Consider the following 71,580-nt stretch of genomic DNA (forward strand, 5'->3'; position numbering starts at 1 on the left):
TGAGACTTAAGACTTAGGGGTATAACATCTAAAAGTAGTATGTGGCCTTTGTTCAGATCCTGCTTCAAACAAATCAACAGTTAAAAAATATTTCTGAGAGAAAGACATATACCATATGATACCACATATGTGGAATCTAAAATATTGCACAAATGAATCCATCTATGAAACAGGAACAGACTCACAGACGTAGAGAACAGACTTGTGGTTGCCAAGGGGGAGTCTGGGGTTAGTAGATGCAAACTATTGCATATAGAGTGGATAAACAACAAGGTCCTACTGTATAGCATAGGGAACTATATTCAATATCCTGGGATAAACCATAATGGAAAAGAATATAAAAAAGAATGTATATATAACTGAGTCACTTGGCTGTACTGAAGAAATTAACACAACATTGTAAATCAACTATACTTCAATAAAAAAAATTAAAAAAATATTCCTGAGACAGTATAGAAAACCTGGAATATAGACCAGGTATTAAATGATCACAGGTAATAATTATTAGTTTTGGGCTTCCCTGGTGGCGCAGTGGTTGAGAGTCCGCCTGCCGATGCAGGGGACACGGGTTCGTGCCCCGGTCGGGGAAGATCCCACATGCCGCAGAGCGGCTAGGCCCGTGAGCCATGGCCGCTGAGCCTGCGCGTCTGGAGCCTGTGCTCCACAACGGGAGAGGCCACAACAGTGAGAGGCCCGTGTACCGCAAAAAAAAAAAAAATAAAAATAAAAATTATTAGTTTTGTTCATTGTAATAATGGCAGAATAGTTAAATAAAAAATAAAAAAGTTTTTTGGTTATGGATTCATACTGAAGTATTTAGGATAAAAGTATATGATAGCTTGGATTTTTAAAGAAACATTCCAATAAAAAAGGAAAAGAAAAAAAAGAATATGGGAGTAAATAGATGAAACAGAATTGGAAAATTTGGGTATTTTTGCCATGCTGAATAAAGGGACTCATGTGAATTCATTATACTATTCTTTCTACACTTATGTGTGTTCAGTGTTTTCCATAATAAAATTTACAGAATTACTGAGATATTGTTTATTGCAAACATTAGAACCCAGAATATCAGTTCAAGACACAAATAGTGTGCCCTATATACCAGAGACTGTGGGAAGAGATGGGGACAGAGATGTTTAGATTTTTTCTGAGATGGGATTTCAAGTATATTAAGGCAAAATTTCTTATGATGGAGCCAACAGCCAAAGAACACCAACAAAAGGTAAGGCTTATTGACTACACAGGCAAGGGAGCCGGCACACCAGAGGAACCAGGCAGAGGGATGACAGGATGGGTAGAGGATTTGGGTGAAATTGAACGAAGCTGGGTTGGAGATGCAGAGAGCAAGCTTGTGTATAAGAGAACTAACATGAGGCCTGGCCTGAGAAGACGACCCAGGATGCTCAAAGATAAGAAAAAGGTAAGGGGGTTTGTGTCCCAAACCCTCTATCTGAAGCTCTTCATCGTCTTGGAAATCAAGGCGGCTCAGATCCTGCAGGCAATAGAGGTGTGTTCCATTTTTATTACAGTAAAGGTTTTACAGAATGAGGTTTCTCAGCAGGGTGTCTGTGATGCTAATTAGCAAAAGGAGTGGCCGCTGGTTTAAGCTGCTGCCCCAGGAGTCTTAACCGTCCAGGCAATGGTGCTCCTCCTTATAGAGCATCCCTGATGGGCTCCCTCTCCACAAGCTGTAACAATGAAGTCTGACTGCAACGTAACTCTTGTACCAATGACAACAAGAGCCCTCATGGCTCGCTGAGCACTTACTGTTTTCCAGGTACTGGCCATACAGCTGACAAGGCATGACTTATTTCATGATCCTGAAACGGAGCAGGACCCTAAGAGGACTTTCAGGGACAGTCCCCTCCCCCATGTCCTCTGCTGCAGTTCCTCTCTGAAGTACCCAGATAATAGATAATGGTATCTGATGCACATTTCCTGAGTTGTTTTACAGATGCTAAAACCACCACTAAATGGAAGAAATTAACTACCTGATGACCATGAGAAGTAGCCCCCAGACCTAACTGGCACCTGAGGACTGACAACATTAACCCCGACACACCACCCTGTTACCTCACCATCAACCAATCAGAGAATTGTGCACTAGCTGATCACAGATCCTGGGACACCCCCTCCCTCACTTGGCCTTTAAAAATGCTTTGCTGACGCCCATCGGGGGGTTCAGGCTTTCTGAGCACCAGCTGCCTGGTGCCTGCCATAGATGCTGCACTTTCCTTCACCACAGCCCCGTGTCAGGAGATTGGCTTTGCTGCACGTGGGTGGGCAGACCCAAGTTTGGTTTGGTAACAATCCGACACTATGTATTTAGACTCCAGGTGGGTCTGGATATGTTTCCAGTTTGGGGAAATCTCAGCTTTTGGAGGCTTATTCACCACCATGGTGCCAAGACCCCCCTCCCTGAATTTGTGTACAAATTCAGGGAAGGGTCCAGCTTTTTTAGAGGGAACTGACTTTTTACCCCCCAGAATTCTATCAAATATGCTCAGTTCTGCTCCTTCCTATTCTTTCTTCTACCTAATGAATATTTACCAAGTCTCCAAATGCACCCAGGTGTACAGAGTCAGCAGGTAGAATCCTGGTCAAAGAACCAACCAGCATCTCTTCATCCCAAGATACCATCTACCCTCCCTGTCTAGGCTTGGTTCAGCCAAACAGCCTTCCTTCTTTAGGTCAAGGTATGGAAAATTGCCTGTTTTGTTCGGGCAGAACTGTCACCGCACCATTCCACAGCTCCAGCCTGCCGCCCCCCTCCCTTCCCCCCACCAACAGGCGCGCAGGATACACTCACTCTCTCCTCCTGGGACCAGGGATCATCTCGATTCCACTGCTGAAGCCCAATAGATGTCCTCACCTTTGCTGCCCTCTCGCGGCTGGTCTGAAGATGATCACTGTTGCTTCAGGGGTTATGCTCGCAAGTTAAATTTTTTTCACCTATTTTTCTTTCTTTGCTTTACTTTTTTTCCCTTGCTTTGCTTTTACTTTTAAAAAACAACATCAAGAGTATGTCTTATTTAAAAACATTATTAATATATGGTACTAGGAGTTATCATACTGTATATGTAATTTCAACAAGGAAATTCACGTCATATTTACTTACATAGGTAGACATTAAAATATTAGTGGCCTGAGGATTCAGTTTATAAGGACATATGGCTTTATAATCTTACGGAGCTTGCCAAATTTACTCCAATTGGTGAAATCAGCACTCTTGTATCTGTTTATTAGCCTAAACTATTTTCATAGCATATCCATGCACATTTTCAGGATTAAAATTTGCTTTAAAACAAAGTCAGTTCTGGCCTCACTCTCCATGGTGACCGTCTGCTTTGTGCTGGGTGCTCTGGCCATGGAGATGCCTGAAATGCTCTCCCACCAGAGACCTGCCTCCCTTTCTTTGAATTCAGCTCACAGATCACTCCAAGAAGCCTCCTCCTGCACCCCAGGCTGGCCTGACGTCTTCTGCCTTCCAGGGTCCTGCTCATGCATCAGGACCGCCAGCTGGCCCATCACTATAATCACCCATAGCCCCTCCAGGCAGGAGCTCTTTTCTGCTTCCCTCTGCAGCTCTAACAGTCAGTGGGTACCCAGCATGATCACAGCTCTTTAATAAATGTTGAATGAATGAATGAATGAATGAAGAGGGTAAGGGAGAGCTAAATGAGACAAAGGCTCAGGAGAGGATGTAACTGAAAGTGCAGAAGAAGGAGCATCTCATTCCAATTAGGGCAACCAGGAACAAAAGTCCCGATGGAGAAGGATTTAGATAAATGGAAAAGGCGGAGGAAGAAGGTTTTAGGCTATACTGTTTTTTTCATAGCATTTGTAACAGACTGCTCTTACCTCTTTGTGTGGCTATTTAAGTCTATGTAATCAAGTCTCCATAAAAACCCAAAAGAACCAGATTCAGGGCTTCCAGGTTGGTGAACAGGTGGAGTTTAGGGGAGAGTGCTGCCTGGAGAGGGCAAGGAAACCCCACACCCTTCCCCATACCTGCCCCTAAGAGTGTCTTTCATCTGGCTTTCCTGAGTTATATCCTTTTGTAATAAACTAGTAATCTGGTAGGTAAAATGTTTCTCTGAGTGAGTTCCATGAGCTGCTCTAACAAATTAATGGAGCCCAACGAGGGGGTCACTGGACCCCCCAATCTATAGCCGGGTTGGTCAGAAGCACAGGCCATGTGACAACCTGGACTTGTGACTGGCATCTGAAAGGAAGGTGGTGGGAAGCGGGCAGACTTGTGGGACTGAGCCCTCAACGTGTGGGAGCTGGTGCTGCCTCCAGGTAGATGGTGTCAGAATGGAGCTGAATTGCAGACCCCCAGCTGGTGTTGGAGCACTGCTGAGTGCTGTGTGGGACACCCACACCCCGCCCCCTTGGCCAATGCGTACACTGTAGTTTGGTGCAGAACCCTTTTATCCGGAAACTTTAACTTGACCATAATGGGACAATGAAGCATCTGCAATGAACTAAAGAATTTTAATCCATGCTTAATTTAAAATTTAGAAGTTTCTCCCTCCAAACACCCCGCCAAAACCCTACTTAAGTTGTTTTTACATCTTTATTCCTTTATTTAAAAAATTATAATATATACGTGTATGTGTATGTGTGTATATATATATACATATATATATATATAAAGCTCCTATACCGATACAAAATATTATTAACTAAAGGGTTATTTTTGCATTAAGTCTACAGTTATAAATGTTTACATCCAAAGTACTAGTCTATTTTTCATTGCTCCTTTTCCTTACCATATATTATTTCCTCTAACAAAATACAAAAGAAAAAACTAGCAGATAAAATTTCTTCCTTATATTTGTTAGAAGAAACAAAGGTCTCTCAAGAATATATTTTCAGTTAGCAATAACTGTCACAAAACACAAGACTTAAAATTATGACACTTACTCATTACATTCCTTTATTGTACTTGATCAATTCTGTTTGATGTATAAAAGTATCTGATACCAGTATTAAATGAAGGTTAAAATTAATTTTAAATTTGCTACTGATAAGCGTATACATGGTATAAGGAAACTAGAGACCCCTTTCAGATCACCAAAGTACATAAATAAACGGCTAATTTGCAAGTTCTTTCACTATTTGGGTTCTGAAGTCAGTATTCCTTCTTGTTACCAGTGACCACCAGAGTTTTGAGAAAACAGTTTTCTTTGTAAATATTCCACTAATTCAAGTCTTGACTTTAGCATCTCAATCTCGTAATAGGGAATCTGTAAAGAGAGGAAAATAAATCCATCCTCATCCTTCATAATCTGAAATAACCTTGGGTTTGGTTACCCTTTCCGCCTACCACACCCTCCCCACAGCAGCGTGTAGGCTCCCAGCAGGCAGAGATCCCAGCGGTGCCTGTGACGGTGCTGCCAGGTAGCAGGGGCTCAACAACAGGTAGAATGTCTAAATAAGAATCAGACATAATCCCTGCCCTCAAGGAACTTACAAGTTAGGTGCTAACTTAAAATATACAAAAAGTAGGCAGTAATACTAAGCAGAACATGCAAAACAAATTGGTGCTGTAGTGCTGAGAGGGAGTCGACACTTCAGATTAGGGTGAAAGGTCAACCTGAGCTGGGAGTTGATGAACAGCCAGAATTTAGACACTCAGAGAGGTGGGGACCACCTGACTCGCATCAGCCAGGGAGAAAGGCCAGACAGAAGAGACCACTGAGCTGGGAGCAGAGGGCCTGGCTGCGGGCAGACCTCGAAGGGTCTAGAATGTTGAGATGTAGATGTAGTCTTTATCCCATAAGCAGTAAAGAAACAATGAAGGTTTCTAGGCACACACTGGCACGATTCACTTTAGGAAAATTAATCTGGGTATGTACAAGACGGAAAGGAAAAAAGTAACCAGACAGGAAAGCAGAGAGGAGATTGGTAGACAGCTTAGAGAATGGAAAGCTCCATGGACATTCATCACGACTCTTCACCTAAGACCTTGCTAAGTGATCTATGATGTAAATACAAACAAGAGTCTTAAACATTAAAAACCAATGAAGATCCTGCTTTTGATGGGTCATCTTGTACATTCTCGTCATTAAATCAAAGGGAAATTAAAACAAAACAGATATTCCAATAATTTAGTAATTCTAAAAGCAAAGTAAAGCACAGCTCATACAGAATTTAGGTATGTCTCACTTTTGGAAAAGAGAAAATTTGAAATTCGTGATTTCAAATTACAAATCAAGAGACTTAAGCCTAATGAACAAAGCTGGCATTTAAATCAGACTTAAGAGGCTTGGTCCACTGGGCTGGCATACTACTTAGTATCCTGGAAAAAGCAAATCTGAACTAGAAATGGCTTTTAGGAAAAAAAAAAAAAAGGCAAAACCATACCTGGACAACTTGATAACCAAGTAAGTACAGATGTCTTTGTTTAGTAGCTTCCTTTCCCAGTAACTGTTTGCTATTCAAACAAAATCTTTTTGGACCATCAATGCACAGTGCTACCCTAAAAAACCAAAGAGGAGAGGGAAACTTAATTTTTAAAACAATCCGAAGTATTTATATGGTTTTAGCTGCCAGAGTTTATTTGGGATTTGGCTATTCCTTCGTGCCAATACTATTTTCAAATGAATCATGACTGTTATCCATTAATCTGTTGAAAAAGCACTCAACTTAATTAAATTAAGGTTCACAAGATACTACATGGAATTTCCAAAACTGGTATGCCATAGTGTTTTAATTTTCAGAAGCATGTCTACTTTAAGAAAACAATCCCTGTGTATTAACCTCAACAAGTTTTATAACATATAAACCAGAACAGTTTTCTTTACCTTTTATGTATATCTTCATCAACTGTAAATGGTAATACAAATCCATCTTCATCTAATTTAATTTCAACATCTGGTAAGAGAAGAAAGGAAAAATTCTTCGTGTGATACCCTCACAAACACTAGCTTCCTTTTCTCCTTGTTGTTTTGATTTCTTCCATACTGCATTTATCAACTGGGCAGAAGGCTGCAAAGTAATGACCACACCAGACAATGGTGAGAATTTTAATTTAATCAGAGCTTTGCCCAACCAAGTCAGCTTTAAACTAAGAGGGCCTTCACTGCACTAAAACAAGGAGGGGGCCCTCAAGGTATCTGGGGCATGATGTGAATCACACACACTTTTACTCTCCTTATAACAACTGGTGGGAATAGTGAAGAAAATCCTTTGAGTAAAGTCAGACACCTGCGCAACTGGCACCTTGCATCCCTGGAGCTCCAGTGCCCAGGGAAGGTGAAGCAGCCGGCAGCCCAACTCGTGGGCCCTGGGCGCTGGCAGGCTCCCCCTTCCTTCCTTGTCAAAGGAGCCCATAAAGGAGGGGAGTGAGATGTGACCACCTGAAGCCTAGAAACGCTGTCCTCCCTGAGCTCACTGTCCTTTACTCATCAATTTGAAAGGAGAAGGACTTTGTAGTCAGCGCTGTCCGCGATGATGCAGACGCTTATACCTGCTACTGAGCACTTCAAGTGCAGCTAGTGCAACTGGGGACCTGAACTGTGAATTTTCAGAATTGGAATTAATTTAAATTTAAGTAGCTACTGGTATGTGTGGCTATTACATTGGACAGCACTGGCCAAGAGGATGAGAGCAGCTAACAATTACTGAGCACTTACTGTCTCCCAGGTATTAGTCTGAGTTACCTCATTTTGTCCTTAAACAAGTCTTTGAGGTCACTACTCCTCTTACTCTCATCTTGCAGATGAGAACAAGCAAATGAATGCCCCGAAAGGATGCCCAAAGGCATTCAGCTACTATGTGGCTAACATGGAGTCCTGACTTTTCAGCCCTACCGTCCACCCCTGTTCCAATTTGCCTTCAGGGAAGGGCCAACTTCATTTTGTTTCCAGACCTTTGGTGGCTACTAAGCCCCACGGGTTCCATCAGAGGACAGCACACTGAGGTTTAGTTAACAACAACAAAACTTCCTACTACTTACCTATCGTGTAACAATAGGGTGTTAACACTTTTGAAGCAAAATACAGTCTTGCTCCTAAAAGGTCAATCAGTCCAATCATCACAGATTTATATAGCTGAAAATCCATGGGGGTCTCCAGGGAAGAGCATGGAGTAAGAAATGATTTCACTTGATATTTAGGAAGAAGTTTTGGACCCTAAAAATGTATGTGCAAACATGAGAAAGAAAAATAAGATACAAAATCAGAGAATAAAATGAAGGTTGCCTGAGTATAAAAGTCTGATCCAATATTATTTTATAGGCATGATGCTCCTCCAGGACTTAGGACAAATACCTTTCTCAAAATGACAACGCCAAATATTCTTGTTATAGTTCAAGCCCAATAGTCCAAAATATCTTTTAAATGTGTTTAAATGTAGCCAATGGTCACTGAAAGAAAGATAGATAGAAAGAAAGAAAGAAAGAAAAAGAAAGAAAGAAAGAAAGAAAGAAGGAAGGAAAGAAAGCTCAAGAAACATCTTTGGAACTCTCAGAATTGCTTTAAGGGCCTTGAGGAAACACAGCTGAAGTTTTTAATAGTGGAAATTGTGATAAAGCTGACATTTCAATTTAGAAAGAAAAGGACAGCTATGTAATAATGGTGCTAGCAATTGGTTATCCATCTGGAAAAGGACTAAGAGTTCTGCCCCACATTACAGACTATAATCTATTTCAAGTAGATTAAAGATCTAAATATAGTATGGAAAACAATATTTTTTAAATTTAGTAAAATATTTATATTACCTTAGGAGTCATAAAATATTCCTAAACAATACCCAGCAGCCATAAAAAATGAATAATTTGGCTACAGAAAACTTAAAAATTTCTGTATAGCAAAAAGGCATCATAAACAACATTAAATTAAAACTAAAAAAATTTTAAACCACAAACCAGGAAGAAATGTGTACAACGTACTTAACAGTTAATATGTTTTACAATGTGTTCTAGGACAAAAAACAAATACAAAAGAGAAAGACAAACAACCCTATACAAACAGAAATTAAGGTGTAACAAGGCAATTCATAGCAAATGTAAGTGACCAGTAAACGTGAAAATATGCTCAACTTCATTATCGCTCGTTACAGTGCAACTGAAGCATGTGACTTGACATTTCACTGAGTCAAATGACAAAATTAAAGGGACTAAGAACACACCGCAACACAAATGGGCACACGTGGTCACCTTCATTCACTGCTGGTGAAATATGGCATCTACAACTATACGGGAAAAAGAAAATGTCAGTCTATTGAAAATTAATCCAGTAATCCCACATTCAGGAATCTAGTCTTTAGATTAAAACAACAAAAAGGTTCCAGTATGACAGGATATGTAAGTATGTTTATGACAGCATGGCTGATGAAGACAAGCGTTTGAAAAAGCCTGAAAATCCATCAATGGTGGGACGGTAGAATAAATACCGTGAAATATCATTCTTTAAAGGTATAGATTTGATCTTTACCTGTTACCCCCGAAGAATGTCCATGATATACTGGGAATAAAAGCAAACTGTAGTTTGAATAGTCCCATTCCATGAAAAGAGAGAAACTAGATGGTGTTTATGAGCTACTCATAAACATGGTTCAGTCAAGTACGGAGAACAGGCAGGAATGAGCAAGCTGGAGGTACCATTTCTGATCCTAAACAACGTGCCTGATTAAGTTAGGAGAACAAATCCTTAGAAAGCTTTATACAAAGCTCGAACTCCATGCAAACTGAATTCTATCACGTCAGAGTGAAACTTCTGCTTGGTTTAAGAACATACTCAGTAATGGTTCAGGATCTGTTCAGCGCATAAATTCACACCTCTATATCCAACAGCCATGGCGAATGCTAAAACCCTTTAAAATCCCTAGAGAAAGTCTAAGAGCACTAAGACTCATAAGCCTGCCATACTTGATAAAACCTTCTAAGAATCTTACACCGTAGGAAGTGGGTCTTTCAAGGACAAGAACACAGGAATAGGGTCAATTTATTAGAGAAAAGGCTATCTGGTGGCAACTACTCCAAGTGAATGAAAATTCTGCTTTCTAATGAGGTTACTGAGACAGCTCAAAAGAGAAGGAACTTAAAAGATTCGGGAGCGGGGGAGGTGCTGGAGAGGAAGGAGGAGGCAAAAGAATACCATCCCTGTAGGGAAATAAAGCAATGCAGCTCATGCTTTTACCTTATAGAACGGGCATTCTAGAATCGCGGTTAAGAAAAGCTGGGTCAGTTGTGCTAGGCTCAGTCTGTCCAAATAGGACTCTTCACCTGAAATAAAAAGCATCCCAGTCATAGTTAAGCTTGAACTTTGGTGTGTGTGATAAGAGAAAAGAATATCCAGAATGCACATTAATTAATTCACTCCAGTAAGGTACTTTTAAATGACACTAGGAAAAGAACTTGTTAGAATTAATTATACCTTCTTGCCTCCCATCTCAATGAAATCTCATTTTGGCTTCCAAGAACGCATGATCCTAACTAGAGAATATAATTAAAAGTGACAAATGTATGTTAGTAGAATTTGTAGGAATTTCCTTTACCTATGGAGATCTAGATTCCGGCATATTTGGGTGGCTTTGAATTAAGATGAACATCTTCTCAAAAAAAAAGTTGTTCTCATCAAAGACGCTAACATGTAATTGTGACACTGCCACAGCCATCACCAGATCCCTGCAAGAAGACTCAGTTTCTCAGCTAGGGCAGCAGAGTCTGTTTACCCGAAACTGTTTTCTCTCTCCATGCAATGTTCTAGCATTCTTTAATTCTGTGTTTATATTAGCATCTGCAGCTTCAGATTTCTTCGTTAGATCATTATGGAAGAAAAAATAAAGGCAAAGAAAGCACTGCTCAATAAAAAAGGTACATATGTGACTGGAAAACATCACAAGCTCAAACACTAAGTTTTCGACTTTCAGAAGTAATAACCAACTCACCTTGCAGCTGCTGAAGAAAATACGGGCTGAATATTTTGGCCATAAAGTTGACTGGATGGCATTCAATAAGTGAACATGAATGGAGAAGTTTCAATAGTGTTTTGGGTGGAAAATAATTGAAACGAGTTAACAGTATGTTTTCTAGCTTCCTAAATAAAGCAGAGGCATTTGGTGGCAAATAATTGAGTTTTCCAAATGGTTCAATTAACTCAGCAGTTTGATTAGGTGAAAATTTTTCTGACTGACAAACAAAAGTTTCTGCCACTGCATTGAGGATGGGTTTTGAAAAAATCAGCTTTCTACTGCAATACTCCATGACTTTGCTGACAACCTCGGGATCCAGAGTGAGACAGAGGGAAGCGACATGTTGCTCTAGGGCTTCTGTAAAAAATCTGTCATTGTACCCAAAGTAGATGAATGCCTCTAAGACTTCTTTGAGCTCTTCATTAGTGAAATGGGGGATATGCCTCACAACGTATTTACCCAATTTTATAACCAGCGTAAGTGCCTGAGTTTGATCAAGGACCACCAGGGCGGTGAGCATTTGGCTCAGCAACTTAGGACTCAGGTTGGGAACTACTGACAGAGAAAAGTTATTTATCTTATGTAAAAACGTCTGGTGTTGGTCAACTTTTTCAGGACATGCCTGCAGTATTCTGTAAAGGGTCACAATATCCTCGGGGGTAAATTCTTCCAAATTTTCACCTTGCAGTTGATATATAATCAGGTCTAGTGTCGAACAACCTGGACCTTGCAGTTTAATCAGACATTCCCCCAGGATACAAAGACTGTGAATGTCCAGGCTACCCATTTCGAGACGATGCTGGCACTCTGCCAGGAGGCTTAGCAGCAAGCGACTTTGGGGATCCACATACAGGGTCAGGGCTTGCAAGGCAGTCACCAAACCCGTGTTTGACAGATTTGAGGGGTCCTGTGCAAACTGATTACACAAAGCTTGAAAGGCGCTATTCTCCAGTATTTCTTTTGGCAACCTTTGATCATCATCTTTTTTTTCCATTTCACAAATCCGATGTAAGGCTCCTGCTGCCATAGTATCAGGCAAAGTCTGCAGTGTGCTTATATAATGTAAGACTTCTTCCGATGAAGTGAAGCTGTTCAGTCTCCTGTAAAATATCTGTTCATCCACATTTTTAACACTGTGTTCAGACCTGTCCCAAGCGTGTGCTTGAGAGAACACTGGCTCGCCAACTGGATGAGGGTCATTTCCGTTTTCTGAATGGAACTTTTTAGAATGGGCATGATGGAACCTGACCCTAACAGGCTCAAGTTGCAGTGACCAGAACCATGGACACAGATGCTCCTTGACTGTCTTGTGAACACAATTTACACGTTGAGTTTTCAGGCCAGCCAGAGTTCCATGTATCCGAAAATCAGATAAATGACAAAGGTTCCTCCGCAAGGTAATTAAAGCCATGCCACCAGACTCTAAACTCCTCTTGATTTATAACTATGTTAAAAGAATAAAAATAACACGGTCAAATATACTAGAACACAGTTTATTCAACATCAATGCTTATGGAACTAAGGATGAGTACCCCAAAACGAATGATTCCCACTAAACATTTCCCACTCAAACAGAAGTACCAGAAGAGCAGCATCTCTGCACCCTAGAGCTTAGAACAGCGGCTGGATCTCGTAATAATCGCTCTCATTTGCCAGGCAATGCTGTACTTAATTCTCCCAACAACACAACGAATTAAATACTTCGATGTCATTTTAGAAACGAGGGAACTGAAGTACAAAGATGTCACGTGGTCCAGTTTACACAGCTATTAAGGGGCAGAGCTAGGCTTCAACTCAGGTAGTCTGGAGCCTAAGTACGCCTCCTATGTGTTGGTTGATGGGAGGAATTGCGTTTCGTTCAACTTCCCCAAAAGAGGCAACGGGTAAAGTGGCCATTAATTCGGATGGGTCAAAGCAAGGGTGAAGAAAGCGCTTAAAGGGCCTTGAGGTGTTGGTTTCCCCTCAGTTAGGATCTTGTTCCAGGACTGAGGAACAAGAAGGTATAGCTTGGCAGATGGGAAGAAAGAAATGTCAGTAGAATAAAAAAAAGACGCTGGTCAACGACGGGGTAAGGTGGGTGGCGCGCCCACACCTGAACACCCCCGCTGTGGAACCTGGGAACACGAGTGCGCGGGACGGGAATGACGGGGGACCCCGGGGACCGCGTCCTCCCTGGAGGGAAAGGACCCCACGGGCCGGGAGCTCCCCTAAACCGCCGGGAGCGGCGCCCGAAGAGCGGGGCGAGCCAGGGAGCGCGGGCGCCTTAGCGAAGCCGCGGGCCACGCACGCCGGGCCGGAACAACCGAGCCCAAACCCGGCGTGGACACCTACCTGACTCGGCTCGCTGGGGGACCCAGCAAACCCTGAACGCACAGCAGCCTCTTGGAGCCCCGTACGCGCACGCCACACTGGCGCCCAGCGCTTCGGCGCCTGCGCCTGGAGAAGAGCCGCCCCACGTCCGGCGCGCCGTGATTGGCCCAGCTCCTTTCCCGAGCTTCCTATTGGTCTCGGGCGCCGACTGTGTGCGCAGGCGCGGGAGCAGGGGTCGTGGTACCTGCGCTTTCCCCAGCGTACCCGCCGGACCCCCGCAGGTGAGGGCACGGGGGCGGCAGTTTCCAGATGTGGGCACCCGCCCAGCACGGGACTGAGGGTGGGCGGCTCGGGGTCGGCGAGGGCACCGGCTTCCGCGTCCCTCCCCCAGCCGGGCTGGGCGCTTGCGGGTCGGTCAGGACCCCGGCCCCTCGGGGTTGCGGGCGGCGCGCGCGGAGGGCGGGCTACGCCGGGGACTCGGCCTTGAGGCCTCCCCGCTGCCTCTGGGAGCGGGTCCCCGGCGGCGCCGCGGCGTTTGCACAGCGGAGCCGGTCCCGCAGGTCCCTGTGGGCCCTTCCTCCGTCGGCACTTTTCTAGACGGGGTCAAGGGCACATTCGGGAGCAGGGTCAGGCGAGAGCGTCCGGACGGGGCGCCGGAGGGTCAGGAATGTTGGGAGCGCGGACCCGGCCGGACGCAGGCTCATGCTCCGCTGTTTCTCCGCCGGACCTTGCCCTGCGGGTGCCGGCGAACCGCCCCCGAGAAATGTGGGGTGCAGTAGAGGCTCTACGAGGTCGTTGTGGGGCTGAGGGGCTCATTCTCTGAAGCTCCTAGGATCGTGCGTGGCTCCTGGGAAGTGCTCCGGGTCCTTAGTTATGATAATAAGCGGTGCCGTTTCCATCAACCGTTGTTTTCGTCGGGTGGCTGTGGTCATCGTCCCCGCTCTGAAGGTGCGGGAGCTGAGCCACCGGTCAGTTGAGAAGCTGGCCTAAAGTTCTGCTCTTGTGAGTGATCCCTCGTGGCTGGATTCAAGCCCCAGTACTCTGGCCCCAGAGTGTGATTTGTGTGCCGCGGAATTCGAGCTTCATACCTTGTATCCTCCTTGGTTTAATGAATTCTCTCTCTTCAACCTTTAGAATTAATGCTAACAAACAAACTTAGGAGTATATTTCGTATTATCTGTGGATATTGTTGCAGTTATTTTAAATTAAGAGAATTCATACCTGCAGGTTGATTACTACTTCATTAAAAAGGAAATCCCTTTTTCCCTTTTCTATTTGTCAGTGTAACTGTCACAGCTGTAGCAGATGCTTTGAAGTGATGAGGTTTTTGTTACTCTATGCTACACAGAGAGGACAGGCAAAGGCCATAGCCGAAGAAATAAGTGAAAAAGCAGTTGCATATGGTTTTTCTGCAGATCTTCACTGTATTAGTGAGTCTCATAAGGTAAGTCATGGTTTTTACAGGGTTTCATACTTTGAAGTATTCTGGTTGGGAAGCGACGTTAAACAACGAAGTGGGATGCTGAATGCCACCATGATCCTTTTTTTTTTTTTAACACTTAGAAATTTATTTTATCAACTGTGTTGCAAGATTCCTGCCAGTTTTTTTCTACGTGTGTGTGTGTGTTTTGAATTAAACTACATAGTCTTAAAAACTAAGACGAATAACTACTCTCAACTGTAAATGGGAATAGTAGTATTCGCCTTGTTTTTCTCACGGGGTGCCTGGGAACAAATGAGTTGTGCGTGTTCACAGGAACATGGGCGCTTTCCACCTCACGAATCCTGCTGCCCCATTTGTAACTTCCCTGAAATTCATGCCAGAGTTCCTGCAAGTGAAGAACCATTGAATTCTTTGGTGAAATAGAAGTTAAAGTGGAGGTGTAAGGATCTGCAGAAGACTTGGGACTGCTTGTTTTTATCACGTTCAGTCTCTGCAGAAGTTCCCACCTTAGCATACATGAGATCGTAACAGATCTGTGCCCAGACTAACTGGTTTGATTGAGACCCTCAGATTATAGTTTCGTACAGTTCAGGCCCTAGCAACGAGCAGGGGCTCCTCCCTAATACCACACAGTGATGTGCCAGCCACTAAGCCCTCGAATTCAGCTCTGTACTTGAAAACCCACCCCTGCAGCGCACTCTCAAGTTCACAACCTCCTCTGGTCTTTCCCGCATCTCTAGTTGTAAAGACTAGCCTGTCAGCAGCAGAGGTGAATTATAAACTCAGTGCATAGCAGGGAAACCATCAAGTTCCTTGATGCAGCAGGGCTAGGGTGGCCCCGATGGAGTCAGTCACCCAGCAGGGAGGGTCCTGGGGGACACCAGCAATCGCAGGCTCCGTGATTCTACAGCACCTTCAAAGTGAATTCACATTGCTGCTGCCACAGGGTGGAGTACAGTCTGTATCTGTTACTACAAAGTCATCAGCATCATATAACCAGCCCTGGTTTGGCCCCCTCACCAGTGACCCCAGTGGGGTCAGCAGCTATTTGAAAGTTAGGTGAGTAGTGAATTTTTTTGCTGCCACCATAGTCATGTTGTTTGCTCTTCCCAGCTGAGTGATTTCTCCAATTGATAGCTCTCTGCTTCCTAGATCATGGTAGTCTTTTTCAAACTAAAGTGACTTTAAACTGCATAGAGTTGTGCTGTGTCCTATAAGCACGGTAAAATGTTAGCTCAAGTCTTTACCTGTTATATCAGCATGAAAAATAAAGTGATGAATTCCTTTGTGCCAAGTTAGATGATATTCTTGAGGAGCAGAGCTCATGGAGTCGATACGAATAGAGACAGGCAAGTGCTTTATTGGAAATACTTAGATTTAGTTGAGAATTAGAATAAGGAAACTTGGTTTGTAAGACTCGGAAACACTGATGATCTCAGTTTACCACTGATGATATTCTCGGCTCTCTGGAACCCTGAGGGAGTCGGGCCCTTCCTGACAGCCAGGTTTCCTGATTTCTGAGGAGTAACACTTTCTTTGCCAACTTTAAAATGCTCTGTGTACCTCTCTGCCGTTATGCGATACAACAAGACGGAAAATTAACCTGATTGCTTTGCTGATGTGTTAAGTCAAAAATACATATAGTAATAGATCTCTGACATGACACCCTTATTTTATAGTATGATCTGAAAACTGAAACAGCGCCTCTTGTGGTGGTGGTTTCTACCACGGGCGACGGAGACCTGCCAGACACAGCCCGCAAGTTTGTTAAAGCCATACAGGACAAGACACTGCCGGGTGACTTCTTTGCTCACCTGTGGTATGGATTACTAGGTGTGGACTGTATTTTGTGCACTTACTGTACTGTTGCTGCTGGATTTAACTCTAGTATCTAAATGTATCTTTCAAAGCCATGGTGTGTAATTGCCTGGGTTTTGTCCTTTTTGGGTTTTTATATAAATACTTTATGTATGTATAATATTTGAATGTAAATAAGGTGCTGTTTCCCCAGTCTTCACCCCACAGCAGCTCCTCTGCAGAGCCCCTGAGTAGCACCTTAACCCCAGGCACACACCAGATTCAACCAGGAAATATTTTCACGATGTTAGTGGCCAGGCCCCACCCTAAACCGGCCAGAACAGAATCCCTGAAGGAGCGACCTGGCATGCTGGTGCTTTTTGGCATTGTTGTTGTTGTTTTAAAGCTCTCAGGTGGACGTGATAGTTTCCCTAGGGGAAGATCCATTCCCCTAGGATGTGGTTCTCAAGCCTGGCCATGCACTGGGATCCTCTGGGGGAGTTTTCCTTCCAATTCCGTTATTTTGAGCCCCCCTCCAGTGATTCTGACTTAATTGTTCTGAGGTAGGGTCCTGGTATCAGTATTTTTTAAAGCTCCCAGGGGACTCTAATATGTATCCCAGCTTAAGAAGCACTGGCCTAGGGCTCTGTGAAGTACAGGTTTAAAATATTAAAGAATCAGAGGACCAGCTCAGCAAGATAGGACACGAGAGAGGGAATTCAGGGTCCATTTGCCTGGCTTGTGATCTGTATTCACCTTTGAGAACTAGTTTGGGGAAGGTATCTAGGAAGGATGGAATGTGCTATGATAAATAATTGGTTAGAGATTTGAGGTTGTGACCCTGGCCAAGATCTGTCGTGTAATGTATTCAAGAGAGCATTTTAGAGTGTTCACATCTTTTTAATTTGTTTTTTTCCAGTTTCTTTGATTTCAAGAGTGGACCTGTACATATTGCTTTAAAAATTCCTCCAAAAATTATTTAAAAGGAAACACTGAAGCTTATCCAACCGTTTTAGTCAGTCTTAGGCCCATATATGGACCCACCAATTGCTTACCTCATTCTTGTAGGAAAAATCCAGGAAGACAATTAAACAACTAAGAAATTTAAGCTTTTAATTTTCAATTTTCAACTAGGTATGAAATATTAGTCCATTTCTTACCAGGAAACATAGAAGCAATTCTTAATTTATCCAACACAGAAACAGAGCAAATAAATGGTTGGTTGTGTTTCAGATGTAACCTCTTTATGTTCTAGATTAGGAGTCAGTAAACGGTAAAGGACAAGATAGTAAATATTTTAGGCTTTGCAGGCCACTGGTCTCTATACCATCTACTTCTCTCTGTTGTTGTCGCTTGAACCTGCCATAACAAGGTGTGAACCAGTAGACTTGGCTGTGTTCCAATAAAACTTTATTTACAAAGACAGTGGGTGGTAATTGGCTCACAGGCTATAGTTTGCAGACCCTTCAGTAGATTGGAAAAGTCTTCAAATACAGATATTACATGTTTTTAATCCTTGTTTACGATTGCCATATTTTTACACAGATTCATGGAAACAAAAATGTGAGATCTATTTCTGTTAATAGTGGTCCAAAGAATTTATTTGTTTCTATTTGTATACTTAGTATTTCTCAAGGAAAAAATAAGAAAACGTGAAGCTATACATTATTTCTTGTTCCATCAACAACAGCATGAAATGGTATTGTTTTAAATGTTTTGTTTCTCTCTTCTGTATGTGGTTAAATTTAAACCTTATTGCATACTAATAACCTATTTGGTCTCTTTAGGTCTGGGTGATTCAGAATACACGTACTTCTGTAATGGGGGGAAGATAATTGATAAACGATTTCAAGAGCTTGGTGCCCAGCGTTTCTATGACACTGGCCACGCGGATGACTGTGTAGGGTAAGAGCAACGTATTTTCTGTCATTTCCAGTAAACCTTGTTTGTACATGATGAAAGTTAGTGAGTTTATAAAAGGGGTTCACTTTTGATTTAGCACTAAACTTCGATCCTGAAAGTCTTATTTTAGTTTTGTTAGCTGTTTTTAATTCTAGCACCAAAGAAGACCATCCAGAGTTTCACTTATCTATTTTGCTGATTTTTTTTTATGTGCCTTATCCATCTCAGTATCTGTTAATGGAAGAAACTAGGAGAGGTGCCCCAGTACGGTTACCTAGTCTTAAAAATGTGTAGGTGTTTGCAAAAAGTCAGCATTTTCTTTAGGCACTTGGGTAGCGTGTGCCCACGGGAGCGACTGGACTCGGGACCTCCCATGTGGAAGGTGCCCAGCAGGCCACGAGTTACGGTTGGAGGATGCGGGTCAGAGGCCTTCCTGGCACACCGGCTCCTTGGTGTTCTCCCTCCTATTGGCCATTTGCCACCCGGAAATATAATTTCTATTTCATTATTTTTTCTTGTTTTTACAATTCAGCATTTCACTCTATGTGCCACCTTTCAAATGTTCCTAATATCTTAATTCTGAAACCTTACGGGTACTGTGCTATAACTTATGCTGTCGTTTATCCTTGAACTGCTTTAGCCAGATAACAGCACACACACACGCATTTGATTCTTTTTCTACTAGGCCTATGTACTAAGTAAATCTCACCCACTAGATCTGTGTTTATGCATCATGACAAGTTCAGCAAAGGTCGTGCTTTTCTACGTATATCACCTTGCCCGGGCGTATTGGAGACACTTCTATTTCCCCATAACTCAGCCTTTGAGTCCACTACATCCGTCGTTTTCTGCAGCTGTGATACTGTGTGTTTGTTCCATCTCCCCAGGGCATATGTCCTGTCTGGTGACAAAGCTCTACCACATTTCCTTGCACGTTATCTTTTAGTTTTGTCCCTTTGTATTGGGCTTCCCCCCAGCGCCGAAGCTTGTTGGCATTAAATGTTTATTGTCTTGTATGAGCTATTTAATTGCTAAACCCTTATACATCCATTAGTCCTATTGCTCAGTTCATATTTTACTTCAAAGGCTTTCGGTTTCCCTGTTCATTTATTGGATCGAGCATTAAAATTCTTGTATGTATATTTCAGCAGCCTGCATCTCTTAAGTTGTCAACCTAAGTACTCTTTTCTAAAATTAAAATATTTTCAAGGAGACATCTTGGCTTAAAGTACCACCACATTGAAGGGGTTAAGAATGTAGACTGGAGTCTTAACCACTGCACCACCAGGGAAGTCCCCTGTATTTATGATTAATTCAGCTCTCCTAAAGGATGATTGCTTTTTTCCCCTGTGGTCAGCCTGCCTGGAAATTTTACCGGAATAATTGCTCAGAACTGATCGAAGGTTTGAACTATTAGTCAAAAGAGCATTAATCTGGAGTGGTTTCTTGGTAATATTTTAATCTGTGGGAAACAAAGATCAGTAAATTGGCTAGGCAAAAAAAAAAAAAAATAAAAGGTGCATTCGATTGATGTAATTATCATTTGTGATATTAGAGTAGACTTGGATTTTGGGTAAGTACTGTTAGCCTCATCACAATTTAGCATGCCTGTCTAAAATTACAGCTTCTTAAATTACCAACTCTATTTTAGGAAGTTAAGAGGAATCACACTCCTATTACCTTTTACTAAATTATCTTCACTTTTGCTCTCTGAATTTTGTACAGCGCAGCGCTAATGAACACATTAATGTTCTGCTTTTTAGCTTAATCATTCATAAGTATTTTTTGTATTCTGAATAGCCTCCATATTTAGTGTTTTTGACAGTTGCACAGCGTTCTGTCAAATGGACAGATTCTGCCATTATCCAATTGTTATGTATTTAAATGGAGAACTGAGGCATTTGTTTCTTTTTTCCTTTTTTATTACAACAATCCAGTTTAGAACTTGTGGTTGAGCCATGGATTAATGGACTCTGGGCCGCCCTGGCGAAGCATTTTCTGTTGAGTAAAGGAAAAGATGGGATGAATGGAACTCTCACAATGGCATCTAATGCCTCCCGGAGGACAGACCCCGTGACACCGGAATTACTACACGTTGAATCACAGGTCGGACTTCTGAGATTAGATGATTCCAGACGAAAGGATGCTGAAGTTTTAGAGCAAAATGCAGTGGACAGAGGTCAATCGAATACATTGGTTGCAGACTTTGAGCCCTCTCTTGCCCGTTCCATACCCCCGCTTTCACGGGCCTCTCTGAATATTCCTGCTTTACCACCAGAATATTTACAGGTGCATCTGGAGGAGTCCTTCGGCCAGGTAAGCAGTTTTACTTTATGTGCCGTGGGTGGTGGTGGTGGTGGTGTTTTTTAAATTACATTATGATGGAGTCCAGCAGACTGTGGTGTGCAGGGAGAGTGTGGTCTCCCACCTCTCTTTTGTAAATAAAGTTTTATTGGAACCCAGCCATGCCTCTCCATGGCTGCAGTGCAGGCTGCTTCTGCACTGCAGTGGCAGAACTGAGTAGTCACTGGAGAGGTGCTACCTCCACGCATTGCACACCTGCTTGTGTTGTTACATTCCCTTTCTTTGAAGAAGGAAATGGTTAACAGCTCAGTCTCTCCATTATTTTGGAGAATTAACTTCTTGGTTTCTCACTTTATGTGTTGGCCAGATGAGGGCAAGTTGTTGTGGGCAGTCAGGAAGTTATCTCAGCAGCCAAACTCAGAGGACTCATTTATAGGAAAATCTTTTTCCAGTATGGATTTTTGGTATTCTGGGTTACTTCACTTTGTGGGTTTTTCTTTTTCTTGATAATATCTTACACATATATTTTTGTCTATATTAAGTCTTCTTCTCTTTGCCTAGAGTATTTTTCCTATCAATAAATGAATGACTTTAAAGTGGTCTGTAAATTTTTGAGCATCGAGTTGAATAATAGCTAATATTACCCCATGATTGCCGGTGTATGGTACCCTGAAGTTTCTTCCAGCGTGCTTAGAATAAATTTCCAGTGCAGCCAATCTTGTAACGCAGAGCCAAGCCCTCTGTTTTAGAGTGGCTGATTCGAGTCCCACAGGGGCTTTCTCACATAAACCCCACCTTTAGTAGTGTTGTTCTAATGCATTCAGATAAACAGGTATGGTTTTATATGACCAGCCGTGGGTTATTGCCTTTGCACTTATACTTCATTATTTATTAAGTGGGGTAAATCACAATAAGTACATGGTAGTCAGGGCTGGGAACAGGCATGGGTGGCTCTAGTAAACATGCCGGGCTGGTGGGAGCAGGGTGCATGGACTTGTGGAGAGCCAGCCCCCGTGTGCTCGCTGCAAGGCCGGGTGCATGTGGCAGAGGCTGTGAGCGCTGACTGATCTGACAAGGCACTTCACTGAGAAGCTGCTGAGAGTTTCTTTTATGGTAGGTATCATTAAATAGGCTTGAGTTGTTGGTAATGTGGTTAAAGGATTTTTAAAAATCTCAACTATTTAAGGGAAACTTGTGTAAATCTGTTCAAAGGATATACCTAGAGGATAAGGGGTTGGGGAAAAAAGTTTCCTTTTTTAGGGCATCCTCTTGGGATCATCACCTTGGGTGGGTGGGAGAGGGGAGGGTAGAAGCAGGATTGGCTGAGTGGGAAGCTGAGCTTCAGTGCAGCCATAAGAAAGCCTTCAGCTGGACCCACTCAGGCCACACAGTGTCATCTCCCCATCCCTTCTGCCTCTAACGCCGTGGGATCTCCTGGACTGTGTAGTACAAGCAACACAGCCTCCGATGAGCGTGTCACGGGGTCCTGCTGCAGAGCTCCTTCCTGCTCTGGGCCCCCCTCAAAGCTGGCCACTTTTGTGTCACCTGGTGTTTGGGTTGGAGCAGTATCTCAGTATCCCAGAGCCTGAAGAGAGGCCTGCCAGGTGTAATGCATCTCTCTAGGTGAAGTGAAGTGCAAGATGAGATAGTGTATGCTTTACTTGGGGGGGGATGTCCTGACACGCACCAAACATTGGAATCCTAAAAATTGTACTTACACCACAGGCCCTCAATCTCCGTAAGGCACAGAAGACTCCGGCATCATCTGATTAGCATAATGGTGTTGATACTGTGGACTAGTGTGATGTTTTGCTGAGTGTCCAGATGTTCTACATTTATTTGCACTGTCTTGTACCAGCAAGCAGGAACGATGTCATGGTCTTGGGGCAAAATTGTAAATGTTCAAGTGAAAGTGAACGTGTCTAGTCCTCTTTATGGATAGAGATGGAAAAGAGCACCTTAGCTAAACCTTTGTCCACATGCCACGTGCTATTTCTTTTTGCATAGTTCATTAGGAAGACTGTTAGACCTTTACATGAAAAATGGTAGTATCTGATATTTTCCGTATATCTCAGAAATTCTAAAGTCTAATAGGCAAGTTTAAGGTGTAGATGAGCTTCTCTTCTGAAAGACTGAGAGGTGTATGTCTGTAGCCATTTACCTTAGGGAAGAATACTTAAATAGCAGGGCATTTTAAAAGATCCTGTAGCTCTCACCTTGTCACTAAGTGAAGCAGTGGTAAGTATAATTGAAAACTGCATTTAGTAATATTTTATCACATTTGTTTCTTAAGGAGGAAAGCCAAGCACCTGTGACCTCACTGGATCCAGTTTTTCACGTTCCAATTTCAAAGGCAGCTCAACTGACTACGAATGATGCCATAAAAACCACTCTTCTGATAGAATTGGACATTTCAGTAAGTTACAGAATGTGTTTCTGAGCGCAGGGATGTTGCCAGCAAGTGCAGAGACTTGTGCTGTGTCCTCATCTACACACTCAGGAAGAGTGAGGTCTGTGGCTGGACAGCGGCCTTTTTATTCTTGACCCATCATTTTTTCTCTCTGCCTCATACCTTTTCTTTTCACTTCAAGGAGGGCCTAAAATGAGTGACTGGAGGTGATTCTACTTGAGAGCATAGTGTTGCTGCCTTACTCATTAAGCCACGAAAGAATAATGGAATCAGAGCAGTATTTCCGTATAAGAGCCCCTGGAAAGGAAGCTGTTTACCTGAGGTCACCGGCTAGTTGGAAGTAGAGCCAGACTAGACAGTCGTGTGACATTCCCTTCTCAAAGTGGTGGTCCTTTTTCCTTTGAGGATCTGGAAGAAATCATGGACCCCCTCTCCAGAAGAATGATTATATATAAACACTTTGCACACAGTTTTCGGGCGTTGATGTGCTCCCTCTCTGAACCCCATCCATGAGGCTTCCCCAGCCGCTGCCTCATTGGCCTCAGGTTAAGAAACCGTGGTTGTACGTCCTCACAGCCACGTAGCTCAACCCTTGACGAGGGCCCTGCTAGGTTCCGTGGGCTGGGCTCTCAGAAGAGGGTGCACCAAGGCCGTCGATGTGGGTTTAATTGAGTTTCTCATAGAAAGAAAGAAATGTGACAGGCGTCAGAACTAGATGGTTTTGCTTACGTAGTATTGAGTAGTTCCATTTTCCTTTTGAACATTTTAATCCATATTGCTAAATATCGTATGTACACCAAACCATTTCACTCTTGTTCTGTACTTTCGTCATAAAGAGGCGAGGTTTGGCCGCCTGGTAGGGACAGCCTGTGTCCCTCCCAGGCTAGAGGTGTGAGCGTGTGTGGCCAGAAGCCCCTCTCCGGAGCGTTCCACACCCCGCATTGCTCTAAGTAGACCTGCTGTGGGCGGTGGCTCCACCTGGAGCCCGGGTTTGTGCACGACCAGTACCCAGCCAGGCGGTTTGACGTCGTGTGTCATTAAGGGAAAAGAAATTGCTCTCCCCGACCCCTGTTCCTCCCCAGAGAAAAGGAGTAAAGAAAGGAAATTGAAAACCAGTGCAGACGGCCTTAAGTAGTTTCTTTTGCTCCTAATGTGTGTGTGTGTATGTTTTCATGAGCGGACTTTTACATGGATTATTAAAACACTACTTACCAGAGCACCTTGATTTTCAGAAGAGGCAGAGGGTCTTAATTTCTAGTCTATGAATACTCAGTGTAAAGCAAAACATTGGATAACTACAGACTTTCTTTAAAAAATAACCCCTAATAAAAGTATGTTTGTTTGGTTACTTGGGCTTATTTGTCAGAAACAAAATAATTCTAGTTGCAATAAACTAATTCATTTATTCAAGTGGTCATATATTTAAAACTCTGTTACCCCACAACTAAAACTCTTTTAACTCATGTGGAATTTTTTGTATTTCATGTTGGTTCTTCTCTAGAAAACAGATTTTTCCTACCAGCCTGGAGATGCCTTTAACGTGATCTGTCCCAACAGTGACTCAGAGGTACAGCATCTACTCCAAAGACTGCAGCTCACAGACAGGAGAGAACATTGTGTCATCTTGAACATTAAGGCCGACACGAAGAAGAAAGGTACAGCCCTGATCTTTTATTTCCCCAGGATGTCATTGGGCCAAGGGATTGGAGGTGACCAGGGCGAGTCTGCACAGATGCCCGGGGGTCGGCCATGGATCAGCAGGCGGAACACAGCCACTTGCTGGTCTTGGAGGTTTTGAACTTTCACGTCAAGTACCCTGAATGAGTCAGTTACACTGAATGAGATGGTAATAGAGTTTATGCTTATTGGATGCTTACAGACATTAAAAGTGAAGTTGAAGAATCAGCTTTTTCCAAACTCTGGAAATCAGCAAGCTTGCAGCAAACTGGGGAACGCTTAAAAAAATGAATGTAACTGGTTTTGGAGAAGCAGATTGGTTAGTTGACTAGGGCTGATTTGTTAGGCTGTTTTTTGCAATCAGCATTATTTTGTTTCTAGGTTAGCATATTGTCACGCAAAAAAAACCTGTATTATGTGAATCTTTTTTAAAGTCTTTTGTTGGGAGTTCCCTGGTGGCCTAGTTGTTAGGACTCCAGGCTTTCACTGCCGGGGCTGAAGTTTAATCCTTGGTCCGGGGAACATCCTGCAAGCCACATGGCACGGACAAAAAAAAAAAAAAAAAAAAAATTTTCTTTTTAATGTTTGTTTCTCATAGCATATTTGTTTTTGCTTATTTAATATATGAAAATAATTGCTTGCTCCATAATTAAAGGAAGTTATTTTTTAGTTATTTGCTTAGAATCTTGAACTGGAATTCAGTCAGTTCTGAAATTCTTTTTGAGGATGATAGGCAGTGTTATTGGACCACTGCCATCTTTTGGCTTTTTGTTCCTTTCTTTTCTTCAGTGGTTTTGGATAATTTCCCTTTCTTTTGTTTGGTGTACTTAGATTTGGTAGGTATGGCTGGTACAATAATGCTGTTGAATTTATAACCATTGTTTTTGTAAAGTAGGTTTTTTCTTCTGTATTCCTTTTGAGGAAATATTTTAACTGAATAAACATTGCCACAAGTCATATTGCCACAAGTACTTTGATAGCACTATAATGTAAAATATTACAGCTATTAGTGTTTTTAGGGATGGAAAACATTGTCTTCTCTATTTTCTGTGTCATTGACTCTTTCCCGTCTGCCTGAAAAGGAGCAGCCTTGCCCCAGCATATACCTGAGAAGTGTTCTCTCCAGTTCCTTCTTACCTGGTGCCTTGAAATACGAGCGGTTCCTAAGAAGGTATTTTTCTTTCTTCTTTGGGTGACTATTTAAAAATATGCTCACCTCTTTGTAGGGTTTATTAAATCTGGTATTTGCCCTTTGAAGGCTTAGAAAATATGGTCTTCACAGCATGTGTTCAAAATAGTTCCCAAGGTGTGCAGTGTTTTTGTAATTGTCATGGACAAATATTTTTATGTTGTGCTTATACTGAAGTTTTTTGTTTTCTACTGAAATGAGATTTTTAAAGTAGGGCTTTTTCTTAATCTTATTTTTCTAGACATTAACTTGATGTAGCACGGTAACTAGTGATGAAAGTGGCCCTAGGTAGCATGTGTTTTCCAGCTGTACGTGGACACTTTTTCTCTCTAATTGGTGGCAGGAAGCTTGGCGTATAGGGCTTTTCCACTGCTTGCCACCTGTTTAATGTTGTGAAGACCCCTTTTGTGTAAAAACCTGTACTTATTTATTATGTCAGAATTCTGCAGGGAACATTGAAGGGTTTTGGAAGGTTATATTGATGTTTAGATGAATTTGGAGACAGAAAGATCCACTAGATGTCAGTGTTATGCCGGGAACTACTGATTTTGTTATAACCATGTTACTCAAGTGGATATTCATGGGTAAACTTTCCAAGTTGTGCTTTACCAAACTTGTATTGCCAGTGAGCATAAATAGTACTGTTATTGGGCTACCCTGTCCGCAGTGCAGTGTTTATTCTGTATTTTATTACTGTGTTTACTGCATTTGTAGTCTTTGGGAAGTGAACTACTTTATGGAGAGGCTTAGTCCTAGATACAATTTGAGTAAATCTACGATTCACTGTGATGAGAACTGCTTGATTAAATTAAATAGTTTCACAGTTTTAGTTTAACTCTTCCGTTTCTGAAAATTTCGTGAAGTACATATGTAAAAATATATCTTTCCTTAACTGCAAAAGTAATATGCTTATAAAAAGTCTGGACACAAAAGTTAGTAACTCAGGAAGCAAAAGTCCTTCATAATCAAACCCCTGCAATTAACAGTTGGATTTTGTTTTGCTAAGGAAAAATGAGGTCATGTAGTATATGTGCTGTTCTGCAGCATGCCTTTTTTTACTTAAGAGGAAATGAGTTTGGATATGCCAGCATGGAAAGGTACTGAAGATACTTTTAAAAGATGCTATGGGTGCAACACAGTTGTTGATTTGAGGACTTCCCTGGTGGCGCAGTGGTTAAGAATCCGCCTGCCAATGCAGGGGACACGGGTTTGATCCCTGGTCCAGGAAAATCCCACATGCCACAGAGCAACTAAGCCCATGCACCACAACTACTGAGCCTGTGCTCTAGAGCCCAAAAGCCACAACTACTGACCCCACGTGCCACAACTGCTGAAGCCCTCGCACCTATAGCCCATGGTCTGCAACAAGGAGAAGCCACTGCAATGAGAAACCCGCGCACCACAACGAAGAGTAACCCCTGCTCGCTGCAGCTAGAGAAAGCCTGCACGTGGCAACGAAGACCCAGTGCAGCCAAAAATAAATAAATTAAATAAATAAATTAAAAAAATTTTTAAGAAAAAAACAATTGTTGATTTGATTATGGACAGCTGGTTGTTTCCAGTTTTCCACTATTTAAAAAAACCTACATAGGTGAACATTCTAATTCATCTTTGCACACTTGTTTGAAGTCTTTTTTATGTTTTTATTTATTTTTATTTATTTATTTTTTGGTTGCGCTGGGTGGTGTGTGGGATCTTAGTTCCCCGACCAGGGATCGAACCCATGCCCCCTGCATTGGAGGCGTGGAGTCTTAACCGCTGGACCGCCAGGGAAGTACCTGAAGTCTTTTTTATTTTTATTAAAAAAAATTTTTTTTTAACTTTTTTTTTAGATTTATTTTTATTTATTTATTTAGGCTCTGCCGGGTCTTAGTTGCAGCATGCGAATTCTTAGTTGTGGCATGCATGCGGACTTCTTAGTTCCCCAACCAGGGTTCGAACCCTGGGCCCTCTGCATTGGGAGGGCAGAGTCTTACCCACTGGACCACCAGGGAAGCCCCCTGAAGTCTTCTTTAAAAAATAAATTCCTTGGAGTAAAATTACTGTGTTAAAAATATTTCTAACTTAAGTTTTAATAACGTTTGTCAGTTTGTTTCCTGCACAGTGCTGTATTTCCTGTTTTAGTACCATGAAGTTTCTGTAATTGTAAAATGAAAAATATTGTAAAGGATTTACAATTGCTACTGTTTTAGCCTGTAATTTAGGGAATTTTATTGACTTGAGAAAGCGTGGTGTGAAGTGTTCTTGGTAAACTCCTGTCTTACCAGAGATCCATGCAGAGACCTGGGGTTTTTACGCCATGACGTTTCCCAGGTGCTTGTTCTATGTCCAACACTTTGAAGAAGCCATGTAATTTGTTGGTATCTGGATAGTTTAAGCAGGGATTCTTGGCTGGGCCAGTGGAAACCCGTGACCCTCACAGGAACATGGATCTCATTTTCCCTGTTAAGGGCATCCAGCCCTCCGGGATGTGGGAGCCCACTCGCGTTTCAGGTAGCTTTGATGCAGATGACTTGCCGAAGTTCTTTGCTTCCCGTGAGTAATGAGAGTTTTATGTGTGCCATGATGGATGTGCTTGGAATTGCATTAGAACCAAAAGTTGTCATTAGCAAGTTTGGTCTTTTGCCCAAGAGTTTGGACTTGGTTCAGTCTTTGAGACTAGGGATCTGGGACTTTCTTGTTTTGCTTTATGTTCTTCTCCTCCTCTTTCCACGATGGATCCGAGGTGACTCAGAGTCTGGATGTTCTGGCCCTCACTGTTTGTCAGCCTCTGCCCGTGTCCACATTTCCGTTGAAGCGCACGTGTTCCCCAGGAGCCATGCTTTTGCCTGCCTCCCGTGCCCTCCTGTGGCTCTGCCATCTCTTTGGTTGCCCGTCACTTCCTTTCTTCCGTGCAGCCTGCCTTCGGCTCAAGCCTGCCTTCTTGGGAGCCTCTGGCCTCAGAAGCCCTGAACGTCCGTGTGCCCTGGTGGATAGCCAGCCTGTCGCACACTGGTTACTTCTTGACTTCTGTTGCTCTCACTTGCCTGTGAAGCCTTTTGGGCAAGTTAGGTGTCCTCTTTGCCCCATACTTTACCTGCCCAGTGCCTGTCATAACAGTGGTCAAATAAATGTAGAAATCTGGGTTGCAATCATCAGCTAAGGCGAGAACAGGTACTGTGCCCCGAGATAAAAACGTTAAGTTGTGAGACTTTCTGATTACTCACATATACCTGCCATGTAATTTGAGATTGGGTTGGTTTAAGATATAGGGAAGGTGACCAAAAATGGAACATGAAAATTGGGTTTGCCTAACAGGCTGCCATTAAAACGAATAACAGATGAAATGCTCTTGTCCTGACCACACTCCTAGTGACCACACTCACTTTTTCTTGGATAACTGGGCACATCCCCAGGTGGGTACTCAGCCAGCATTCTAACGGCTGTAACCACAGAGCGCGTGGTGATTTAAGTCGGCTTCCTCGGCCACAGGCGTTTTTGCGAGCCCTCGTGGACCACACTGGCGATGGCGCGGAGAAGCGACGGCTGCAGGAGCTGTGCAGCAGGCAGGGGGCGGCCGACTACAACCGCTTCATCAGAGACTCCCATGCCTGCCTTTCAGACCTCCTGCTGGCCTTTCCGTCCTGCCAGCCTCCGCTCAGCCTCCTGCTTGGTGAGTGGATGCTGTCACAGTCACCCCAGCCCCAGGGGGCAGCCTCTTCATGGTAAGAGCACCTTTGAGTTCTCTGCAGGCCTGTGGGATTGCATCTCGATCACTGTGATCAGTAAGTAAGCGTCTTACAGCTGCTCTTCACGCTGCCTTGACAGCTGAACTGCCTTCTTGAAGTCGAAGAATCTCTCTTCCAAGCTTAAATTTTTATTTTTTAATTTTTCTTTCCTACCACTGTCACTGTCATTTGCTCTCTTAATATAGCCAGCCTTAATTCTCTTAGCCAAATTTTATCTAAAAATGAGGTTCCCAAGAAAAGGATCTTTTTCAAAGATAGTGATAATTGATGGAGTCTGGTGAAGCGTGTGCTCTGTGTGCAGGGTACAGAAATGTTCCCACCTGGGCAGGTCCACCAGTACAAACAAGTGGCCTTACTCACGGTGCCCCGGGGCATTAGCCTTGGGAGAGACAAAACATCCAGAGGTAAAAAGATCATATGCTGTTTTTTTGCCCAGATTGTGTCTTCTGGTCCTCATACTCCAACAGAAGAGAGTTTAAGATCTTCCCTGAGGAACTGGCCTCATGGCCTCAGGAATTGGAGACGTTTACTAGGGACAGTGACTATAAGAATCTTATAGGATTTTAAAACCCTTGTTACTTTCCTATGCTTGTGATTTTGTCGTCTCCTCTCTGTTTTCCTTGGTGATAAATAGTAAAATGTTTGAAATTTGCATTTGTGTTTGGTGACAGGAAAACATGTACTTTTTACCCAAGGTCCCTTTTGATGCCGAGTACGGTTACGGACACTCCGCTTTACAAGTCAGGCCCTGCCCCTTTCCCTTTTTATTTCTTAGTATTCTCTTTCCTCCTCCTCAGAGTGGTGAGGCTGCCCTTCCTGCGTTCCTGTGCGAATGAACACTCTTACCCCTCCTCAGTTGAGTCTTTTGAGCTAACAGAGGTGTTGGGATAACAACCAGAACACCCATTAGGGAAGTTATAAGAAGTCTTGTAAAGCTGTTAATCATGGAAAAATTGTTCCAATTCTTTTTATAGATTTTCTGTTACCTTTTTAAGCTTATATGTGTCATTTATTATATAGTTATGTAAAAAAATTAAAGGCATTGAGACATAAAAGTTTTAATTATTTTCTCATTTCTGTAGGAAAACTTAATCTAACTAAAGTATTAAGGTGAGCCCTCTGTTAAACCTTATCCTGATATTACAACTGTCAGACATTTTAGGAAGGTCTTTCTAAATTTTTGCTAAATAGCTATCAAAAATATAACATACGGAGCACAAAAAATTATCAGGGTTTGATAGTGGACAATCAGATATTCAAATACTGACTTCTTAATCTCTTTTAAAAGAGTACCTGTGTATCTTAAAACCACTAGGTTTCTGGATAACTTGACTGAAAAATGTCCACCATTACACTCCTGTTTTTTTGTTATTATCATATAAATATTATGAAGGAAAAATATTTCAAGCCTAAGTATTTTCCATAGTCCTTAATCTTTTTTGGGTCATGATCTTTTTTCAAATCTGGAAACTCTGGACACACCCCAGAAAACAGTGTAATTGGTTCCTTGACTCTGAGGCCCATTCATGGACCCTACTCTTACTGCCCTTTGATGTTTAAAAAAAAAAAAAAAAACAGCTTTTAGGTGGAAATACTGAGTTCAGATTGGGGGAATGTGATATGTCTGGTCTTTAAGAATTGGAAAAAAGTATTTAGTGATATTTTACTTAGACACAGTGAATTTATGTGTGCTCTAAAATATGATTTAGAATTAAAACAAGTTATTTAGAAATTCTAAATAAGAAAATAGAAATCAAATTCAGATCTTTACATATAATTTACATATATACATATAATTTATTTTCAGTAGGAATGAATTAATAATTGCTTATTTTAATTTTTTTCTAGAACATCTTCCTAAGCTCCAACCCAGACCATATTCATGTGCAAGGTACTGACGTTTATTAACATAATACTTAGCTTCTTTCTCCTAAAATGTAATGAAACTCTGACTTCCAAATGCTTAGTAGCTACAAATCCATTTACTGAAAACTTAGCAGATTTGTGCAGGACAGTAGCAGGCGTGATGCGGAGTGAAGAAGAGCAGGCTTGGACTGTGTCCTCCTGCAGTTCATAGGGTGTGGCTCCCGTGGTCCAGAGCCGTGTCCCCACTGAGCGAGTCTGCAGGTCCTCTACCTGTGGCCTTTACTGGTGTGCCCGGCCACCTTCCCTGGGTGGACGTAGGGAAGAGGGAGGAAAGCTGGTATAAATCTCATTCAGTCTTGGCAGCAAACAGGTAACCAGAAACTGTCCTGAATGACATCACAAAACTAGGTCGGGGTGGGGGGGGGCTTTGAAGTAAGCAGCAGAACTGTTTTCTGAAGAGGAAGAAGGTAGGTTTAGAGCCCATTAGGAAATACCCTCATGCAGTAAAAAAAGCCTAGCTTGGCCTGTATGTGTTAGTCCTGAGGTGGAGTTTACAAACTTATCTCTGTGTCTTTGCAGCTCAAGTCTGTTTCACCCAGGGAAGCTTCATTTCATTTTTAACATCGTGGAGTTTGGGTCTGACACCACGGCGGTGGCTCTGCGGAAGGGTGTGTGCACGGGCTGGCTGGCCACGTTGGTTGAATCAGTTCTTCAGCCGAACACACGTGCCTCCCGGGCAGACAGCGAGAAGGCCCTGGCGCCCGAGGTACTAGGAGTGGGCAGTTTGGGTATCATTAGAAGTGTGCTCTCTGCCCGATTAGAAAAAACAATGTAGGGTCCCCTGCATTGTCCATTCCCCTCAAATTATTCAAAGGAAAATTTATGCCCTACTTGAATTGTAATATCTCTTTTGGAAAGTCAGGAGAACATTACTTTCATTCAGTGTAGTCCATGTGTTTCCTAAATGTGTAAAGCATGAATTTTGTATAATGCATACGCTCTTTGCTTCTTGCTTGTCACATTCATAAAGGAGAAGACCTTGCGTCAATGTTCTTGGTAGCTTGGCACAGGAGGAGTCAAGTGCGCGGTGAAGGCTGGCAATGAGGAAGAGCCTCATTTTGTGCTCAGTCGGTGTCCTGTGCCCCAAAGGAGTCATCTTAAAGTGGCAGCTGACAACCAGAGATTAATTTTACGTCCTTCAGTTTGGGGTAGGATTTTACCCTGCCCGTTTCTTCCCCTTTTGTTGGAGCCGTGGTGTTATTTTATATTTTGATCCACACTTGGCAAAATCTCCCTCGAGACCGTACGCATAGGGAGCAATTAACTTCTCCCTCCTCACCCACAAGGATGGTTGAAATTTAAAAGAAATTTCAGTCTTTGTCATGAAGTCTTCTCCATGGTATTGAAGAATGAACATGTCAGTTGTAATGTTATCTTATTACTGGTTTGGTTGCTGTAAGTTACTGAAGTTAAAACGTTGACAGCACTTAGGGGGATTTAAGACTTCTGATACACACTTGAGTGAGGTTAAGGGAAGACTAGGGCTTAAAATTGCCCTTTAACTTGGTATTTTCCCAATCTGCTGCCTGGAGCAGGTTCTTTACCGTGTGTGTCCCTCATATCAACAAAATACTGAGAACATGAGAAACTTCTTTTTTGTAAAGAAATACTGTAGTGCTGACATGAAAGTATTGTGTCACTTCATGATCTCATAAAAATAGCAGATGATCTCCAGAAAGCTAAAAAAAAAAAAAAAACGTATATTGATGCTGTATTACAGACACCTTTGCGTGCCTTTCACATATTCTTTCTTTCCTCCCTCCTGCCCTTTTCTTCTTCTTTCCACATTTTAACAGACCTTTGTTGACTACCCAGTGTTGAGGCACTAGAGGTACATATAGAAAGGATATAATTTAAAGCTACTTAAATTTCGTTGTGCCGTGTAGCACCATATTTTATTCAGGATCCGTCCACCGCATGCACTCTCCCGACTGGTAGATAGTACTGTTGTTCACAGATGCCCCTGCCCCCTGAGGAAGAGTAGACTTTCCCTCGCATTCATGTGTAGCCTGGCCATGTGACCAGCCTTGGCCAGTGAAAGGTGAGCAGACAGGATTATGCCACATCTCAGCAGGAGCTCTGAACCTGACAGGATGCTGTGGCTTGCCTCTCTTGCTCTTTCGCTCTGACATCGGATGGAATGATTCAGGTCAGGGATGCTCCTTGGGTTTGGATCCAAGTGAAGGAGATCATGGTGCAGAGCTGCAGCTGTTGAGCAGAGCCAGAAGGAAGCGTTTGCTGTTGTAAGCCATCGGAGATTTACAGCAGGAGCTGACTAGTGTTCTGGTCTCTTTGTCGTCCCTGGAACATAGGAAGTGTGGTCTCTTTAGCAGTTTCCTGCCATACCCATCCTATCCTGTTTTATTTTGCTTCCTGGGACTTATCATTACCTGTCATTCTATAAATATATGTTTGTTTATTGTCTTTTCCACCCACTAGAATATAAGTCCCATGAAGACAGATTTGGTTTTGCTCATTTCTCTGTCCTAGTGTTTGTCATACTGAGTACCTTCAATAACATTGTTCAGTGGATGAATCAAGTGAATAAGGCTAATATAATATTAATTACAGTTTCACTCTAGAATGAGGACAATCAGTTGATATAGCTCTGCCAGTTCTCCATTTAAAAAGTACTGTGTTCATCCTATTGATGAACTTCAGACAATTTTCCTTGAATTAAAGGTTAAAATATATACAATTATACCAGTAGGGAATGGAGGGAAGATTCCTGTCATTCTTAACTGTTATTATCACTCTGTGTAACTAAAGCATATGGCAAAGTGAAACTGAAAGATGAATATATTTACAATTGATTCCCTTAAGTGTCCCTGGCACATGATTTAGAAGAAAACCCTTTTGAAATTATAGCAAAAAGTTTTGTTTATCTATATATCACTTATTCTAGTTTTGCAACAAACACAGGTAACATGGGACCTAGAGTAGCAAATGTAGCAGTGCTCTAGTATCTTTGGGGCAGCCCCTTAATTTCTCTTCTGCTTGCCTAATTTTCACTTAAAACCTTCACCCCATCTTGATGTTAATCTTCATTGCCCCTTTATGTCCTAACATGAAGAAGAATGTCTTCAATTTTATGTGCATTTCTTCATGACACCTATAATGGGTTGCCTACTAGGAAGCAGATCTTTTTCTTGGGCCTAGAAAAACAACTCAATTATTACTTATTCAGTGTTCTACCTCAGAAATATCGTGCCTGTCATTTTTAAAATACCTTTGATTTGGATAGAAAAGAAAAATTTACAAGACAGACTTGTTTATTTCTCTGTACTGACAGATGTGTTTGTGGTTTCAGTAAGATTTAATGCTGCAATTTAACTTTATGATGCTTCTTTGAGGGGAAGTTGCACTTTCTGATTTCTTTAGCAGGCATCACCTTGGTTATATGCTTTTGTCTGTTTTTTTTCCCGAACTTATGAGCATTGGTTTAATATTTCAGATATCCATATCTCCTCGGGCAACAAATTTTTTCCATTTACCAAATGACCCCTCAGTCCCCATCATAATGGTGGGTCCAGGAACCGGCATAGCACCTTTCATTGGCTTCCTGCAACATAGGTATGTGTTTTCTTTGGCTGGTGAGAAAATGTGTCCCTTGTGGTCCTGGGTGGAAGTATGTAATAGAGAGCTTTTTTGTTTTTCAGTGGTTTTGAGGATATTGGACTTTGGTTGTAAAATTTTTATTTTAAAATATTATTATCAAATATGTGATAGCATAGCATAATTTGTCACCATGGGAAAAGTAAATATATCTTCTAGAAATTGTGCTTTGTACTGGAACTTCCATTTTTACTCTAGTACATTCTTTTTCTTTTTCCGCTGCTGAACCATAGTTTATAGTGCATGTATTTGGGGACAAATTTCAAGCACACCTTTATGCTGTGGTGATGTGCAGCTGTCCCATCTATTCCTTAGCTAGATAAAACTGGTAGTCACAAAGATCCAAGTGCACCAGCAGTTTCAAAGTTAAACCCTTAACATCAGTAATTTTCAACAGAATGATATTAATACATGTATCTTTGTATCAGAACACAACTATTTTTTATAAAATAAATAAATAAAATTGTGCTTCTCTCCCTGTTTGTGAAATAACAACTCTTAGGTAATGTTCCCTAGATAGTGGAGTAATATCCTTTGTACTAAGTCTTTTTGTTGTTTTCTTTTTTTTTTTTCTTAAGAAATCAAAAAAGTAGGGCGTGTCCATCATTTCTGAAACATTTCACAGCAGACCATTCTACCTTTTAAAGCCTGGTGCCGGGACTTCCCTGGTGGCGCAGTGGTTGAGGGTCCACCTGCCAATGCATGGGACACGGGTTCGATCCCTGGTCTGGGAGGATCCCACATGCTGTGGAGCAGCTGGGCCCGTGTGCCGCGGTTGCTGAGCCTGTGCTCTAGAGCCTGCAAGCCACAACTGCTAGGCCCGTGCGCCACAACTGCTGAGGCCCGTGCACCTAGAGCCCATGCATGCTCTGCAACAGGAGAGGCCGCTGCAATGAGAGGCCCATACACCGTGGCGAAGAGTGGCCCCCGCTCGCCACAACGGGAGAGGGCCCGCGCGCAACAGTGAAGACTCAACGCAGCCAAAAATAAAGAAAATGAATGAATTTATTAAAAAAAAAAAATCCCGGTGCCACTTTTCTATTATGTTAATTGAGAGTTAATTTTTATTCATAAAATTGTTATGAATATTTAATGTAGAAATTAGTCTGGGTTTCACAATGTGATAATTTGAATTATCCTCACTACAGAGATGTCATGTAAAGCTCATAGATGTCTGCAGTTCGTAGGTAAGCTTACTTTTTGTAGTGTCTGCTGGAGTGGCCCAGGTACCCTGCGGGTAGTGAAATGTTAATTCAGTACATGGACTTTGAGTGACTGCGAAGGTGGATTTTACAGACCTATCTGGAGAGGTAAAAGGAAAAAGAAAGATTGCTTTTACCTATTCTTTATATCAAACATCTCAACTTTCTTTTTTACTTAGAGAGAAACTGCAAGAACATCACCCAGATGGACACTTTGGAGCAATGTGGTTGTTTTTTGGCTGCAGACATAAGGATAGGGATTATTTATTCAGGTACTTCACAATTCTAGCATTGTAAGACTCAGCCATGCCATACAATGCTAATTTCAGACTTTTTCAACTTTAAATTACAAACCTTCCAGTGACCTATTAGATATTGTATTTCAGAGAGGAGCTCAGACATTTCCTTAAGTGTGGAATTCTCACTCACTTGAAAGTTTCCTTCTCAAGAGATGCTCCTGTGGGGGAGGAAGAAGCCCCAGCAAAGTATGTGCAAGACAGCCTCCAGCGTCACAGCAAGCAGGTGGCAAAGGTCCTTCTTCAGGAGAATGGTCATGTTTACGTGTGTGGGTAAGTGGCCATCATGCTCAAGTGCCGGGGAGGGGAGGGCAGTCAGTAATGTTTATTAAAGAGACCAGGGACCGATTGGTTAATGATCTGGACATGTATGGATGAGAGATTTGATTCTTAAATACAGGAATAGAAATACAAGCTCTAAAATGATTTTTAGCATACACTTAATAGCCAAGAAGTTGGCCAGCGTGGCCCCCCCCTCAAAAAAAAGAAAATTAACTCATGCATTGGGGAATGCTTTGTGCTGTTTTAAATACGTTTTTAGCCTCTTAACGTTACATTCTGTCTCAGGATTGATTTTGTTGTATCAGTAAATAGTGAATATGTGATTTGTGCAGTCGACCTAGCCAAGGAAAACAGCTTTGGTTTTGACTCTGAGAATGTGGGTCTAGGATCCTTTTTCTTTAAGGCATAATTTATGATGTCAAAGTTGACATAAGCCAGGAGTCATTCTTATGTTTCATCTACTTTTTGATATAAGATCCATTATAGAAACCCAAGATTGCCATAGAAAATAAAAATTTTAGGAACTTAGCTACTTGTTTTAATGGAACTCAAAAATGTTTACCAGTTAAAAAGGAGTTTTGAAATAAGAAATTACTCTTTTTTTATCCTAACACATCCCTGGCATTTAAAACATTCCATAAGTCATCAGGTCAGGTTTTTTTGTTTGTTTGTTTGTTTTAAACTATGATACAGAGAAAGAACTACTGGCATAGTGACGTAGAATACATATAAATATAATTGAAAAGGTTCATAAAACAAAACTTCCTTTTTCTACTTACTTTTTATGACACATTCTGATAACTTATATTTCGTTTGTTCTATCATTTTACAAAAATCTGACTTTGGCTACAAAGTTGATTTTATGACCCATTAATGACTCCTCAGCTAGAAAACGCTGCTCTAGGTCAGAAAGGGCAGAGCTTCTGGACGCTGTGTTGGTTTACATTTTCATTTACTTTTAGTGAAGCATTTGATCTTTCTTTTGTTTGCAGAGGACAGTGCTGTCAGTGTCAGATATAGGTTGAAGGCTTAGATGCAGCTCTAATAATGGAGGTGAAGTCCACTGTGCAAACATAAGTACAAATATATGAGTAACTGGTAATTGAGAACTTGGAGGGGTTCTTAAACATCTTAAAAAACTCCTAAAACAGTAACCCAGAAATAACTCTGCACCGTCACTGGTGCTTCATTTTTCACATCCGTGAAGTGAAGCTGATAGCGTTCATAGCTGGTCAGAGGTGAGGGCTCAGAGTGACACCCCACGGCACTCTAACATGGACCGAACACAGGAGACTGAGAAGAACAGCCACTGAGGAAGGAGCGAACTTGTCCCTAAGTCCAGGGGACACTGACTCAAAGGGGAGCCTTTGCTGCCGATAGTCAAGTGGGAAGCAGACAGAGGGGCCGGTAGGTTTGGCAGCTGCAGCCGCGGGACATGGGGAAGGGCCGTGGGGTTAGAAGTGATCTCAGAGTACTTGAGGGGAGAGCATGACAGCCGTTAAAACTTTCTCAGGAAATTTTACTGTGAGGGGGCAGGGCAAGTTCAATTCCTGAGACGTTAGAGTCCTGTCATTCATTCAATAAACATTCGAGTGCCTACTAAGTATTTGGCACTGTGCAGATGTCGAGAGAGAAATGGTAAATGAGATGCACTCCTATCCCAAGCCACCTGCTCCCTGTGGGAAAGCCAGGTCAGCAGATGCTCACGGTATACCAGGTGCTGTGCAGGGGCCACAGGAGCGCACAGGAGGGGCCCCTTGCCCAACCTGCAAATGAAAGAGCTGGGACGTGGAAACACACTTAATAGAGGGCCAGCCCTTGGCAAGTTCTCAGTAAACATGTCTGTTAATAACTCATCGTGTGCACGGACGCCTTTGAAGTGTTTAAAGCTGTGAATGGGGTGGTCAGCATTGCATGTGACAGTGGTCCTGGGCGGAGGCCTGTCCCTGGGGGAGCAGTAGGTGCCTGGAGACTGAGGGACACTTTCCAGAGAAATGGAGGGAGGACTAAGGTGTAGTGACAGAGTCTCGGCAGTGAGATTCGTGAATTAAGGAGGATTTGGTAAAAATCACTGTTTCCTAAACAGTAATACCGTTATTCTTTTTTTTAGAGATGCTAAGAATATGGCCAAGGATGTAAATGATGTCCTTGTGGAGATAATAAGCAAAGAGGTTGGAGTTGAAAAACTAGAAGCAATGAAAACATTGGCTACTTTAAAAGAAGAAAAACGGTATCTTCAGGATATTTGGTGATAAAATTGGAAAATAAAGGAAGAGAATAAAGCTTTTTGGCTGAAAGTACTAAAAGACAACTTTACTGAAGCTTGAGACTTATGATTTTTAAAATTAAAAATTTTTTTGACCATTTCTTGGAGGATGTCGGGGGGTGGCATGGGGAGCGGACCATTTCACAGTGTAGGAAGCTTTCAATTCAGGTTCCCATATCTGCCCCCCCCCCCCTCCCCAAACCGCCCTGAGCTGAAAAAGGCAGCCCGCACTCCTCCGCCAGCACCTCCCGGGGCGCCTCTCCCTCCGGGAGAGCTTCTGCAGGGACTGCGACCAGATCACAGGGCATCTGTAGCAGCACACGTGAAGGCTTCTCAGTACGGGATTTGGGCACGAGCGTCACCTGGGTAGATAGTTAAATCTTGTGAGCTGGTCACCGTTTCTTTTTAAATAATCTAAAAATAATTTATATTCTTATCTTAAAATATACGATAAAAATATTCATATTAGTGCATTAAAATTACATATGTATAGCATATATGATTATATGATTATATAATTTTATCAAATGTTTTTTTATTACCAAAACTATATTTCTGATAAAAAATATTTTAAGGTAATGCTTATAGGGATTTTTTTATGCTAGAAATCTGAAATATATTTTGAAATTCCACTCTGGCATGTGATTTATTTACCACAATTACTTCCTTTTAATATCACAGTGTCAGAATTTAGGGAATTTGCATTCACTTTACAGATGCGAGCAAATGCATGTTTAAGTAAAGCTACACCCTTTTCTCCTCTCTGTCCAGCCCCCAGCCCACCCCCATTCCCCACCTTTTCATTTCTGCTCCTTTTGGCATATTTTTTAGTTTTTCCACATAATCTATTTTACCTTCATGATATCACACAAGTTGTAACCTGGGCTTGAAATACCTACTTAATATCCTTGTATTTTTAAAATTGCTACTATTGTCTGCATATTTTATGTCTTCCAAATTCATATATTCAAATCCTGACTCCAGTGTGATGGTGGTGGGAGCTGGGGCCTTTGCGGAATGGTTAGGCCATGACGCTGGAGCCCTCAGGAATGGGGTCAGCGCCCTTGTTACAAGAGGCCCCGCAGAGCTCCCCGCTCCTTCCCCCTGTGAGGACATCGTGGAAGTCGGTTGTCTGCAACCCTGAGGACTTCACCAGGACCCGACAACACTGGCACCTGGTCTTTCCAGCTTCCAGAACTGTGAGAAATTCTATTGTCTGTTAGCCACCCAGTGGTATTTTGTTACAGCAGCTCGAATGGACTAAGACAATTCCCGGTGACATGTTCTCTTTTAAGATTGTGTCAGAATGGAAATCAAAATGTAAAAGGGGTATGAAAACTTTTCTCCTACTCTCAGGTATATATTGTTTTTTTTATGAAAGAGATTGGCATTTAAAAAACAAATCTTCACCTGTCACAGGTTTCTGGTCATTTTGAAAAATGAAGATCTTAAGGAAATATTATATAATCTTAAGATTTGTTAAGGCTTCATGGCTGTTTATTATAATCTCTAATCTCATATATTTTACAATAGAAATATTTCCAAAAAAACAAAAGGCATAAGAAAACATAGCAAGCAGAATTATATGCATATGTTATATATATATCAACCAAAATAGACTCAAGGTGAAAACAGGAAAGAGGACAAAGAACAATATTCCTTATTGATAACTAACAAGAATATATGACAATTAAGAACTTGTGTCCATCTTTTTGAATTATGGTTTTCTCAGGGTATATGCCCAGTAGTGGGATTGCTGGGTTGTATGGTAGTTCTGTTTTTAGTTTTTTAAGGAACTTCCATACCGTTCTCCATAGTGGCTGTATCAATTTACATTCCCACCAACAGTGCAAGAGGGTTCCCTTTCTCCACACCCTCTCCAGCATTTATTGTTTGTAGATATTTTGATGATAGCCGTTCTGACCAGGGTGAGGTGATACCTCATTGTAGTTTTGATTTTCATTTCTCTAATGATTAGTGATGTTGAGCATCCTTTCATGTGCCTCTCTGCCATCTGTATGTCTTCTTTGGAGAAATGTCTATTTAGGTCGTCTGCCCATTTTTGGATTGGGTTGTTTGTTTTTTAATATTGAGCTGCATGAGCTGCTTGTATATTTTGGAGATTAATTCTTTGTCAGCTGCTTCATTTGCAAATATTTTCTTCCATTCTGAGGGTTGTCTTCTCGTCTTGTTTATGGTTTCCTTTGCTATGCAAAAGCTTTTAAGTTTCATTAGGTCCCATTTGTTTATTTTTGTTTATATTTTCATTACTCTAGGAGGTGTGTCAATAAAAGATATCCCCACCAGTGTTCATTGCAGCACTGTTTACAATAGCCAGGTCATGGAAGCAACCCAAATGTCCATCGACAGATGAATGGATAAAGAAGATGTGGTACATATATACAGTGGAATATTACTCAGCTATAAAAAGGAATGAAATTGGGTCATTTGTAGAGATATGGATGGACCTAGAGTCTGTCATACAAAGTGAAGCAAGTCAGAAAGAAAAAAACAAATATTGTATATTAACACATGTATGTGGAATCTAGAAAAATAGTACAGACGAACCTATTTCCAGGGCAGGAATGGGGATGCAGATGTAGAGAACGGAAGTGTGGACACGGGGAAAGGGGAGGGTGGGATGAATTGGGAAATTAGATTTGACATAAATACACTACCATGTGTAAAACAGATAGCTAGTGGGAACATGCGGTATAGAACAGAGAGCTCAGCTTGGTGCTCTGTGATGACCTAGATGGGCAGAATGGGAGGGAGGTCCAAGAGGGAGGGGATATATGTATACATACAGCCGATTCACTTCCTTGTACAGCAGAAACTAATACAACATTGTAAAGCAGCTATACTCCAATAAAAAAAAGTTTTGTCCGTATTGTTGTCGGTCCATGCGTGACTCCAAAACTGATAGGTCCCTAAAGACAGGCTGAGGAGTGTCTGTAGTGGTCCCAGAACCTGACCCGAGCCATCTGATTTATGCACAACATCCGGGTTATTTCTGTTAGTTGTTAGATCCCAATTTCAGGTGAGTATTGATCAGCTGTTGCCTCACAGTGTGCCAGCAAGTGATGGTGAAACTAGATCCCAGGCCAGGTTCTGCAGCGCATGCAGGTATTTAATAGTTTACTAGCAGTCAGGCATAAAACATCTTACAGCCTGTCATGTAAGCTTAACGAAGTTCCAGCCCTGTCTCTCTAGCTGGGCCAGCTACATCTTGCATAAAAAGTTTCACATCTTGTGTCAGTTTATTCAAGGTGGTTGTGACTACTCCAGGAGCAGGGTTTTGTTTCTCCTAGCAGCATTGTGAGCTACCCTCCAACCCTTTGGCTGGACACAATGCTATTTTATGCCTCAGGCGCTACCCAAGGGTCTTGCTAGAAAAAGTCTTTGACCTTGTTTATACTGCAGTGAAGAGTACCTCTGAGTTAATCTGTTCAAACTCCATCATATCTTAATAGTGCTAGGTATTCAGTAAGAGCCCCTTTCTAACCTCAGTTTTTCTAAGAATCTACTATTGGACACATTATTGTCAGTAACATAATGTTGATCAGTGATGAAATCTATTAATAGAAGAGCTTGGGGTAGCTGTCTGCATTAAGGTTTTCTTCATTATAATGCTAACTGCACCCCTAGGATTCCTTACTCTCTAACACACCTGTGTATCTGAAGTATTCTAGACTGAATTCCAGGCACCGTAACACTGGGATACTAATCTATTTAGTCATAAACTATCAGATAAAAAACTCGGAGAATTTGGCCTTTGCAGTTAGCAAAGTAGATGATGTACATGCTGCATCCAACAAACTAGGTACCCATATTGGTTTCAGATATACTCGAAACATTTTAAAAATTGACCATGAACTTGGCCATAAAGGAAAACTCAACAGATTGCATGAAATAAGGCATTGTTTGCTGATCCTAATAGAATTAAAAACTATAAAAAGCCCACAAAGGCCACATTGAAGAATTTTTAAGCACATGCAAATGATTCATGGCATAGGAAAACTAGATGACAGAAGATTTAGGACTGGTTTCTTCTAAAGTGCTAACTGGACACACGGTTGTGGCCAAAGGAACACCCTGGAGGGAAATTTCATCCATTTCACAGATATTTTGAGGGCCTACTTTGCCAGGTACTGAAGTACTGTTGATACAGTAGTGAACAAAGTAGGTAAAATGCCTCTGTTCTCAGAGCTTACATTTCTATTTGAGGAGAGCCATAAATGAATGAATAAATAAATACCAATTACAATGTCTGAGAAGGTGATAAGCGTCATGGAGAAGGACAAACCAGGCTAAAGGGGCTTTGGTATGCGGTGTTGGAAGGGCCGTTCAACCAGACAGAGCAGTCAGGGAAGGGCTCACTGAGAAGGGAAAGATCTGGAAGAGAGCAGGCAGCCGGCTGCTGTGGATATCAGGACAGGGGGCAGTCCGTGCAAAGGTCCTGAGGTAGGACGGTGTCTGGTAAGTTGGAGGGAGAGAAAAGAAATGGGGAAATCCGATGATGTGTTGCCTTGAGGTCATTGTAGATTTTGGGTTTTACTCCTAGTGACTGGAAAGCCATTGGATCGGAGGAATCACATGATCTACTGATAGTTTACATTCTGCAGGACTTAACTCTGGCTGTTGTGGTTGAGACTGAACTGAAAGAGCCAAGGATTGAACCATTGAAATCACTTAGAGAGTTGACATAATACAAAGGGTCCAGTCATCAAATCAGACTCACGAGAGTCAGAAATATTAACCTTCTCCAGCTTTACTAATGTCAAGGATGCAGGTAAATGCAGGACACGTGGAGAAGGGAGAAACCTAGGACTGCCTCCACCACTCCCCAGAATCTTCCTGCTGCATTAGGCCCTTGCAGACCGAGATTATCATAAAACGCATACATTGCAAATAGGGCATCACTTACACAAAAGGGACTATTTAGGTCATGGAATATCTCTTTTATATGCCCAAAATTACACAGCTAATGCAACACTTTCTGGAACGCCAAGCCCTATAAATCTATGCATCCTAGATTTATCTAGGTGAGCACTGTAGACAAACCAAGGACATCCCACCAAAAGTATTCAGTAATTATATTAACTGTAATTGTACTAACAATCCAAATAAAAGCAAGATTATTAAGCAAACCAACCCATATGTTATTTAGAAGAGATAGACTTTAAGTTGGAAGGTTTGGAAAAGAATACCATGCAAACAAAAGAAAAGCAAGTGTAGTTAAATGCATATAAAAAGGAGGCTTAAAGCAAGAAATATCACAAGAGATATTTTCATGGTGATTAGAGTCGATTGATGAGAAAGACATGAAAATCCTAAATATGCATGCACTCAATAAAAAAGCTGCAAAACATAAAGCAAGAACTGTCAGAACTAAAAGGAGGAAAAGCCAAATCCAAAATCACATTTGGAAAGTTATACCATAGAAAGAACAAGCAAAGGAGAGTAAGCATTTAAAAGATTTTTAACAACACAATAGGATCTAATTGACGTATATAAAACACTAACACCAACAACTTCAGAATAGAACTTGTCTTCTAGTTTACATTGAATATTTACCAGAATAGACCAACTTTTAAAGAGAAACTGTACAATAGGTTTTCTGAGAATTAAACTAAAAGTCAATAACTAAATGAAACTAGAATAACCTCCAAATATTTGGAAAATAAGCAACACAAAGTAACTAACCTATGAGTCAAGAAAAATCACAAGGAAATTAGAAAATATTTTGATGAAGATGAAAAAAGACTCCAAAATTTGTAGTATGCAGCTAAATCAGTGCTCTGGGGGAAGTTTGTGCATCTAAATTCTTATAAAATTAAAAAAGCTCAGAAGTCAATGATCTATGCTTTAATACTAGGAAGTTAGAAAAGGATCAGTACGTTAACTACCAAGAATATGAAAGGAGGTAGTAAAGATAAAAGAAAATGAAATAGAAAAAACAATGTATAATAGAGAAAACCAGCAAAGCAAAAATTGTTTAAGATTTTTTCCATCTTTATTGAGGTATAATTAACAAACAAAATTGTATAGAATTATAATGTACAACGTGATGATTTGATCTGTGCATACTTTGTGAAATGATGACCACATCAGGTTAATTATCACGTTCATTGCCTCACATAGTTATCATGTTTGAGTGTGTGTGATGAGGATGCTTTTAAGATCTACTCTCTTAGCACATTTCAAGTATACAGTACTGTATTATTAACTATGACGACCATGCTGTACATTAGATTCCCAGATCTTATTCATTTTTTTTTTTTTTTTTTTTTTTTTGCGGTATACGGGCCTCTCACCGTTGTGGCCTCTCCCGTTGCGGAGCACAGGCTCCAGATGCGCAGGCTCAGCGGCCATGGCGCACGGGCCCAACCGCTCCGCGGCATGTGGGATCTTCCCGGAGCGGGGCACGAACCCGTGTCCCCTGCATCAGCAGGCGGACTCTCAACCACTGCACCACCAGGAAGCCCCAGATCTTATTCATCTTATAACCAAAGGCTTGTACCCTTTGACTGGCATCTCCCCGTTTCCCCGGCCTCCAGCCTGGGGTAACCACCATTCTACTATTTCTATGACTTTGTTCTTTTTAGATTCCACATATAAGTGAGACTGTACAATATTTGCCGTTCTCTGGCTTATTTCACTTAGCATAAATGTCCTCTGTGTTCATTCATGTTGCAAACGGCAGGATTGCTTTCTCTGCTGAGTACTATTCCATTGTGTATATGGTTACAGATAAACTGATGCATATTAAACATTTTAAGATTTTATTTGAGCAAAAATCAGTTCAAACCAGGCAGAAAAATCAAAAATCAGTTCAACCAGCAAAAATCAGTTCAAACCAAACAGGCAACTTTCAGGAGTGCTCCACCTGTGGAAACTAGGGAAAGACTAATGAGGAAGATGAGGAAGCAAAGCAAGGGAATTGTTTGCTTGATGGCTTAAGCAGGTACGTTATTTGGGAAATCCTATTTGGCTGTTTCCGATTTGGCTGTCTGTCCTTAGGTTTTGATTTCTTAACCTTGAGGCACTACAGGCTTAGGTTTTGGTGGCTTACATAGGCTGCCAAGGCATTAAAGCCACCTCAGGGCTTCCCTGGTGGCGCAGTGGTTGCGAATCTGCCTGCCAATGCAGGGGACACGGGTTCGAGCCCTGGTCCAGGAAGATCCCACATGCCGCGGAGCAACGAAGCCCGTGCGCCACAACTACTGAGCCTGCGCGTCTGGAGCCTGTGCTCTGCAACAAGAGAGGCTGCGATAGTGAGAGGCCCGCGCACCGCGATGAAGAGTGGCCCGCGCTTGCCGCAACTAGAGAAAGCCCTCGCACAGAAACGAAGACCCAACACAGCCAAAAATAAATAAACAAAAATATTAAGTGTTTAAAAAAAAAAAAAAGCCACCTCAGCCTACCGACCTCCTTGTTTAGTTAATGTAACGATATATACCACATCGTCTTTATGCATTCATCTGTCGACGGACACTGAGGTTGTTTCCATACCTTGGCTATTGTGAATAAAGCTGTAACAAATATGGGAGTGCAGATATCTCTTCGAGATCCTGATTTCATTTCCTTTGGATGTATATCAAGAAGTGGGATTACTAAATCATATGGTAGTTCTATTTTTAAGTTTTTGAGGAACTTCCATAGTGGCCATGCCAATTTACATTCCCACCAAAAGGGCACAAGTGTCCCCTTTTCTCCACATTCTCACCTGTACTTATTATCTCTTATCTTTTTGATAAGAGCCATCCTAGCCGGTGTGAGATGATAGCTCATTGTGGTTTTGATTTGCACTTCCCGATCGTAAGTGATATTGAACACCTTTCCATGTACCTGTTGACCATTTGTGTCTTCTTTGGAAAAATGTCTGTTGTCGTTTGCAATTTTTTTTTTTTTAACTACTGAGTTGTATGTTATATATATATATATATATATATATATATATATGATATTATTAAGCCCTTATCAGATATATTATTTACAAATATTTTCTCCCATTCCATAGGCTGCTTTTTCATTTTGCTGATGGTTCCCTTTGCTGTGCAGAAGCTTTTTAGTTTGATGTAGTCCCATTTATTTATTTTTTGCTTATGTTGCCTGTGCTTTTGGTTTCATAACAAAAAATCATTGCCAACCAATGTCAAGGATCTTTTATCCTATGTTTTCTTCTAGGAGTTTTATGATTTCAGGTCTTACATTTAAGTTTTTAATTCATTTTGAGTTAATTTTTGTAAGTGGTATAAGATAGGGAACCAGTTTCTTTCTTTTGCATGTGAATATCCAGTTTTCCCAACACCATTTATTGAAGAGACTGTCCTTTTGCCATTGTGTGTTCTTTGTGCCTTTGTCAAAGATTAGTTGACTGGGTATGTGTGGGTTTATTTCTGGGATGTAGATTCTGTTCCATTGATCTGTGTGTCTGTTTTTATGTCAGTAACATACTATTTCGATTACTGCAGCTTTGTAATATAGCTTGAAATCAGGGTGTGTGATGTCTCCAGTTTTGTTCCTCTTTCTCAAGATTGCTTTGGCTATTTGGGATATCTTGTGGCTTCATACAAATTTTAGGATTGTTTTTTCAATTTCTATGAAAAGTGCCAATGGAATTTTGGTAGCAATTTCACTGAATCTATAGATCACTATAGATAGTGGGACATTTAATAGTGTTATTTTTTTCCAATCCATGAACATGGACTATCTTTCCATTTATTTGTGTCTTCCTCAATTTCTTTCATCTATGTCTTATAGTTTTGCAAAATTCAACATCTTTTTATGATAAAAACTCTCAACAAATTGGGTACAGAAGGAACGTACCTCAACATAATAAGAAAATACCTGCACGTTTGATGTCAGAAGTATTGTGAGTGAAAACAGTTTGGTTACCAAGCCTGAATTAAGAGATTTATGAACAAGCTATGATCACTTAGGAAAAAATAAAGGATATTGTATTTCTGTACATCCAGATTGTTACTATAAATTTAAAACTTGCTACATGAAAAATAAACAGTTACCTTAAGTAAGTTTAAGTAAGTCTTAAACCTGGACTTTCTGGTCAAACTTTAGTGTGTCCTTCTGATCTCCCACTGCTCCCAAGTGCCTAAACTATTATACCTTGGCTTTAAAATCCCCATGGCAATAAGACAATTTCCAATAACTTGGGGCTTCTAAGGTGTGTTGCTTTCTTGCCTATTCAGGACTGTTTCTTCACTCTGTGGATTTTTTTCACTGGACATGACTTGGCTTTATTTGAATTTTCCTAAAATGTTATCACCGAGTGGGTTGTACTTCAGTTTCATCTTTAATCAGTCAGATTAATAAAATACTGGAAAGAATATCCACATTAATAAATTTAAGCTTTAAGTTCTTTAATCACAGCACTAATTATACTTTAAAGTTATCTCAACTGGATTTGTATTTTGGCATGATTGGGGACTTAAATTTTTATCCATTTATTTATTTTCTTTTAATTGAACTGCTTAGCTCATTCTGGTTTACACAGAGATTTCCATGATTTTCTTTTTTCATGTTTGGTGATGGAAAGTTTCATTCAGCTTCAGTATGTGCTTGAGGGGCATTGTGGTGGCGATGGGGGGAAAGCTCATAGTCTGGAATCAGAAACTTAAGAGCTGCAGCTCCTTGGAGAGACAGAGAGCACAGTAGTTACTAGCATAAATACATGTTTGAAACAGACACATGTTTGAAACTCAGCTCTCATGCGTGGTTGATGGCTTTGAACAGGTTATTTAACCTCTCTTTGCCTCAGTCTGTTAAATGAGGATTATGAGCTAATTTATATAAAGAACTTAGAATAGCTCCTGGCATTCAGTGAGTCCTTTATAAGTGGAACTGCTATTAATGATAACAACTTCAGATTTTTGTTTTTGTTTTCTCTGTGATATATATTTCCATTTATTTCTATAAAAGGCCGAGATATAAACTACAATAATTTCTGGTCCTGTAAGATTCTCAATTTATTTTGCTTCTGAGGTATTAGTGATAAATATTTAATGGTTCAAACATGAAAGTAAGCATTCATGAATATGGACAATTTCAAATAGATCTACACAGACCCAGAGCTGCCTGAATTACAATTTTTGGTGAGATGAATGAATGCCCTGCATCACATGCTGACTGCCATGTAGAATGTCCCATGTGATAAGGTCTGGTCAGTTCTGGTTTCCCTCCTGCTCTGTGAGCCACAAAGATTAGTCCTTCTAGTCACTCAGGTGATGCAGTTTACCAAATGTTTGTGGACATACACGTCAAGGTGGCTTATTTTCATCAAAGTTGAAAACTGAGATAATTTAAATACTTTTGCAATATTTGAATGGATATGATAAATTTTCCCACTCAGGAAGGAACATTTTTTTTTAACATCTTTATTGGAGTATAATTGCTTTACAATGATGTGCTAGTTTCTTCTTTATAACAAAGTGAATCAGTTATACATATACATATGTCCTCACATCTCTTCCCTCTTGTGTCTCCCTCCCTCCCACCCTCCATATCCCACCCCTCTAGGTGGTCACAAAGCACCGAGCTGATCTCCCTGTGCTATGCGGCTGCTTCCCACTAGCTATCTATTTTACGTTTGGTAGTGTATATATGTCCATGCCACTCTCTCACTTCGTCCCAGCTTACCCTTCCCCCTCCCCGTATCCTCAAGTTAAACACTATTAAAAGCAGTGTTACTCACAGTGTTGTTAAATCAATTCTTCCAGGCTTCCATCTGTGCTTTGTTTAATGCTAGCATTTTTCTTTTTAAATGAGGTTGATTGACATTTCATGGAGATCCAAATACCGCTTTTGACATCCATTAAATTTTCATGACCTGAGGTTCAGCTGTGGTTTTTTAGGTTAGGACAACTTTTACTTTTAAAAGTATTCTTTTAGGTTAAGAATATTAAACTAGAGTTGGCCGAAGTATGTTGAATGCATTTTATTGTCTGATCAGTCTCTCTTCAGCATTTATTACGTTCAGTGTACATGTGTGCACGGCCCACCATTGTAAACAGTGGGTGGCATGATCTGAGAAGAAGCCCAGTTCAGAACCTAGGCTTCCTTGGTCTGCCCACTTCTGCCATGTGTCTCATACCAGGGTTAACAGAGTTTATCCACCCCTGTGTGTCAACCCTGTGGGCCTCACAGAGTCATCACTGAAATTCTGTGAGATACGTGTTGTTATTCTTAGTCTGCAAATGAGAAGGTTTGGCTAAGAAGATTTAACTGCTCCATAAACTCACACAACCTTATTTTTCTTCTAAATGAGTGTCTTGGTTATTCTCAGGTCTTTGTTATTCTTTGTAAGTTTTAGAATCAGCTTTTCAAGTTCATCAAAACATCCTGATGAGATTTTTAAATTGGAATTGCCTTGAATACATTTTGGTAGGACTGAAATCTCTGCCATATTGTTGCTTGCTATCATGAAAATGATTCTGCTCTCCATTTGATTAAATCTTTTGTAATGTCCTTCAGTAAAGCTTTGTAATTTTTTTCACACAGCGTTTATACATCTTTTGTTCATTTTATTCTTAGGAACACTGGATATTCTGTGATTCTTAAATTACTTTTTAAAAACTTTAAATGACTTTCTAGAATTTGAAAAAAGCTAGTTTGAAAATAGGATATAGATAATATTAATCATAGGAATTTAGTAGATTTATCAAATAATATTAAATAGCTTTACTAAACCACACAATAATAATATTATTGTAGAATTAATTCTGATCAGCTTAGAAAAATTAAACTCCAGGCTTTATTCTGATTTTGCCGCTTTTCTCACTAACATCTTTCTGTTCCAGAGCCCCACGCAGGACACCACATTACATTTAGTGTTCTTATCTCCTCGGTCTCCTCCAGCCTGTGACAGTTTTTCAGCCTTTCATTGTTTTTCATGACACTGAAGTTTTGAAAAGCACTTGTCAGGTATTTTGTAGGAGGTCCCTTGTTTGGGGTTTGCCCGATAGTTACTTATGGTTACACTGGGATCATGGTTTTTAGAGAATACACCAGAGGTGAGATGTCACCTTATTTCTGGGAGCACATGGCATAACATGATTAATCACTGGTGAGGTTAACCCTGTCACTTGGTTAAGGTGGAACCTGCTGGCTTTCTCCACTGGGAAGTTCCTATTTTTCCTTTTCAAAATGAGTCACTAAGTCCAGCCCATATTAAAAGGGAGTGAAATTAAGCTTGACCTCCTGGAGGAGTATCTATATATATTATTTTTATGCTTTGTAAGGAAATTTTTCCCTTCTCCAAGTTATGTATTTTATTTTATCATCTGTTTCTATCAGATCGACTCATGGGTATTTATTTAAATACTATGGGTTATAATATTATGGGGTTTTTTTGCTCAAATTGTTCATCTTTGACTACTGCAAGGTCTTTCAGCTTGACTCTTGTGTCCCTGCAATATGCCCCTTTGTTTTACTTTCTAAGTACTTCCTTATTTTCTGGCACTCTGAGGTGTTCCAGGATCATCTTGTATTCTCCCTGCCCCAGTGTTACAATCAAACATTTTCCCAAAGAGCCCTGATTCCTTCTATTAGAGAACCCCTGATGACCACTGATCTCTTTTCTATCTCTCTAATTTTGCCTTTTCCAGACTATGACTTGATTAGAATTATACAACAGGCTGCTTTTTGGGTGGGTCTTCCTTCATTTAGCAAAATGTCTCTAAGATTCATCCATGTGATTGTGTGAATTGACATCTAGTTCCTTTTTATTGCTAAGTAATATTTCGTTGCATGGATATACAAAAGCTTATTCATTCACCGATTGAAAGAAATATTCTGCACGAACATAAGTTTTCAATTCACTTGGATAAGTATGTGGGAGTGGGATTTCTGGGTCAGATGCTAAGCTTTTCTTTTCTTTTCCTTTTAAAAAATAAAATTTCTAAGAAATTGCCAAACTGTCTTCCAACACAGCTGTCTTGTTTTGCATTCCCACCAGTGATGGCTGAGAGCTCGTGCACTTATTCTGAGAGTAAATTACTAGGAGCTCAGCCTTGTTACAACTTCAGGACTGTCCCGTCTGCGGTCTCCGTGGTGTCACGTGTTACCGCATTCAAACAGGAGAGTCAAAATTTCAAACGATGGCATGGAGATGATAGAAACAAAGAGACAGAGCTTGAGTTACTTGAATTTTGTTATTCTGTATGACCGCTTGAAATTTTTCTTCATGGTGACTTTTTTTAACATTGGAAAACACTTACTTGCTTCAGTCTTCCTTTATAGGTGAAAAATGCTTTGAAATATAGGTGTAGCCGTGATCATATGGTGTGCTCATTAAGAAGCTCTGCGTGGACTACAGACCAACGCTGGGACATCCACCTCAACCTCTGAAGTGCGTTGCCGTCTGAAAATTAACGTGGATACGACAGGTGCTTCTCAGATTTTGTTCTCTACTGTATGTGATTTTTTTTTTTCCCCTGAGCCATCTTCTTTTCTGGTGTAAACTTTTAAATCAAGTAAATCAGATATAAAAATATTTATAAACAGCCAGAATCAACCCTAAAAATGACATAGTGAAACTCACACTTTAAAACTGTTCCTTGAAGGTCAGCACACAGAAACTGTGGAGAAACCATTAACCAAACAACAATGAAACTTAAGTAAATGGACATTTGTACAGAAAAAAAAATCCAATTTAAGGCAGAACGTCAGGAGAAAGGACAAAAGGGGCTGGCCTTGTGCTGCCAGAAGGAACTGCAGGGCACGTTTTAGTATTTTATTAATTTCACCAAGAACTGGACAGTTCTTCTGAAGCAATGGGTTAAATATTCTCAATGTTTCTTAACATCCAGCCCTTCTCTCAGACTCTTTTGGACATTTTCACTTAATAGAAATTTATGGTGAAGGTATGTTAGAGGAAATTCTTGACTGCAGAGACATTTGAAAGCCATTAGAATCAGTCCTGAAGGAACAAAGACAATAACAGTATTTCAATTTCTGGAATTTATTGTGAAATGTGATTTTTTTTCTTTATGGATCTCTGACAAACTTACATTTAAGACTTTTCCTAACAATTCATATATCTGTTTCTTTACATGAATAAAACTTTCCAAACTTAACATTTTTTAAGGTTTTGAAAATAACATTTATTTCTTAGAAGTTAACATGTGCATCATAGGAAACCAAAGAACACAAGAAGCAAAAAACAAAGTCATCCATCATCACAAGCAGTTTACCATTTGATGTGTCCTTCTAGGTCTCGTTTGTATATTTAAACACAACTATGCATCCATTTTTATGTAATTAAGATCATACAGTTATGTATCATGCTTTTTCACACATCATGAATATTTACCATTTCAAAGTCCCAAAGCTATGAGTATTTTGATAACCAAAAATACACTACACCAACTCAATCTGGAAGGAGAAAAAATGTAATCCTTTCTTGGCGGCAAAAACTTCAGAAAAGACAAAAATGGCAACAGGCCTCTATCTAGAAAAAGATATTGGCAAAGTTATGATTAAAATACTATATTCCCTTAACGTTCAATTAAAAATGAGACATAAAGCAACAGAGTACCCAAAGTATAATGCTTTTAAGAGGATTCATTATCTGATCTAAACTATTAAAGTATTAGCAAGGAGGTATGTTTCCACTGAATTACTTAACAATGTATTCCTATCGTACAGCTAAGAAACGCACACACATCAATGGTTATCATCAAAATATAAAAAGGAACACATCCACATACTTCCCTCCCTTTTATACTTCCTTTTGCCCCTCTGCTGCCAACCTAATGAACAAGTCCTGGTGTACATTTCTCAGATGGTTTAACAATTCCATGTCCAAGATGCTACTTTTTTTTATCAATTATAACAAAGATATTTACAAATTGGTTAATTCACTAGCTCTACTTTTTATCATACATTGTCACCTCAGGACTCCTAAAAAGCCTAGATGTTGCAAAATAATGAATGAACCTTGTCCATAGTAAGCATTGGTACTTTACAAAAATGCACATTTAGACCTATGGTTATAACCTAAAACTGTCTTCTAGATATGGAGATATTAGCCAAGAGCCCTTCCCTTCACCCTTCCTCTTACCCCTCCTCCAGCATATCAGCAACTAAGTACAGGACTATATCTAGCTCCAAGATGTGGATTAACATAGACGCTCCCAGAAGACACAGCCCTTCTTAAAAACCAACAAAATGGCATTTATTAAGGTGTTATTTTACTACCTCTACTTTTAATATACTTTGGGCATTAGGACTTGCTTATTCTTTAATACACAGCAATATTAACTAAAACACACAAATAGAACAATGGTTAGACAATCTGAACTTGTCTGAAGACTCATGGGCACAGATCCCTTCTCTGTACCTCCTTCCCTGTCCGCTCCCGCCTTCCCACTACCCAGTGAATAGTCAGCTTACGCTCCAAGACTCAAGTTGAACAATTTCCACTCCCCCAATACAACCATTCCTATGAATTAAAAAGAAAACAATACTTAAAAGGTGTTACTTTTAACTCTCTACTTTCAACATATGTTGTGCACTTTTACACATCTAGAAAGATTAGATGTTTCAAATACGGATTTAAGTTTGTCCACTATATATATATATATATGTAGTAGCACTGAAGAAGCTGCACACAAAGGCTATAGTCACAAAGTGTCTCCTAAACAGGAACACTCTGGCCTAGAACACTTCCCCTTTTCATCTCTATCAACCCAGTGGGCAAGAATAATAAGCATCTGTAATGCTTAGAGGGGATTTTAACAATTTCACTTCCTGCAGTTGTTTTCAGAAGTCTTTCCTATGAATTTTAACACAAAGTGTACACAATGTATTTATCGGCTATTTTTGTCATACACTGGCAACCTCTTTAACATCTAGGAAGACTAGATGTTGTAAATTTGGACCTCTGTCCTTCACTATGTACACAGCCAAGTAAAACAAAACGCAGAGACATATCAGACAATGGTTAGTCTTGGTATAAAGCCCTTTACACTTTCTTCTTTCTTCCTGAACCAGCACAAATAAAATAATGTGTACTGCTCAGAGAGGTGGTTTGATCATTTCGATCACTCCATTTCTAAAAGACAGTACTTCCTATGAATTTTAACAAAAGGATATATCTACAAAATATGTTACTTCACTACCTCTACTTTTAACATACTTTGTGCACTTCTAAACATCTAGAAAGACTAGATGTTTCAAATAAGGACTTAAGTTTGTCCACTATATACACAGTAGTGTTGAATAAACTACACACATGTAACAATGGTTAGATCTGAAAGTGTCTTCTACATAGGAACATTCTAATGTAGAACACTTCATTTCTCCCAGTACCTCCTTTCTGCCATCCACCCAACATTGGGCAAGTATAGGCACAGGTGTCACTTAGATGTGATTTACAGTTTCACTTCCAAAGGTCCTTTTCAGAAGACGGCCTTTCAATGAATTTTAGCACAAAGTGTACAAAATGTGTTAGTTTACTAACTCTACTTTTGTCATACATTGGCAACCTCTTTAATATCTAGAGACTAGATATTATAAAATTGGGACCCATTGGTCCAGTATATACAAAATATATACAGTAAAGTTAAACAAAATGCATGTAACATATAGAGCAATGGATAAGTTGAAATGTTCTAGTACCTGCTAGCAAAACATCTTTTGCAATCTTCCCTCCCACCTCCCTAAACCCAATGAACAAGCATAGAGTATACTGTTCAGAGAGGAGGTTTAACAATTCCATTTCCAAAGACAGTATTTCCCATCAGTTTTTAAAAGCTATTTACAAGAAGCATTATTCTACTAAAACTACTTTTAAATACATCAAGCACTTCTAAACATCTAGAAAGAATAGATATTTCATATAAGAACTTACTTGTCCACTATGTACACAACACTGTTAAATAAAATTGCACACATGTAACAATGGTTATAATCTGAGGTATCTTCTAAATATGACCATTTTGGCCTGAACCATTTCCTCCCTCAATTCCTTCTCTCCACCGCCAATCCCGCGGACAAGTATATGCATGTGTAATGCTCGGAGGTGGCTGAACAAATTCATATCCAAAAGTCATTTACAGAAGACAAGCTTTCCTATGAATTTCAATAAAGTGTACAAAATGTGCTAATTTTACTAACTACTTTGTCATACACTAGCAACCCCTTTAACATCTAGAGACTAGATGTTGCAAAATTAGGACTCAATTTGTCCATTATATACAGAGCAAAACAAAATGAACATACAAAAAATGGTTTTGTCTGAAAATGTCCAGGTATGAACACACTAGCATATTACCTTTTGCAATTCTTTCCCTCCCTCCTCCAAACCACTGAACAAGTACAGACAATAGTATACTGCTCAGAGAGGTGGTTTAACATTTAACATTCCCAAAGACAGTACTTCCTGTGAATTTTAGCAAAAAGTTATTTACAAAGTGATATTTTACTACATCTACATTTAACATACGTTGGGCACTTCTAAACATCTAGATGGACTAGATGTTTCAAATAAGGACTTAATCAGTCCACTATATACAGAGCAGTATTGAAAGAACTGAACACATGTTAAGAGTTGTAATCTGAAAGTGTCTTCAAAATACCAGCATTCTAGCCATTCTAAGACCAATCCCCTTCTCTCTCTCCTCGCTCCACCAACCCAGAGGGCTACAATGCTCAAATTTTCAGAAGACAATCTTTCCTAGAAATTTTAACACAAAATGTACAAAATGTATTATTTACTAACTCTATTTTTGTCAAACACTGGCAACCTCTTTAACATCTAGAAAGACTAGGTGTTGTAAATTAGGACTCATTTGTCCATTATATACACTATATACACAGCAAAGTGAAACAAAATGCAGGAACATAAAAAAGACAATGGTTAATCTTGCCTCACTATAAACACACTGGCACAGAGCTCTTTGCACTTCCTTCTCCTCCCCCCGACCTTGCACCAGTGCACAAACAAACACAGTGCATACCGCCTACTGTTCAAAAAGGTGGTTTGGCCACCCCTCCCCCCCCAAAACATTTCATACGAGTTTTAACAAAAAGATATTTACAAAATGTTTTTTTACTACCTCTACTTTGAACATACATCAGGCACTTTAGAAGATCTAGAAAGACTAGATATATCAAAAAAGTACTTACTGTCAACTACACATACAGTAGTAAGGAGAAAAATGCACACACAAACCAATGGTTCTAATATGCAGATGTCTTCTAACTGTGACCAGTCTGGCACAGAACCTTCTTTTCTTCCTCCTCAACGTCTTCCATTCCATGTCCTCTAACCCACGGAACAAACGTGGACCTCTGTGGCTCCTGATGTCGCCTCTAGAGGCGGTCAAACAACTCCATTTCGGAAAGTCATTTCCAGAAGACATTACTTTTCTATGGTTTATTTTAAAGAAACAAATGGCATTTACAAGACGTGATTTTCTAGCTCTATCATACGTCGTTAACCTCTTCACATCTAGAAGGCCTAGATGTAGCGAAAAGTTTTCTTTCGAAAGGTTGGGGGAAAGTTGAGAGCAGCTTTTTCATATTATATACACAGCCTTCTATAAACGGCCAGTAAGTCTTCCCGAAGGGTGGCGGGCACTTCCTATTGGCCGCACGTGGTACGTGATTCTACCATTTCTATCTTCCGACATCGAGGTCTTGGTAGAACGACGACCAACCGCCCGATGACCCGCTAACTTTCCACCCGTCGTCGACCGGGGCTCCGCTCACCTTCTGGGCCCGTTCAGGCCTTTGTCCGTCGTTGTCTGGACGAGGTGAGGTCTCATCCCACTGGGACAGAGAGGTCCCCTCAGGTCCAGGATCGCGCGGGCTCCAAGGCCTAAGGGTGGCCGAGCTGGCGTCCACGTAGACCCCCCTTCCCAGGCCCTCGAGGCTCTCCAATGGCCGCCATGCTTCTCACCCTGCTACGCCCGACGCCCAAAGGTGCCACGTCCTCGGTGGCCTGCCGGAGGCTTCGCCTAACCCCTGCAGCGTGGGGTCTAGAGACCCGGCGGTGGGCGGGATCTGGGCTCCGAGGGGCTGCCGCCGTTAGGTCACGGAGGTGGGGTGGGGGAGCAGTTCGTTGCTGCTTCCAGGCTCGGGTGCTGCCGGTGGGCAGCTGCGGCGAGGGCTCTGGGGCTCGGCAAGATACAGCCTGAGCCTGTCCCGGGGGCCCCCCAGTTCACCTGCCGACCGGAGGCCAGAGGGCCTGGAGGGCCTCGGGCTAGAAGGCCGAGATCCGCTTCTCACCGCGCTCTCAGCCGGAACTCCAAACTTAACATTTAAGAAGTGTTTTCCGATTAACTATGGGGAAAGGGACATGACAAATCTTGCTATATGTCCACTGAACATGAATATGCAAAGAATGTTAATTTTGGCAAATATGCAGCAGTTACAGATTGAAGTGGATGCTGTACTGTAACTTATTAAGGCATTAGGCTCATACGTAGGTATAAATTTCCCCCTTTCTTCAAAAAGTGCATTAGTGCAATTAAAAGAAGCAATTCATTGCTATTTATCTTTTTATTGTATTTCATTTTAATTTTTATAATTAAAAATGATTATACGTATATCAAGTGCAATAAGAGGAAATTTTTACTGTTTCTTTCTTGCCATTATTATTATGTGTTTCACTACATAGCTACTACTGAAAATAATTGTCACAAAGAGGAGGTGATGGTAAACCATGATCTGCCAGGTGTCTGACATGTTAATTAGGTTGCTGCTGACCTGAAGTTTGGCTTCAGAAAAAAGGAGTATTGTGGGGTCATAATAATAAAGAACACAGCTTCGTGGGGGAGGTGCTTTCTGTTGGGAAGGAAGAAGTCTTTCATTTAAAAAAAAGAAAAAAAAAACTAATGAAAGAAAAAGAAAAAGATTTAAAATGTTTACCGTTTTCTTAACATGCGATATTTTTTTTTACTATGTTAAGATAAAGAAATTGGAATATAGAACGTCTAGCACATGACCATCATTCCTTTGCTTTCATTATTTCTGTCATTAAAAAAAATGCACTTCCTTCATCGTTCAGCATCTTACACGGCCTCTGAATGACCACTGGTGGGCGTGAGGTTGCTGAAGTGGAATTTCATGTCTGCTGTAATATATTAGCAGAATACAAAGTGGAATTTGGTCAGGATTGTTTTGTTCCCTTGGGCTTGTCATTTGGCCATAAGGGTCGCACAGGCTCAGATGGAGCAACATGGCAGCCGTGAAGGTCGAGGGGGAAATGGATGGTCACAGTCACACACGCATCCTCTTGAAGGCCTGTGTGGCTGGTGTGAGCTCGGATGGGCTTTGGCAACGGTAAGACACTCAGCTCCACGGTGACCAGTGATCACCACCCCAGCCCTTTATCCAAAGATTGCAAAGCAGTCTGCCCAGATCTTTTTGTTTTTTAAATTGCATCAAATTGAGAAAATGTATGATGGTGTTTCTGTATGTATTAATTACATTCTAGTTTCTGAACATTCACCTTTTTTTAACTTCAGTTTTCAAATACATATAAGAAAAGCTGAATTTTTAAAAATAAGTATTAGACGATAAGCCAAGGACAAGTGCAATATTCATTATAAAAGACACCTTTCATTTCCTCTAATGGTGTAAGACAAACGTGGCTTAAAATGGCCTGGAAACTTAGCAGGTCTTTATGGCTTCAAGTTCTCCTCACAACTCCATCCACACTTTTGATACAGGTTTTCTGAAAAGGCAACAGGACACTCTTTTACTCTGTGCAGGATGAAACTTAATTGCATAGTATTTCTTTAATGGTTAATCATAAAGTCGGTGATGTACACGGAGTGATACCTCACATCTTTTTCTCTGCAGAGAATCCCGACGGTATTTTGAGCTGGCAGCTCTGGGTAAAGGGCAGCGGGGTGCAGCTTAATGGCACATACATCTCTCGGTCTGTTTGCCTTCACGTGACCTAGAATTCTGCCCGGTAGACTTGGTGTGAAAGCCTGTGTCACACTGTCTATCTTCTGCGAAAATTATTAAACCTTTATCAATATTGGTAACTGGGTAGAAAGGTTAACCTAAGTGAACAGGGATCTTGGTGATGGTCCATGAGATGAGTTAACAGATTTCAAGTCCTTAGAGCTATGCCAGATACAAAATAAGGGTTTACAGTGTGCTGCTATTCATTGCTGATACTAGTCCTGTTGCTACTCTGCTCCTGCCCCTAGAACTTCTACATTTATTCCTGCAACACCCCTTTGTGGCTGGGCGTGCTCTGAATTCCAGAAGTGTGTTAGATGTATGGCAAGGTCACTTTGATACATTTCTCATTTCCCTGGCAAGCGCCCACCCCATTGCGTGGTTCCGGAGCTCACATCTGTCTCCCTGGCCCACGATTCAATAGCAGTTAACTCAGCACCTCTCACCAGCTTTAATTCATGGTCCAAAGGTTAACAGGTAAAGGAACAGGTTTGGAAAAGGTCTAAATCATGTTTCTGTTTTTCCAGATGGATGACTTTAACAAAAGAGCATGACTCCATTGGGTCTAAGAGCAGTTAAATTCTGCCTTTATTTCAGAACGTATCTGTAGGTTATTAAGATTTTTTTTCTTCAGTATTTTCAAGGGGAAGTGAGAAAGCTGTATTTTCTCTGTAAGAAGTTTCTCAGGAAGATATGTGAACTACTGTCACGAGACCTACTGCAGCGAGCAGACTTAGACACATGCACAGATTATTTTCCCATTTGAACACTATTTAACGGCCATTACGGATGAATAAGCTAGGGTTGTAGCAGGTTATCGCTCACCTGCATTTTTGCTTAATTATTAGTCAAAAGGGACAAACTGGGGAGGGTTTCATTTGGAGCTGGACTAGAAAAACCCGGAGGATGAGTGTGATTTGCTCCAATAAGATTTGGGACCATACTGCTAACCAGGCAGCCTTGTGGGGAGGCACTTAGGGATGCACTGATGGGCTTTAATAATTTCAGACCCAGTGCCCAGCACGTGTCGCAATTCTGGGAGACGACATCGTTGACTGTGAAATCTAAAGGTCAAGAGAAAAGTGAAGGGAGATACTTCTTGCCCACCTTCTCCCTAGAATATCAGATCTGCTGTTCCTCTTGCTGGATAAATGAAGTAATAGTAGCCAAAATTCAAAATAGTTCCCCATAGAGCAGTAAATGCCCTGGTTTTCTTAGAGGGACTCAAACATGCCTAAATGGGGCTCAATTCCTCCTTCCAACGTGCCGAAGCTGACCTGAGCCGAGTCCCCAAGTCGACAGGTATTAGAACCCCGTGTCTCTCAGTTTTCCTTCTATGATGAAGCAAGTGCGTCAGCCTATGTTTAGTTAGTTTCTGGAATAGATGTCAAAGATGGTTCTCAGAAGAAAGGAATTTTTCTGGAGTTTATCAGCCTTTGAGGCTTAGCTATTCAGGTTTAGCAAGAGGGGGTGGGAAGGAACAGCTGTGGGACCCAGATATTAAGGCTAAAAGAGTAAAAACAGCCAGCAGATCATGTTAACAGGGTGTCTCTGAGATGAGTGCTGTCCCTGGCAGCACCCAAGCATCTGCTGATGACGGCGAGGAATCGTGTTTGGAGCCTGAGGTGGCGAGGGTGGGATTCTGACAAGTTTACAGCATGGACTCTAATCGAGTGATGTCACTTCACAGGCTCCCTCCCAGCTGCAGGGGAGGAATCCTCCCACTCTCCATGCTGGGGCTGTGGGAAAGAATGGGCTCTGTGACCTTTTCAGCCCCTCAGCATCACTTGGCTGGGAAAGCTGGGTCAGATGGAGAGTCTCCTGAGGCTGGAGAAACAGACAGAGACAGCGGGGGAGGACTGGAGCAGCAGGGACATTACTGAGTGGCCCAGCTACAAAGCTGGGAGCTGTGTTTTCAGCTTAATGTACATGTTGATTCATCCATCCATCCATCTGTCATCCACTCATCCATCCATCATCCATCCACCCATCCACCTATCCATCCCTCCATCATCCACTCATCCATCCATTATCCATCCACCCATCCATCCACTCACTCCACTCATCCATCCAACAAATGCTTATTGATCAACTGCTACAACCCTGCTTTTTTTCTACTATTATTTAATTTTTAAAATTTTAAAAATTTGTATTGGAGTATAGTTGCCTTACAATACTGTGTTAGTTTATACTGTGCAGCAAAATGAATCAGTTATATGTATACATATATCCCTAATTTTTGGATTTCCTTCTCATTTAGGTCACCACAGAGCACTGAGTAGAGTTCCCTGTGCTATACAGTAGGTTCTCATTAGTTATCTGTTTTACACAAAGTATCAATAGTTTATATATGTCAATCCCAATCTCCCAATTCACCCCCCTTCCCCCTCCCCCTTGGTATCCATACATTTGTTCTCTATGTCTGTATCTCTATTTCTGCTTTGCAAAGAAGATCATCTATACCAATTTTTTCAGATTCCACATGTATGCATTAATATATGATATTTGTTTTTCTCTTTCTGAATTACTTCTCTGTATGACAGTCTCTAGGTCCTTCCATGTCTCTACAAATGACCCAATTTCGTTCCTTTCTATGGCTGAGTAATATTCCACTGTATATATGTACCACCTCTTTTTATCCATTCCTCTGTTTTTTTTTTTAACATCTTTACTGGAGTATAATTGCTTTACGATGGTGTGTTAGTTTCTGTGCTAGAACAAAGTGAATCATCTATACATAAACATAAATTCCCATTTCTCCTCCCTCTTGCCTCTCCCTCCCACCCTCCCTATCCCACCCCTCTAGGTGGTCACAAAGCACCGAGCTGATCTCCCTGTGCTATGCGGCTGCTTCCCACTAGCTATCTACTTTATGTTTGGTAGTGTACATATGTCCATGCCACTCTCTCACTTCATCCCAGTTTACCCTTCCCCTTCCCCATGTCCTCAAGTCCATTCTCTACATCTGCAACTTTATTCCTGTCCTGCCACTAGGTTCTTCAGAACCCTTTTTTGTTTTAGATTCCATATATGTGTGTTAGCATATGGTATTTGTTTTCCTCTTTCTGACTTACTTCACTCTGTATGACAGTCTCTAGGTCCATCCACCTCACTGTAAATAACTAAATTTTGTTTCTTTTTATGGCGGAGTAATATTCCATTGTATATATATGCCACGTCTTCTTTATCCATTCATCTGTTTATGGACACTTACGTTGCTTCCATGTCCTGGCTATTGTAAATAGACCTCCAATGAACATTGTGGTACATGGCTCTTTTTGAATTAAGGTTTTCTCAAGGTATATGCCCAGTAGTGGAATTGCTGGGTCATATGGTAGTTCTATTTGTAGTTTTTTAAGGAACCTCCATACTGTTCTCCATAGTGGTTGTATCCATTTACATTCCAACCAACAGTGCAAGAGGGTTCCCTTTTCTCCACACCCTCTCCAGCATTTATTGTTTGTAGATTTTTTGATGATGGCCATTCTGACCAGGGTGAGGTTATATCTCATTGTAGTTTTGATTTGCATTTCTCTAATGGTTAGTGATGTTGAGCATCCTTTCATGTGTTTGTTGGCAATCTGTATATCTTCTTTGGAGAAATGTCTATTTAGGTCTTCTGCCCATTTTTGGATTGGCGTGTTTGCTTTTTTGATATTGAGCTGCTTGTATATTTTGGAGATTAATTCTTTGTCAGTTGCTTCGTTTGCAAATATTTTCTTCCATTCTGAGGGTTGTCTTTTCATCCTGTTTATGGTTTACTTTGCTGTGCAAAAGCTTTGAAGTTTCATTCGGTCCCATTTGTTTTTATTTCCATTTCTCTAAGAGATGGGTCAAAAAGGATCTTGCTGTGATTTATGTCATAGAGTGTTCTGCCTATGTTTTCCTCTAAGAGTTTGATAGTGTCTGGCCTTACATTTAGGTCTTTAGTCCATTTTGAGTTTATTTTTGTATATGGTGTTAAGGAGTGTTCTAATTTCATTCTTTTACATGTAGCTGTCCAGTTTTTCCATCACCACTTATGGAAGAGACTGTCTTTTCTCTACTGTATATTCTTGCCTCTTTTATCATACATAAGGTGACCATATGTGTGTGGGTTTATCTCTGGGCTTTCTATGCTGTTCCATTGATCTGTATTTCTGTGTTTGTGCCAGTACCATACTGTCTTGATTACTGTAGCTTTGTAGTATAGTCTGAAGTCAGGGAGCCTGATTCCTCCAGCTCCATTTTTCTTTCTCAGGATTGCTTTGGCAATTCAGGGTCTTTTGTGTTTCCATACATATTGTGAAATTTTTTGTTCTAGTTCTGTGAAAAATGCCATTGGTAGTTTGATAGGACTTGCATTGAATCTGTAGATTGCTTTGGGTAGTATAGCCATTTTCACAATGTTGATTCTTCCAATCCAAGAACATGGTATATCTCTCCATCTGTTTGGATCATCTTTAATTTCTTTCATCAGTGTCTTATATTTTCCTGCATACAGGTCTTTTTTCTTCTTAAGTAGGTTTATTCCTAGGTACCTTATTCTTTGTTTACAATTGTAAACGGGAGTGTTTCCTTAATTTCTCTTTCAGATTTTTCCTCATTAGTGTATAGGAATGCAAGAGATTTCTGTGCACTAACTTTGTATCCTGCCACTTTACCAAATTCATTGATTAGCTCTAGTAGTTTTCTCGTAGAGTCTTTAGGATTCTCTATGTATAGTATCATGTTACCTGCAAACAGTGACAGCTTTACTTCTTTTCTAATTTGGATTCCTTATATATCTTTCTCTTCTCTGATTGCTGTGGCTAAAACTTCCAGAACTATGTTGAATAAGAGCGTGAGAGTGGGCAACCTTGTCTTCTTCCTGATCTTAGTGGAAATGGTTTCAGTTTTTCACCATTAAGAGCAATGCTGGCTGTGGGTTTGTCATATATGGCCTTTACTATGTTGAGGTAAGTTCCCTCTATGCCTACTTTCTGGAGGGTTTTTATCATAAATATGTGTTGAATTTTGTCAAAAGCTTTTTCTGCTTCTATTGAGATGATCATATGGTTTTTCTCCTTCAATTTGCTAATATGGTGTATCACATTGATTGATTTGTGTATATTGAAGAATCCTTGCATTCCTGGGATAAACCCCACTTGATCGTGGTGTATGATCCTTTTAATGTGCTGTTGGATCCTGTTTGCTAGTATTTTGCTGAGGATTTTTTCATCAACATTCATCAGTGATACTGGCTTGTAGTTTTCTTTGATTTTTTTTTTTTTTTTTTTTTTTTTTTTGTGGTACGTGGGACTCTCACTGTTGTGGCCTCTCCCGTTGCTGAGCACAGGCTCAGGACGCGCAGGCTCAGCGGCCATGGCTCACAGACGCAGCCACTCTGCAGCACGTGGAAACTTCCCAGATGGGGGCACGAACCCATGCCCCCTGCATCGGCAGGCAGACTCTCAACCACTGCACCACCAGGGAAGCCCAGTTTTCTTTGTTTTTGACATCTTTTGGTTTTGGTATCAGAGTGATGGTGGTCTCATAGAATGAGTTTGGGTGTGTTCTTCCCTCTGCTATATTTTGGAAGAGTTTGAGAAGGATAGGTGTTAGCTCTTCTCTAAATGTTTGGTAGAATTTGCCTGTGAAGCCATCTGGTCCTGAGCTTTTGTTTGTTGGAAGATTTTTCATCACAGTCTCAATATCAGTGCTTGTGATTTGTCTGTTTATACTTTCTATTTCTTCCTGGTTCAGTCTCGCAAGATTGTGCTTTTCTAAGAATTTGTCCATTTCTTCCAGATTGTCCATTTTATTGGCATATGTTTGCTTGAAGTAATCTCTCATGATCCTTTGTATTTCTGCAGTGTCACTTGTTGCTTCTCCTTTTTCATTTCTAATTCTATTGATTTGAGTCTTCTCCCTGTTTTTCTTGATGAGTCTGGCTAATGGTTTATCAATTTTGTTTATCTTCTCAAAGAACCAGCTTTTAGTTTTATTGATCTTTCCTATTGTTTCCTTCATTTCTTTTTCATTCATTTCTGATCTGATCTTTATGATTTCTTTCTTTCTGCCAACTTTGGGGTTTTTTGTTCTTCTTTCTCTGATTGCTTTAGGTGTAAGGTTAGGTTGTCTATTTGAGATGTTTCTTGTTTCTTGAGGTAGGATTGTATTGCTATAAACTTCCCTCTTAGAACTGCTTTTGCTGCATCCCACAGGTTTTGGGTTGTCGTGTTTTCATTGTCATTTGTTTCTATGTATTTTTTTGATTTCTTCAGTGACCTCTTGGTTGTTAAGTAGTGTATTGTTTAGCCTCCATGTATTTGTATTTTTTACAGTTTTTTTTCCTGTAATTGATATCTAGTCTCATAGCGTTCTGGTTGGAAAAGATACTTGATACGATTTCAATTTTCTTAAATTTACCAGGACTTAATTTGTGACCCAAGATATGGTCTATCTTGGATAATGTTCCATAAGCACTTGAGAAGAAAGTGTATTCTGTTGTTTTTGGATGGAATGTCATATAAATATCAATTAAGTCCACGTTGTTTAATGTATCATTTAAAGCTTGTGTTTCCTTATTCATTTTCACTTTGGATGATCTGTCCATTGGTGAAAGTGGATTGTTAAACTCCCCTACTATGATTGTGTTACTGTCAATTTTCCCTTATATGGCTGTTAGCATTTGCCTTATGTATTGAGGTGCTCCTATGTTGGATGCATAAATATTTACAGTTGTTATATCTGCTGCTTGGATTGATCCCTTTATCATTATATAGTGTCCTTCTTTGTCTCTTGTAATAGTCTTTATTTTAAAGTCCATTTTGTCTGCTATGAGAATTACTACTCCAGCTTTCTTTTGATTTCCATTTGCATAGAATATCTTTTTCCATCCCCTAACTTTCAGTCTGTATGTGTCGCTAGGTCTGAAGTGGGTCTCTTATAGACAGCATATATATGGGTCTTGTTTTTGTATCCATTCAGCCAGTCTATGTCTTTTGGTTGGAGCATTTAATCCATTTACATTTAAGGTAATTATCGATATGTATGTTCCTATTACCATTTCCTTATTTGTTTTGGGTTTGTTATTGTAGATCTTTTTCTTCTCTTGTGTTTCCTGCCTAGAGAAATTCCTTTAGCATTTGTTGTAAAGCTGGTTTGGTGGTATTGAATTCTCTTAGCTTTTGCTTGTCTGTAAAGGTTTTAATTTCTCTATTGAATCTGAATGAGATCCTTCCAGGGTAGAGTAATCTTGGTTGTAGGTTTTTCCCTTTCATCACTTTAAATATGTCCTGCCACTTCCTTTTTGCAGAGTTTCTGCTGAAAGATCAGCTGTTAACCTTATGTGGATTCCCTTGTATGTTATTTGTTGTTTTTCCCTTGCTGCTTTTAATATTTTTTTCTTTGTATTTAATTTTTGATAGTTTGATTAATATGTGTCTTGGCATGTTTCTCCTTGGATTTATCCTATATGGGACTCTCTGCAGTTCCTGGACTTGATTAACTATTTCCTTTCTCATATTAGGGAAGTTTTCAACTATAATCTCTTCAAATATTTTCTCAGTTCCTTTCTTTTTCTCTTCTTTTGGGACTTATATAATTCGACTGTTGGTGCTTTAAATGTTGTCCCAGAGGTCTCTGAGACTGTCCTCAATTCTTTTCATTCTTTTTTCTTTATTCCACTCTGCAATAATTATTTCCAGTATTTTATCTTCCTGGTTACTTATCCATTTTTCTGCCTCAGTTATTCTACTATCAATTCCTTCTAGAGAATTTTAAATTTCAGTTATTGTGTTGTTCATCATTGTTTGTTTGCTCTTTAGTTCTTCTAGGTCTTTGTTAAAATTTTCTTATATTTTCTCCATTCTATTTCCAAGATTTTGGATCATCTTTACTATCATTACTCTGAATTCTTTTTCAGGTAGACTGCCTATTTCCTCTTCATTTATTTGGTCCAGTGGTTTTTACCTTGCTCCTTCATCTACTGTGTGTTTCTCTGTCTTCTCATTTTGCTGAAATTACTGTGTTTGGGGTCTCCTTTTCACAGGAGGCATGTTCATAGTTCCCCTTGTTTTTGGTGTCTACCCCCTGTGGGTAAGTTTTGTTCAGTGGGTTGTGTAGGCTTCCTGGTGGAGGGGACTGGTGCCTGTGTTCTGGTGGGTGAGGCTGGATCTTGTCTTTCTGGTGGGCAGGACCGTGTCTGGTTGTGTGTTTTGGGGTGTCTGTGACCTTATTATGATTTTAGGCAGCCTTTCTGCTAATGGGTGGGGCTGTATTCCTGTCTTGCTAGTTGTTTGGCATAGGGTGTCCCGCATTGTAGCTTGCTGGTCGTTGAGTGGAACTGGGTCTTAGCATTGAGATGGAGATCTCTGGGAGAGCTTTTGCCATTTGATATTACATGGAGCCAGGTGGTCTCTGGTGGACAAATGTCCTGAACTTGGCTCTCCCACATCAGAGGCTTAGGCCTGACACCCAGCTGGAGCACCAAGACCCTGTCATCTACACAGCTCAGAAGAAAAGGGAGAAAGAAGGAAAGGAAGTAAGGACAGAAGGAAGGAAGAGAGAGAGAGAGAGAGAGAGAGAGAGAGAGAGAGAGAGAGAGAGAGGAAGGAAGGAAGAGAGGAAGAAAGAAAATAAGGTAAAATAAAGTTATTAAAAAATAATTTTTAAAAGTTAAAAAGTAATAAAAAAAAAATGAAAGAAAGAAGAGAGCAACCAAACCAAAAAACAAATCTACCAATGATAACAAGAGCTAAAAACTATACAAAAAAACAAAAAAAAAGCAAACAACAAAAATGAACAGACAGAGCCCTAGGACAAATGGTAAAAGCAAAGCTATACAGACAAAATCACACAAAGAAGCATACACATACACACTCACAAAAAGAGAAAAAGGAAATATATATATATATATGGTTGCTCCCAAATTCCACCTCCTCATTTTGGGATGGTTCATTGTCTATTCAGGTATTCCACAGATGCAGGGTACATCAAGTTGACGGTGGAGGTTTAATCCGCTGCTCCTGAGGCTGCTGGGAGAGATTTCCCTTTCTCTTCTTTGTTCGCATAGCTCCTGGGGTTCAGCTTTGGATTGGCCCTGCCTCTGCGTGTAGGTCACCTGAGGGCATCTGTTTCTCACTCAGACAGGATGGGGTTAAAGGAGTGGCTGATTCAGGGGCTCTGGCTCACTCAGGCCGGGGGGAGGGAGGGGTACGGAATGTGGGGCAAGCCTGCGGCGGCAGAGGCTAGCATGACATTGCACCAGCCTGAGGCGTGCCGTGTGTTCTCCCGGGGAAGTTGTCTCTGGATCACAGGACCCTGGCAGTGGTGGGCTGCACAGTCTCCCAGGAGGGGAGGTGTGCGTAGTGACCTGGGCTCGTACATAGGCTTCTTGGTGGCGGCAGCATCAGCCTTAGCATCTCATGCCCATCTCTGGGGTCCGCACTGATAGCCGCGGCTCATGCCCATCTCTGGAGCTTGTTTAGGCAGTGCTCTGAATCCCCTCTCCTTGTGCACCCCAAAACAGTGGTTTCTTGCCTCTTAGGCAGGTCCAGACTTTTTCCCGGACTCCCTCCCAGCTAGCTGTGGTGCACTCGTCCCCTTCCGGCTGTGTTCACGCCGCCAACCCCAGTCCTCTCCCTGCGCTCCGACCAAAGCCCGAGCCTTAGCTCCCAGCCCCCGCCCATCCCAGCGGGTGAGCAGACAAGGCTCTTGGGCTGGTGAGTGTCGGTCGGCACCGATCCTCTGTGCGGGAATCTCTCCACTTTGCCCTCTGCAGCCCTGTGACTGCACTCTCCTCTGCGGCTCCAAAGTTTCCCCCCTCCGCCACCCGCAGTCTCTGCCCACGAAGTGGCTTCCTAGTGTGTGGAAACCTTTTCTCCTTCACAGCTCCCTTCCACTGGTGCTGATCACATCCCTATTCTTTTTTCTCTGTTTTTTCTTTTGCCCTACCCAGGTACGTGGGGTTTCTTGCCTTTTGAGAAGTCTGAAGTCTTCTTCCAGCGTTCAGTAGCTGTTCTGTAGGAGTTGTTCCACATATAGACGTATTTCTGATGTATTTATGGGGAGGAAGGTGATCTCCATGTCTTACTCTTCTGCCATCTTGAAGGTTCAACCTCATTTCTTTTTTTTTCATTTCTTTTTAACACTGAATAATATTCCATTGTCCAGATGTACCACAGTTTATTTATCTATTCACCCACTGAAAGACATCTTGGTTGCTTCCAAGTTTTGGCAATTGTGAAGAAAGCTGTTATAAACATCCATGTGCAAGTTTTTGTGTGGATATAAGTTTTAAAATCGTTTGGGTAAATACCAACAAGTAGAATTTCTGGATCATATGGTCAGAGTATGTTTAGTCTTGTAAGACACTGCCAGACAGTCTTCCAAAGTGGCTGTACCATTCTGCATTCCCACCAGCCATAAGTGAGAGTTCCTGTTGCTTCACATCCTTGTCAGCATTTGGTGTTGTCAGTGTTCTGGATTTTGGCCACTCTAATGCGTGTGTAGTGGTATCTCATTGTTGTTTTAATCTGCATTTCTCTGATGGTACGTGATTTGGAGCATAATTTCATATACTTATTTGCCATCTGCATCTTCTCTGGTGGGGTGTCTGTTAAGGTCTTTGGACCATTTTTTAATTAACTTTTTTTTTTATTGTTGAGTTTTAAAAGTTCTTTGTATATTTTGGATAACAGTTCTTTATTGGATGTATCTTTTGCAAATATCCTCTCCTAGCCTGTGGCTTGTCTTTTAATTCACTTGATACTGTCTTTTGCAGAGGAAAAGTTTTCAATTTCCATGAAGTCCCAGTTATCAATGATTTCTTTTATGGATCACGTCTATGGTGTTGCATCTAAAAAGTCATTGCCATACCCAAGGTCATCTAAGTTTCTCCTATGTTTTCTTCTAGAAGTTTTATAGTTTTATGTTTTACATTTAAGTCTGTGATCCATTTTGAGTTAATTTTTGTGAAGGGTGTGAGGGCTGTGACTAGATTCATTTTCTCATTGTGCTTTTGATTTGCATTTGTCTAATGACTAGTGGTGGTCTGCTGATTTCCAGGTGCATGTGGACAAGCTCATGGACTGATACCCCTCTCCAGGGAGTGGGACAGCACTGGCTTTGATGAAACAAAAGAGCTGAGGCAGTAACACTATGGACCACAGGCAAGCCCTGTCTAGGGTTCCATAGCTGGAAGCATGCATTTTACCAGAAATTGAGTACCAAATTTGGGGGTGTGGCTGGGGCTGGCGCCATGGCTTCAGCACAAGGTGCAGCACTAGGCAACTTCCTGCCCCTCCTCCAAAAACAGCTGTGTAGACAACAAATATAAAACCCTATGGAGAAAACATCAGCACCTACAGATTGCAATTTTATCATAAAACAAGCTTCTA

At 41.0% G+C, this 71,580-nt stretch overlaps 2 protein-coding genes across 5 annotated transcripts; one reads left to right on the plus strand and one right to left on the minus strand.

Annotated features, from left to right (window-relative positions):
* Nucleotides 1-4,913: 4,913 nt before the first annotated feature.
* Nucleotides 4,914-13,352, minus strand: FASTKD3 (FAST kinase domains 3). 4 transcript variants are annotated; one of them, XR_003436828.1, is made up of 7 exons: nt 13,258-13,352; nt 10,903-12,370; nt 10,152-10,237; nt 7,970-8,144; nt 6,816-6,999; nt 6,376-6,490; nt 4,914-5,255 (listed from the first exon to the last, which is right to left on the minus strand). XR_003436828.1 is itself a non-coding variant. In XM_027125299.1 (7 exons), the coding sequence occupies exons 2-7, from the start codon at nt 12,335-12,337 to the stop codon at nt 5,157-5,159; spliced, it is 1,980 nt and encodes a 659-aa protein (XP_026981100.1). In that variant the 5' UTR covers nt 12,338-12,370; nt 13,258-13,352; the 3' UTR covers nt 4,914-5,156. The 4 variants fall into 4 exon arrangements, 2 of the variants coding, with proteins under 2 accessions (XP_026981100.1, XP_026981101.1); XM_027125299.1 differs by having other exon boundaries at nt 6,816-6,885; XM_027125300.1 differs by lacking the exon at nt 6,376-6,490 and having other exon boundaries at nt 6,816-6,885.
* Nucleotides 13,068-40,418, plus strand: MTRR (5-methyltetrahydrofolate-homocysteine methyltransferase reductase). Its single transcript, XM_027125376.1, has 16 exons — nt 13,068-13,166; nt 13,284-13,517; nt 14,519-14,680; nt 16,360-16,513; nt 18,265-18,382; nt 20,317-20,695; nt 22,977-23,099; nt 24,595-24,748; nt 25,853-25,941; nt 29,431-29,611; nt 31,536-31,578; nt 32,133-32,319; nt 35,068-35,186; nt 36,610-36,702; nt 36,817-36,999; nt 39,119-40,418. The coding sequence occupies exons 1-16, from the start codon at nt 13,068-13,070 to the stop codon at nt 39,258-39,260; spliced, it is 2,460 nt and encodes an 819-aa protein (XP_026981177.1). The 3' UTR covers nt 39,261-40,418.
* Nucleotides 40,419-71,580: the final 31,162 nt, after the last annotated feature.

This window comes from Aethalodelphis obliquidens, unplaced genomic scaffold, assembly GCF_003676395.1.
Source record: "Aethalodelphis obliquidens isolate GAN/ISIS:26980383/991018 unplaced genomic scaffold, ASM367639v1 scaffold29, whole genome shotgun sequence".
Classification (NCBI taxonomy): Eukaryota; Metazoa; Chordata; class Mammalia; order Artiodactyla; family Delphinidae; genus Aethalodelphis; species Aethalodelphis obliquidens.

What these genes read in the sequence shown, in the direction of transcription:
- FASTKD3 (XM_027125299.1), bottom strand. Translation starts at nt 12,337, where the DNA reads ATGGCTTTAATTACCTTGCGGAGGAACCTTTGTCATTTATCTGATTTT. An exon ending in TAGAATGCCCGTTCTATAAG is followed by an intron (nt 8,145 to 10,151) that starts GTAAAAGCATGA and finishes ATACATTTTTAG; the next exon opens with GGTCCAAAACTTCTTCCTAA. An exon ending in GATGAAGATATACATAAAAG is followed by an intron (nt 6,491 to 6,815) that starts GTAAAGAAAACT and finishes TTGGTTTTTTAG; the next exon opens with GGTAGCACTGTGCATTGATG.
- MTRR (XM_027125376.1), top strand. Translation starts at nt 13,068, where the DNA reads ATGACGGGGGACCCCGGGGACCGCGTCCTCCCTGGAGGGAAAGGACCC. An exon ending in GGCCGACACGAAGAAGAAAG is followed by an intron (nt 24,749 to 25,852) that starts GTACAGCCCTGA and finishes CTGCCTGAAAAG; the next exon opens with GAGCAGCCTTGCCCCAGCAT. An exon ending in ATTGGCTTCCTGCAACATAG is followed by an intron (nt 35,187 to 36,609) that starts GTATGTGTTTTC and finishes TTTTTTACTTAG; the next exon opens with AGAGAAACTGCAAGAACATC.